General features: G+C 43.7%; 3 protein-coding genes across 3 annotated transcripts; 1 reads left to right on the forward strand and 2 right to left on the reverse strand.

Moving 5' to 3' along the window:
- Positions 1-9,988: 9,988 nt before the first annotated feature.
- LOC138487378 (E3 SUMO-protein ligase KIAA1586-like) lies at positions 9,989-12,346 on the reverse strand. Its single transcript, XM_069613952.1, has one exon. It carries the CDS (start codon positions 12,344-12,346, stop codon positions 9,989-9,991), a length of 2,358 nt encoding a protein of 785 aa, XP_069470053.1.
- A 15,534-nt stretch (positions 12,347-27,880) lies between these two features.
- LOC138489705 (gamma-crystallin-1-like) lies at positions 27,881-45,249 on the reverse strand. The gene is made up of 3 exons (XM_069617350.1): positions 45,241-45,249; positions 42,013-42,255; positions 27,881-28,153 (listed from the first exon to the last, which is right to left on the reverse strand). Exons 1-3 carry the CDS (start codon positions 45,247-45,249, stop codon positions 27,881-27,883), a joined length of 525 nt encoding a protein of 174 aa, XP_069473451.1.
- A 2,887-nt stretch (positions 45,250-48,136) lies between these two features.
- On the forward strand, positions 48,137-55,438 carry LOC138489706 (gamma-crystallin-1-like). The gene is made up of 3 exons (XM_069617351.1): positions 48,137-48,145; positions 49,851-50,093; positions 55,166-55,438. The coding sequence occupies exons 1-3, from the start codon at positions 48,137-48,139 to the stop codon at positions 55,436-55,438; spliced, it is 525 nt and encodes a 174-aa protein (XP_069473452.1).
- Positions 55,439-72,089: the final 16,651 nt, after the last annotated feature.

A 72,089-nucleotide genomic window follows, 5' to 3' on the forward strand; every position in this document is an offset into this window, starting at 1 on the left:
AGGCCTGCGCTACCTATCCAGTGAAGAAACTGGCTACAGCACCCTGCCCCGAGGCAGATGGAGAGCTCGGCATTCACTTACCTAAGGTGAGAGCGTTAACCTTTGGGGGTCTACAGGAGAGGAGAAGAGGAAAGAGATAGGGACACCCCAATAACCCCAGTTCATTAACCCCATATTTTCTATCTGCAGACATCTTACTCTACACGTCAGGCATACAGTGCACAGAGGTCCAGCCCAAAGAGCCAACCGGGTGCTACACATCACCTTTGAAGATACGGTAGTCGCCCAGTCAAGACCGGCGCCTCTGCGAGAATCAGGTGAGCGTTACAGACTGCTGCTGTTGCTGCTGTCCATGTGCCCTGTCTGATGCCTGCACATCCTCCATCTGCTGGTCTCCAGTTGTTGGGGTGTCCACCCCTGCTGGACCGCCGACTCCCGACTGTGGCAGGGATGGGATCTCCACCAAGCTGGCTGTGTTGGTCAGGCCAGGTCCACAGGGGGCCCTGGTGGAATCTGGCCGGAAGACGGCAGGGAGAACGACTGGCGCATAGTCTCCACAGAGGAGGAGAGGTCCGCCAGAGTGCGCGACACATGTAGGAACCCACCGACCAAGGCCCCTCCCAACAGTGCCATGTTGCGACGCTGCTCTTCGTGATGGCGTGCGTGCTCCGCCCAGGAAGAACGCACGTCATCACGAATGTCACACGTGCACAACGCGACACCAACCAGGACGGAGCCCATACGGTCGTGGGACCCCTCGTCCGTAGGTAGGGGAGAGGCAGATGACGTGGCATTCCCCCCTACCTGCGGACGGGCCTGGAACGGGGCATCCCTGCTGATGGATGGTGATGCAGTCACAGGGTCAAGAACAGCGACAGGCCCCTCTACAGTGACCTGTGCTGCCTCCTGACCCTGGCCCTGGACGGCACCACTTGCACCATTGGTACTACCCCCACCAGGCCTCATGTGCGGCTCAGTAGCGGGCTCCTCCTCCTCTGTGGAGACCACCAACCTGGATGTCTCCACACTGTCTTCTGCCATTGCAAGCCACTGTGGGGGCTTTCCCGGAACTTCCACTACAGCGGTAGTGGCAGACGCGGCACCAGCCCCCTCGCTCCCAGATAATGGCAATTCCTGGGAGGGTGGCTGGGCCTTGCGTCGCCGCCCGGTGGAGGCATCCCTGCCGCTTGCCTCCACAGCGCCGTCTCCACCCTCTTCTTCACTTGACGCTGCATAGAGGGAGACATAGAACACAAGCCTCAGGGTACAGTACAATATTCCCCTAGACAGGAAGCAATAACACATGAGTGGCACTGTCAAATGTCACTTCCATCCTGTCCCTCCACAACACATGGGTGAATGCACGCAACACACATGCAGAAACAGTCCCGGCGCCTGCAATCAACATCAGCATCCATGTAAAAGGGCCTCTGTTAAACAAAATGTTGCCTTCAAACTCACATGCATCATGGCTCACACTGCACACACATCACCGGAGGGTCATGCATCATGGCTTGTACACCACAGACACAGTGGATAAACACAGTGGATACAACGGTGACGGCACCGCATGAGTGAATCTACACATGATCACGGGCATGTGTCATGCATCCATGGCGTTTCAAAGTCACACACACACTTCTCAGACACACACACATGTGCACCATACATGTACATGACAGCAGCACCCATCCCTCACACCCCCTTCATGTCCAAGAACAGAGACTGGCATGCTTTCATGTGTGCATCCCGCATACAGCTCCCCATGTTGCATTGGAACACATGCACCATCCATGTGGTTCACACATTACTGGTCTCACATGCATGACCATGATGTTCCTGCACACACACATCCATACATGGCCTATTTCACACATACAGGCAAGTATCAGTCTACCAGCAAACTGCAACATGCCCTGTCTCACAAAGCAATGCTTGGCCACTTACCGCTCAACTCCAGACGGGTCTGCCTCTGAAGGATCTGGGCGTGGAACGCTGGGGCTATGTGATCCAGGACCCTCATCTTGATGTTGCTCATGCTGCCCCAGCCCCCCTCCGCAAGGCGCTGGGCCTTGTAGAGGGTCCTGGACCTCAAGTCCTCCCAGCGCTTCTTGACATGCTTGATGTCGCGGGTTGCCACCCCCTCTGCGTTGATGGCAACCACTGCGTCCTTGCAGATCCTTGACCGTCCTTCCTTGTTGGCGAGTGATGTTCCGAAGAGGGCATCATAATGCCCCATGACATGCTCCACCAGGACACCAACTCCCTTCTCACTGAATCTGGTGGCCCTCTGCCTCTCTGACTGGGGGTGGCCAGTGGTCTCAGATGGTGTTTGCCCCGACATGGCGACCCCCGAGGCAGGCGTGGGTGGGCAACTGGGTCCTGGGGCTGGGCTGTGGAGCGATGGTATCCCAGTCGGGAGTCTTCTGTTCCAGCAGGGGTGGACAGAGCAACTGGACCCCTGCAGATGGCTGACGTGCAGGCACCAAATAGCAGGGCATGTGGGCAGCAGGCAGCAGCAGATGGCTGGTGGGAGTGTGCTTGGGCCCTTGGGGGCAGGAAAATGGCCTTTTGGGCAGGAGCGTGGTCTTCCGTGTGTTTTCGCGTGGCCAGCTTGATACGGAGTGATCTGGCACGTGAAAAAATTGGACGTCAGCGTGTAATTCGAGGAAAGGCCCTTAGTGTGTAAGCGCGTCAGTGACGTTACGTGTGCAGGCGTTGCCCACAACACGGATGCATAGTGAATCAGCACGTGAGAAAACTGCACGTCAAAGTGCTATTGGAGGAAAGGGCCTTAGCGCTTACGCGCGTAAGTGACATTTCACGTGTGGGCTGGCTTAAAAGGTATGAGTATCATGCTATTTCCTTGTATGTGCTTTTTGTGGAGAGCGAGCGGGTGTATCTTGTACTTCTTGTCGGTTCACCCGTGATTACTTCACAACGTTTCCAGTCCGTACTCCCTGTTTCCTCAGACTGCGTTCTTTTCTTCTTTTGGCGGGGGTGTTGCCAACGCGCACACGTGTGTCTTTTTCACGTTCTTTTTCAAGGCAGACGGTGAGTCGCGCACGTATTTTCCAACTGTGGTTGCCCCCGTGTGTCACGTACCCCTTCAGAGGTCATTGTAGGCTGCGTGTAAACACGTGTACGCTTATTTTTGTGTTTCTGGGTGCCACAGCGTAGTGCGGGTTTATTATTTCACGCACGTGGTCTACCAGGGGTTGCGTGCAGGAGTGCTTTTGTTTTTGGGGTGCCTGTGCATTGTGTGACCCGTCATCTTCCCCCAGGGGTCACATACAGCCTTGCTAGAGCACTAGGGTACAAATTCCATCTAGTACCCTACCCCTTTCACCCCAATTACCCAGGACAATTGTTTACTGCAACTCCCATACGCACAACAACATCAGTGCCATGGTTGGGAGGCGACCAAGCAGTAAGGGAGGCAAAGGTGGCTGACCTCCAAAAGGTGGGCGTGGTGGGCGTGGTAGGGGACATGGCCAGGATTTGCAGGGTGCCCCTAGAGCCCCGTGTGTGGAGGACCAATCAGGGACACCCATGCCCCCCCCCCCAATGGTTGTGGGAAACGTAGTTGACACCATCCCAGCTCAGCCCTTGTTGGACTGCCCATTTTGGCACCTGAACCAGCACAGGATGACTCCCAGGCTGACTTCCAGGTCAGCAAGTCTAAGCCACGTGTGGCGGTGAAAGTTGCTGTCACCAGGCCACGTGGATCTGGGGCAGCAATGTCATCTGCTGCCCCAAGTAGCCAGGGTGGGGAGGCTGCAGGGGCAGCTGCAGCTTAATCCACCCCAGCTCCGAGTCTCCCAGCTGGGACAGTGTCAGTCCAGGTCCATCAAACCGACATTGGCCCTGCCAACATCACCCTGCAGCCAATTCCTGCACCAAGATCTATGGTCATTGTGACTTTACAGGCTTCTGTTACCCAGTCCACCTGCGCTTCAGCCCCTACTGACCAGAATGGCGTAAGCCACTCAGGATCCGCACCACCTTCCAAGAAGAAGAAGGGTGCTCTGGCACTACAGGCTGAGACCCCAGACACGGATACATAGTCCGGCACGTCAAGGAAGCCTAGCTTTAAGGACGCCGATCTTGATGCACTTGTGGCCTATGTGTCGGCAGATAGCCGCAAAATGGTGGTGACTGCAGGGTGCAAGAACACACCTAGTCAACGTAGGGCACACTGGCAGACCATCGCGGACCACATTAGTGCCCTTGGATTTGTGAGGCGCACCGCTGATTGCTACAAGCGGTGGAATGACCTGAAACGCAGAGCAAAGAACAAGCTGGCTTCAAATCATGCCTCTACTCTGGTGACTGGCGGTGGGTCTCCACCAGAGGACAACCAACTCACTCAACATGAGTCTGTTGCTGGAACCTTCGTCACAGAGGAACAGATCCAAGGCGTGGGAGACCTACCAGATTACAAAGCATTGTCCGGTGATTGCCCATGCATGTGTGTGTAATCCATGTGTATGTTGCATGGGTGACGTGTTCAGATTGAGTACCAAGTGAGGGTGTGTAGTCCTGAGTGGTATGGGTCACCCATGTGCTTCCTCCAAAACATTCATCGGCCTTGGATTTGGGTATGACAGTATCCCTTCTGACCACAGTAGCCAATTAGCGCAACATTACTGCAGTGGCCCTTGAACTGTCATCTTGCAACAACATTGTTCTGAATTTTTCAGTGTTCATTCAGCCTGATTGTTTCAATTCTCCCATTTTTGCAACACATTTTTCAGCCCTAATGCCACATATGTGACGTGCTTCTGTCATTGATTACACCCCACATTGGGCCAATGTATTACCTTGTTATGGGAATGATTAGACCATTCAGGCTGATTGAGTAAGGGCCTGCTCACAACATTTTTTGGGGCCTGTTTGAATGTGGAACATGATAGTTTTTTCGTGTCATGTTGAAGTGACCAACCATTGATGTATCCATCTGCATGCCATCACTGTATTATTGTACACTGGATGTGTTGCAGTGTGTGGCACATGCATATTTTGTCACACTATTTTGCATTTTTCATCTCATCATGTCCATCTCACATGGATGGGTGACAGTAATCATTCACTGACATATAGCTGTACTTGTCAAATGTACCATGGTTATGCTACATGCCATCTATGTGCTGGCATGTGTCATGTATGTGTATTGGACATGCCACTCACAGGCTAATGTGTGATGCCAGTGCTACCCAGCATGCAGCAAATGTGTTGCTTTTCCATCTTGGTGTCCTCAGTGTCTGCTTTTTGCCTCCCCTTCCAACTCATTGACAGTGCTTGCATGCCAGGGTTATAGTCATGTGGGACATGTGTAATTCATGTACTGGATCTCTGGCTTGTCAGGCTTATGTGTGTGCTAAGGTGCTCATGCCTGTTTCCATTTGTTGTCTTTCATGTTTTTGCAGGTGATAACGCACTTGATGCTGTTGAGGTGGAGGAGATGGTGCAGACCCAGGAGGAATCTCAGGCACGACCAGGCACCAGTGGGGGACGTGGTGTGGTGGTGGGTGAAAACCCAATCTTACTGCAGACCATACTGTCCAGGGGTGTCTCTGGTTGCACTTCCCCAGACCTCTAAGATTCAGGTGCTGAATCAGATGATGAGACTTATGTGCTGTGCAGGTTAGTCTTTCTGGCAGGGATTCTGTTCTGTCCAACCCACCTGCACTAGGGGTAGAACCCTCTATGGGGATGTCAGTGTTAGTAAGTCCGCTTTTGGCGGTTACGGATGCAGGGTCAGACTCCACAACATCTGATTCTGTTCCTGGGCCAACAGATCAGAGGGGGAATGCAGTCCTGCAGCCTCAGGCAGTGCCAGCACAGCAAGGTGCAGATCACCTTGCCCCAAACAGGTGTGGTGCCCGCCGACGCGGTGGCCGTACGCCACCAGGCAATACTGTATGGGAAAACTCCATGTACAGTATAGCAGCACAACAGGGAGCATCGGTTGAAATGATGGCTCAGGCAATGGAGAGGGTGGCCACTTCCATTCTCCCCCCTGAAAGGCAGATGGAGCAACAACAGCAGGCAACAGACTCCATTTGCCAATCACACAGGGAAGACATGTTGGCGTCCAACAGGGACCGACGGGCGGCACTGGACACTCTGCCTGAAGCCATATCTCAAGAGTCCCAGGGCCACAGAGAAGCCCTGAGGTTAGAACTCCATTTCCTCAGGGAGAGTCTGATTGAAATTGAGGCTGAACTTGAGGACCACGTAGGATTTTAGCGCACATCCCAGGATTTACACGTGCATGGACTTCCATGAATCGATGTGCGCGGCTTTCGCACACTTGCACTGCGATTTTCGCACTTGCGCTGCGATTCACACGCTTTCGCACGCTTGCGCAGAGATTTTCGGCGCACATTAATTCCATGAATCGGCCTGTTTATGTTTTGTGTGTAGTAGTACAATTATGCAGTAAGTGACGCATTGTTAGGTACATATGTTTCACAGTACACAAAACTATGAAATGAAATCATTCATCATTTTATTATCCAACATGCACCTTTTCATGGACCTTAGTTCAGAGAAACACCTTTTTTTTGGTTTTTATAGCATTTTGTGTTTTCTTCTCCTCACATTCTTACAGTAAACACTTCAACGCATCCTGTAGATGGGCAAACAAAACAGCATCACCAATGGGCGACAACAAAATGCCATTTGCATGGAAAAACTCTGCATTTCGACAACTAATGATGTCATTGTTACAAAAGAATATTCCATGAGCGGACAAAAAATCGCACATTCTTCTGTTGATGAGACACCTTCCAACCTCTGGCTGAGAACAACACTCATTAGCATTGTCCCATACACTTCTTGGTGGTATGACTGAGAAAAGCACCTGGGCAGTGGGAAAAAGCCTCTTCACTGCATTCAGCAACCTCTTCAGTTGATGGAACAAACGTGAACAAGCCACGTAACACAAATGGAAGTTGCCATAGTGCATGATGACAACATGAACTGTAGCAAAACTGGCCACTTGTCTGCAAAGTTGAAGCATAGTGCCGAAATTGCGGACATGGACAGCGCACCACAATTCGTCCACTCCTTTCAAACCAAAATCGCCATCAAAGTGTGCTTCCTGGACATGCTTGGGTAGATCTATCACAAAAGGATCACCCAAAATCATACACAATCCGTCTCTCCATGTCTGCCCGCCTCACTACGAAGAGTAATGAAAAGCAGTATTACCGCCCTTTCCTGTAAACCACACCCTCACTACCTGATTGGCTAATCCCCACAGTCCCATTTCCATTGGTCAGCATAGTTACACGCGTACAATGTGGCATGTGCGCTTCCCCAAGTACCGCGAGGGCCGCACCCCATTGAAGCAGGAGCAGCCATTCTTCCCTTTCCACTATTTTTTGTCCAACACTACCTCATTGGGTACTGTTAAATAGTCACATACGCATGCACCAATCACATCCAAGACATCAGCATTTAACACTGTCAGTTGTGTACAACACTTCATATATACCATTACACATTCAGACTGCAAGTGTTGTGTGATTCGAAAGCATGCCCAGTAGAAAGTTCAATAAAACTATGCAAGATGTCTGCATCCACAATCAGTGAATAAATATCCAGAGATTGGATCAGTAGGATGGAATGACACTCATTAGTACAAATTCATATTTTATTAAATAAATTTATCATATGAAATAACAATTTCTCAATAAAAAACATTTCATATCCACATTCATAGCCATATACAAATCTCATTCATACATTTACACAGAACACAACCAGTGGTCGAAGTGGAAGAAAAATAGTAGTGGAGCTATGGATTTTGTAGAAAAATTGGTGTTGTTTCCAGCGACGGCTGGTGGATTTTATAAATGGGCGGGACTGGGAATAAAAATTTACCATAAATACGTGGTAGCAACCAAGCGTAGCAAGTGAGCCTTAAATAAATGAGAAGGGTTCCGAGGGTTTTGCCCATGAGAATTATTTTTAAATAATGGGTTAAACAGTGCTTTTTTTGCAGCACATTTTCAGAGAAAATTGGGTAAAAAAATAGAAAGTTTACAAACAGATTTCTAGGGTAAGTCGTGAAAAATCAATTTGATGCAGATTCACCAACAGTGCCCAGGAGCATTTTCGAACACATTTTCATGATGCCTTTTCCCACTACAATGTAATTTTCTGCCATTGTAAAAAAAGTAATTTAATGCTGACTGCACCCATACATGTCCATGAAGGTTAAACCAATATATGCTAGTATTTACACATAAGAATGTACTAGTGTTTGCTTTGACCATATTAACAGTAAAGATACTATAGTGAAACATGTCCATACTGGCAATTGAAACAGGTCCTGACTGGCTGCACCGTGTTGGCTGGCGAGGCCACATAGAAAACACTCATCATGTTGGCTTTGCCCTTAACGTCAGTTTAAGATGGCATGCCACAGTAATAAAACATGTCCGTGCTGGAAGAACAAATTACAAATGCCCACACCACCCATATTATGGATACACTTCATGATGGCTTTGACCTCTCAACACAGATCAAAATGCCATGCCATAGTAAGAAAACCTTTCCAGGTTGGCCACGTAAGAACACTTATATTGGCTTTGCGCTTAACCCCAGTATAAAATGCAATTTATAATAAGAAATAATGTTTTAATTTGATGCATAAATGCTACTGCAATGTAAGAATGTTCATTTTATTTGCTTTCCCCGCTATGCCACCTGATAAAACATTTCAGTGCACCAACACTCCCTTAAGCCCCAACCTTCTATGCAAACACATATTCATCCACATTCACACCAGCAGGCATGCACCCATACAGGTTCTCTCAATCATTCACACACGCACAGAATATTCACACTACATTTGTATTCACATGCGCACCTATACCCACCAGTCAAACTGTACTCTTATATACCCACTAATACAGACACCTCTTGCCAAAAGACATGCACTCACATCTGACAACCACAGATGAATACACAAATGCTTTTTTTACCCATTACTTGTTTTCCTGCAGATCCGAACTCAACGAAGCTCTTCAATCCAGGCCTCCGGCTCCAGGATTCCACATATAGGAACCAGAAAGCAGGGTGAGCTTCCTGGGTCCTGACATATGTGATAGAATCACAGTACCTACATCTCATAGCCACATAGACTGAAATGCGCTGTGAGGCGCAGGAGCACCCTCACAGCATATTTGAACCTGCAGGTTGCCAGCCTGCATCCCGAATGGGCCATACAAGACTGGGGAATCAAAATACCCTGGCCTTGCTTTGCTTATTGGGCATGCGTGCTGGGGCACTGCAGATTAAAGGGAAACCAGTCTTCCTCATTACATTTTGGTGGATTGCCTATAATGTGTGGCATCTGGCAGGTTCACACCCTAACTCCCTTTTCAGACGGCCTGCTCCTGTTTTTGTGCAGGAGGCTTGTTGGGGGCATGGCTAAATCATTCAGATCTATCTTTCTGGCAATATTTCACTTAGCTAGAACTACTATCAGGGATGCATAGGTATCCATTCAAAGAAAAGGAAAAGATTGTACTATAAATCCATTTAGGGCTTGATTTTGGATGATAAGAACTGCACGGCTGGCTCTAGAAAAAGCATGTAGGTTCGGCTTCATTGATTGGTGCTGCTCAGAGTATTACAGGCGAGTACTGCCTTGTCAACCTAAAGCTGTAGCAGCTGAACAATACATATGAACTTGGCTCATTCAACAACATGCTAACTTAATAGTTGAATTACATTTTATTTTACACTTCAAGCAGAGGCAGCTGTTAATTAAGCTTATAGGCAGTAGTACTGACATAAATATATACAGAAAAACTATCAAAATAAATATTGTAATTTACATTTAAATATGTATTTAAACATTGGTACAGAGTGCAATGATATTGTGTTGTATTCCATGTACGCTGATGCTAAGGGACCTTTATTCAGAATTGTTTTGTTGCAAAGGGAACTTGTGCTCAGAAAGTAAAAATTATTCACTGGCCAGAACGTTCCAGATTTGCTTATAAGCTGATTCATTAACAACTTGTCTGCGAGCCATACAGTTTGTGGCATCAGCGCTTCTCCTGCCTTTTTGCAACCATTTCCTTACGTAGCAGTGTGGGATAAACTCTGTCACAGGAGGCCCAACAATTTTTAAGAACATTACAGAGGACAATCTAGTAACTGACATCCTATTGCGCAATGGGGTAAGCACATCATTCATCACGCTAAAGCCACGCTCACAATCAGCAGTGGATGTGGAAAATGTTTCCACAATTCTTGCTAAAGGTTTCAACTGTATAGGTATCATGCAATCTTTATTTTGTTTGTAATCCCTGAAAGCGTTTATGTACTGTCGGGCATCAAAAACATGTAACTTATCACAAAATGCCTGCAAATCAGCATCACCATACTGAATATCCACAGGAACGGGCCAATAATGTGGATTCAGAAGCTTCATTGCATCTATCAGCTGTTTGTACTCAATTTCTCCCTCTCTGTTGGAGGTATTCTTTGAAAGATTTGATGCTGTTGCTGTTGTCATTCTTTGGCAAATATTATTTGTCAAACTCCTAAAGAACTGAGCTCTTGATATGCTAATACAACCTTTGGTGTTACTGTGCTGCAGTTGTATCCCATTAAATTTCATTTGTTCGACAGCAGTAGCTGTAGCTGTAGCATAAGGCCCAGGTGACAATGCCATTGATTCAAAGACATAAATATGCGTTTGGATTATTCTGTCTGCCTCATATAATGTCATGTCACGACGCTGCAGTTGTCTGGATAAGTCACCCAGTTCTGTCAGGGCATCGAACATTATCCCCAGGTTCTCCACAAATACTGTAGATGTTAACATTCTGTTTAAGCCACAGTATTTGTTACGCTCAATTTCACTCCTCGCTGTGTCACAAGAAGATTCACCAAAATGCTTATTTAGAGCTTTATAATTATTCCACACAGCCTTTACTGACCTTTCGCTGGAGGCCACCCAACGTATATCTAAAATCTTTCCTATTTTGAGAAGCCTCACTTCTACCTGTGCTGCACATTCCCCTAGCTCGCGCTGATTTTTTGGGGAGGCATGGTAAGTTGCATACAGCTTGTCAAAAAAAATCTTAAGTTGATTAATCCCTGTGACTTCTTTTGAAACATCGCCAACCGCAAGCTCTAATTTGTGGTTAGCACAGTGCCAAATAGTCAACTGTGGATACTTAATCTTAAGTAGTGTTCCTACACCAGACTTCCTTCCTATCATGTTAGAAGCCCCATCAGTGACTAGCTGAATCAAATGCATTCTTAGATAGTCATCTGTAAGGCCATAACTCTGCAAGCATGCCAATAACTTATCAAAAATTATTTCTGCTGAAGTACCAGGCAGTTCAACAAGGTCCAAGAAAAAGGTCAAAGGTGGATCCTCCTTCTCAATGCATGCTCGTATACAAATAATTAAAGTTGTTAGTTTACTGAAGGTGGTGGATTCGTCTATTAATACAGATATTTTTGATTCATTTTGCAAGATATGGTGAACCAGTTTTGCCCTCATCGTGGTTGCTATGTGCTCAATAATGTCAGCACAGCTGTGGTCAGAATGCAACACTCTTCCCAAATCAACACCATTCATTCTTTGAACATCTACATCCAATGGTAGATCAGTAAAAGGACGTTCATGTTTACCTATTTTGTAGGCACTTCTAAATACACGGCATGTGTCTTCATATAATTTAACATGCATTCTGGAATTTAACTGAGTAATGGATTCACAAGTCCTTACATCTAAAATGGCCACTGCTTTCAAATGGCAAGCGCTGCTCTTATGGAGATACATTTTTTTACGCAGGGCGCTGTGTTGTTTCTCTTTAGTGGGACCATACGAGCTGACTGAAGAATTCACCCATTCCAGAGAGAAATGCACACCTTGACTTGTTTCTGTTCCAAGATTTTTAACTTCCCTACAGATTTTACATCCAAGCTTCCCTTTGGAAGAAGTAAGCCAAGGGTATTCTTTGCATTTATTTTCATACTGTTCCCATGACCAGCAATCAGGATGCTCACTTCTTTCCTCCTCCTCCCTCACATTTTCCTCTTCACCAAGGACCAGGTCCATTACACTGTCTCTCTCATCGGAAGCTTCTATCATCACTGGCATAACCTCTTCAGGGGGTACTTTTCTTTTTTTCTCAGGTACCTTAAGCATTTCATCTGTTCTACTTGCAGGCACTGGACTAAAGTTGCTTTCCCCGCCTAGATTTTCTGCCACTGCTGGGTCTTCTACTCTGACATCTGAGCTCTTTTGAGCTGTTTCCATAGATGTAGCTGGAGCATTTTTCTTCTTTAGCCACTTTAGCATCCTATGTAAATAGTTTTGTAAAGAAAGATACTTTTATAAATGCTCGTTATAAGCTAGTAGCTAGACATACACGTCACTTGCTATTATTAATTAAAGCCAATTCTCTAAATTCAAACAGTCTTTCTTACTCGCCCAGAGTGAATATTCACTCGCCCATTGCGAACAGTGTCTCCATGTTTTGTGGCCTATTACATCAATGTGTTTTTCCGATAAATGAATCATTCAGTTGTGTGCAATGCATTAATCTTGCATGGCAGGATAGAGATTGAAGTTGCATTTCACAATGTTTTTATTGTCTCTTTAATCAATCCACTTTATGCTTGTGTTAGGGGTTTCCCCTACCTCGGATACACCTGTACAATATAGGTCTGAGTCGAACTATTCAGGAAAGAGATAGCCCTACCTCATGGGGATATATATCAGATTTAGATATTGAAAACCCTATTCTTTGGTAAGGGTGAGAAATGCAGACCAATTTGCATGGCAAAGAGATTTATGCTTAAATCTGATTCCCCAGATTTATTTCTCTCTTTACCTTAGCAGTGATTTGAGTAGACTGGTTACAAGAGTGGGAGACTTCAAAGACTCTGGCTAAGATTGGGGATGGCTGCAGCCATCTATGGCCCTGCTAATGAAAAAGTCCTGCCTTTCTGTAGCTCTGTGTCAAATTTTGCCTCATTAAGTGGCCATATGTGTTCTCTTTTGGAAAAAATGGAGTGTAGAATCTCAGCCCACAGGCCACAACCCACAAAATCATGGCAGGTTAAGGGGTACACATGATCTGAGAGGCAAGTGGATACACCACCACAACAGCTACACCATGGATAATCTGCAGCTGCTTTCTACACATTCAGGAGCCACGTGGGACGGACTAGTAGCTATGTAAACAGACTGAATGGTGTCTTCCTTCAAGTGCTTTATCACTAATAACATATGGAAGATATACAACCATGTTCTCTTACCTTGAGCAGTCTGGAAACAACACTTCCTAAATGCCTCTGGGTTGGCTGGGCAGGATTTCAGTCACCTGGTTGTTCTCTTGTGGACAGATGAATCCCTAGGGAATGAAGAACAGGCATTCACATGTTAGAGAATGTTTGCAAAGCTTGAATCAGGTAGTCTACTAAGAGAAGGATGCGTCCAGGAAAGAGTGAAGCTTGAGGTTGAAGGATGTGGAATACTGATAAGGGCATACTCATTCTAAGAGGCTAGGAAGTCGAGTATTTAAGAAACCAGGGCACTACGAGGAGCATGCACACATGAGTGGGATCCCATGTATGGTATTCCTCATGTGCTTGGTACTCAGACCATTTCCTAGACATTACTTTACACAGATAATCTTTATCATTTGCTGGTCTTATCATGAACATCCCTTGCTTAAAAATGTGTTAAGAGCTAGGTGGGGTATGGGATACAGGGGTGAATATTTCAAGTTCCAAACTACTAGCCAGCCATAAAAAAATCACTTACCACCTCAATTGCACATATACAGCACACCATTTTCCAAATGTATCTATATAATAACACTTCTGTATATCCAGTGGGAAGAAAAAACACAGCGAGCACTGCAAAGTACACATTTCAAGCCCCAGAATGAAAATAGAGAAATGTATATATTGCAGTGTTACAAAACTGATGACTGGCAACACTGGGACTGTTGCTGGAGGGGCCCACTTGACATGAAAAGTTTGAAATGCCCTGACACTGTCCCTGTCACAGCTCAATGCATTTTATTTAGGAACTCCACTGTGCTTCCAGAAATATTTCCCTACATCGAACTTTGTTTTTCTGCTTTTGTGGGGTTGGGTAGGAAGCTGATGAAATACCCATACATCACTGCTTCCAAAGCTCATCAACTTGAAAATAAATACGTTTTAGGTAACAAAAAGAATACTGCTTTTGTATTCTGTTCAAACCTAGGATGTTTCCAGATCCTGTAGTAATGGATGACATTAATATTACTGCATTCAATAGTATTCATTTGTGTTAACTTTAGAAGGATAAAAGTCTGTGCTGGTCCTATTGGGAGGCTATCCTTTGATTACATAACATTCTTTGCAGTCGCCACATAACCCTCCTTTGACCTATTTATTAAGATTGCTTGCATCCCCCATCCATTACATTCTCTCCCAAAGAGTCAACCCCAGAAACTCTCCCTTCTCCCTGCAATCCTCTCTGGAGCAATGCAAAGCATGTAGTGTGTTACAAAAAAAAACTAATAAATAAATTAAATAAGCATCAGCTGAAATCCCATATCTACATTTTACACGTAAATTACTTTCAACTGTGCACGTCCCCAATAAAGTAACAAGAAGTTTGAGATAAATGAGGGTGCCCAATAGCTTCCAGTTGGGGGTATCTCTTACGTAATGGGCTGCCCTGCCGCAATGGGGACCATGCAGTGTATTCCGCATGCACGTTGATCAGACTCACATCAGCACATCACAACATGCATCCATTTTCAATTATGTGTTCTTTCATTATTTAGGCAAGTACTTCGTTTTGCAGGCTGCTGTCCTTTTAGAACAGGTTGTCTGAGAATGCTATAGGGGTGCACCTAGTCTAAAATTATAGGGCGGGGCGAACCCTTCAAATATTGGAAGAGGCGCTAAATTACTTGTGTAGGGGCATCTAACTTCATTACCAGTAATGAGACTATTCTAGTGCAGCTTCAATGTAACAAACAGTTAGCTCTCTCCTTTATGTCTGAAAACACCCACTTCTTGCAGATCCTGAAGATCCTAGAAAGTGTGAGAATGTCAGATGGTGGTGTGCAATGAAAGACTCAATATCATAGCATAGCAGGACATAGAGTGTGGGGCAGTACTCTGGACGAACCAAGCAACTTCAGTGGCTGGGAGCAACAGAGGAGAAAATGTAATGTTGGTTCAACCACAGTTAGTGCGCTATACTAGAATCTCTGGTGTGCTGATTCGCTGTTGAGACTATGTCTACCTGTCAAATCAAGCCCTATTCTAAGGTTTTAAATGTAATCACTTATACACACTCACATTTTTGCAGTTGAAGCCAGGGTGAGATTACATTATATGCTCAGGATCACACACTTAAGCTAAACAGTGAACAGGGATTTTAACCCACTGTGCAATTTGGGCACAGCCATCTTCTTCCATGTTTTAATCGGAACAAATATTTAAGTTTTGGGTCTCAATCAAGACCTATTATAATAATGTCCTATAGAGTTTACTTGCAAAATACACAAATTGCATAGTAAAGCATCATGACAACATGTACATTCGTATAGCAGCATGTTGGGCCAAAATAATATCAGTGTACCTTTTATTTTCCACATCCTAAATGGAAAATAATAAGATGCAAGAGGCAAAATATCTTTATTTTCAGCGATTTAAGACACACTCACAATAAAATAAGTTGTGTCATGAACTCACTTAGGTTTGGAGATTCGTCACAAACCTCCAGCGTGACGTGTTGTTATGTATGGTTTTAAGAATATTCAACTAAGGACATCAAAGCAAACTTTAGTTTTTAGCATCAAACTATTAGACATTATGGGTGGCCTGGCTGGCCCCTGACCTCCTGCCGGCACCCTGCCAGGATGAGACTGAACATCCCAGGAAACTGCGTTGGTGCTCTGACTTGGGGGGCCTTGGATCAGTGTCCTCGGGGGCAACACGAGCGAACTATCTCAGCAACCCCCCCCCCTAAAATTAATTCTCATTCTACCACCTGCATGGGACCGGATTAAGGTAAGAATCACTTTCCATTTACAGAGGACTTTGAACATGTTTAATAAACATTTACTTAGAGCTGTACTGCATTTCCCATTATATTGTAAAAAAGGTAGTGCGGGTTTGCTTGTGTTACCCAGTGCAATGCAGTTTAATTATTCGCCTGTGTGTTCTATTTTTGAAGCATTTTTATAATGCCATGGTTCCTGGATAGCTTCTAGGCGCCTGGCTATGCTCGCATAGGTAAGAAAAGCAATGGATGCCCTCAGTCTGCGAATGCTCTGGGTTTTTGTGGTCTCCAGCCTTACCCTTCCACTCTCAAATTGTATTCATTTTCCCCCACGGTCGGACTGGACCATAAAATTGTCTTGGGCACTAATGAAAAAGTGGCCCAAAGTTGCAAATGGCAATTCATTCTTTTGACACTGTTTACCCAAGGGGGAGGTATTTTTATAAAACGGGACAAAAATTGTGCATTTTAATGAATATTTATTCAGCAACACTGGTCAAAACTACTATCCGCATAGTTAAGTAACTCATAAAATTGGCCCATATTGGCCCAAAAAGTGTCTCACTCCTGCAGAAGTGGAAACACGCAGCTTCTGGGCGCTATCCTCTGAACTCATACTACTGCAGTGCAGTGCAGTACAATATGCTTGGGTCGGGAGAGAGGGACAACACTGAACCGTCCTTCTCTCGCGACCCAGCACCTGGCCCTGTGTGACCTCACGCCCGCACCAAAACCAAATAAAAAATGCTCAGGTGACCATGCTCTTGTGAGCTTCATTAGTGCGGCACCGACAGCTAGAGCGGAAGTGAAACTTCATTAACAGCCGTGTTTCTAACTGTGAGACAGTTTGCGCTGAATGTGATCGCGTCTAGGGATTCCTAAAGGGCAGTCCGTGGGCACCGAGGTTTATTGGGAAGGCATCTGCTGTAGCGCTTCACAGCACAGGGTGGGCGGAACCAGGACAGAGGCGCTGTATCTTCTGGTGACGTTGGTCCTATCCATGCCTTGATTGTGTTGGAGGTCACACCTATACTCGCATGACACGTTATTGGCGGGAATAACACCATTCAATTACAATAAGTGAAAGAGAAATTAATGCTACAGGACACTCTAGGGATCATTATGAGTTTGGTGGTCACATTGGTGGTGCTAATACCACAAAGCTGAAATACCATTACCACCTGTGGTAACAGTGGTGCCTCTGTTTTATTATGAGATTACCGTTATTCTCCATTCCGTACTCCTAAAGGACATTAAGGGGAATAGAGATATTACCAGTGGTAGTAAACTCACCATCATCCTGTGTCTGTAGGTGATACTATCATGTACATGCATGCGTTTTTCCTCATAATCAGGTGTACTTAAAAATCAGATGAAGGTGCCCGCCGCACCACCTTTATTTTCAGTTACCGCCGAGCTCGCAATGCATGAATGTGTGCCCCATGTGTGTCGATGAGAGCTAAGACTCTAATTGCAAAGGTCGAATGAGGTCATGCGAAAGTGGAAGTTCATGATTGAAACTACTAGGGGAGGACAAAGAGACCCCATGCAAGCTACCCACTCGCAGACTATACCTACACTAAGGAGAGACAGCCTCACACCAAGGCAAGCACACCACACTCCACACTTACACTCATGCCCACACACCAGTTAGGGCCCAATATACTGTAACCTCTTAAGCACATGAACTAATCCTTCCCAATGAGACAATCCGAACCAACCACAAAAACAAGGTTTCCAGAATATGGTTACAACCATCTGACCCAGCCACATTCCCTCCTGGTACACCTTTCAATATCCCAGTGGCCTCCATCCCTGTGAACCCAAATCCCTCTGAGCAACACCCCTCTCCTGCCCACCAACCATCTGACCCAGCCACATTCCCTCCTGGTACACCTTTCAATATCCCAGTGGCCTCCATCCCAGTGCACAACACCCCTCTCCTGCCCACCAACCATCTGACCCTGCCACATTCCCTCCTGCTATACCTTTCAATATGGTCAGGTGAGAGGGACGGCACTGAACCGTCCCTCTCTCCCGACCCACTAGTCATCTGGCCTGGCTGGCCCCCGACCTCCCGCCCACACCATGCACATGCACTGCACTACTGCAGTGCAGTGCAGTACAATATGCTCGGGACGGGAGAGAGGGACAGCATTGAACCGTCCTTCTCTCCCGACCCAGCACTTGGCCTGGCCCTGTTCTAACACAGATTCATCTAACGGGGAACCAATGAGCGGTTCTCCAGTGGCATTCTTTAGACTTCTCTGTCTCGGGAGGATAGTCTCAGGGGCAACGTGCTCGCCGTGGAAGCAAGACGTCATGGAGCACCACAGGTTTGATCCCCGGGTTCACGTTTAGAAACCTCTGGGTATTAAGCGCGTTATAAATAACCTATCATATCAAATTAGCCTTACCTTTTTTATTTTTCCTCAGTTTAATTAGATTACTATACATGAACGCATAATTAGATTTAGGCTTACAAGGTGCGGCATTTGTTCGGTTTTTTTTGGTCTCAGCATTTTCTTTATGGTGTACCATTTTCAATCCAGATGTGCTGGTGCTGCGTTCACATCCTACTTTCCGCCCAATGTTCATACTTTTGTGTATTAGCAGTGCCTGTATATCAATTTTTTATTCTAACCGTGCACATTTTGCCAAGAGATCTGTCAGCAGGTTCTCAAAGGCATTCAACATCATACTAGATGTCATAGTGCTATCGCCAATACTTTCATTCTTACATATACTCGGGTCAGGCAAAGCCTTTGACAGTGGAAGCGCATTAGGTGCAGAATTGTGCATGCCTGCACCCCATGACAGACCACCAGAAATAAACCCATCTTTCAAGCCACTGAGAACGCTAGGAGCGTTCATTGACCCTTGTGGGAACATCACATCCACTGCTAATGGGGACTTTTTTTATATCAACTAGAGGAGTGGAGGACTCACAAAAGGATTGGGACATGTTCTGCCCAGGAAACTGTACTCCATCGTCCTCCAACTCACATATGGGAAGATCTAATTTTAAGTTTACACACTGACTATTTATAATAGTCCTATGTACTTGGGATATAGCGCTTAGGCTATTCCCTTCCAACTTACATGGTGGATACACTGTGATCACCTCAGTTATGCAATTACTATTGCTGGATCTCTCATAAATAACGGAAGGTGCAAGGCCAGTAGACCCCACAGAAACAACTGACCTCGTAATTCAAGGAAGTGTTAGTTATCAGGGCATTTGTTACCTTTTGACTACACAACATTTGGTGCCCCTCGCCACAAATGACATCATCTAACAATTTTGAACTTACACAACCAAGATCAGAAGTGAGTTTGCCTTGATTTCCACATATTATACTGCACTGCACTGCAGTAGTGCAGTGCAGTCAGGGCTCAAGTCGAGGGTACACGCGGGGGGACGGAGTCCACCCACTTTTTTCAGTGGGTGGACTCAGTCCCCCCAGTTAAAATGAGAAACATTGAATGTGCTCTTTTAGTTTATGAATTAAAGCCAACCTCACGGATCGAGCCACAGTCGTCAGGTTTGCAGGCCTGACACTTGCCCACTGCACTATATAACCTGATGAAAAATAACAAACAACTAAAGGTGAAAATGCCCATTTTCGGTACTGCAATTTTCAGGGAAAACATTTGTTTTGGTTCTCGGAGTTTAAAACATGCACACCTTTTAATGTTTTTAAAAACACTATTCGAAGAAAATATCCTCTCTTGGTTTTGTGTGGGTGTTGATTTCATGAAGGGCAAATGCCATTTGTCTTGTGCAATTTGGGTGGTGGTTATGCAAAGGCAGTTTAATGAAATGTGCATATTTCACCTTGATATGCTCATTTCTGGCAACGTCACATCCCATTGCGTTTCTTGATGAGTCCCCCCACTTATATTTTTAGGACTTGACCCCTGACTGCAGTGCATGTGCATGGTGCGGGCGGGAGGTCGGGGGCCAGCCAGGCAGATGACTAGTGGGTCGGGAGAGACGGTTCAGTGCCGTCCCTCTCTCCCGACCTGAGCATTTTTTTTTTTGTTTTGGTGCGGGCTGCACCAAAACAAAATAAAAAATGCTCAGGTCGGAAGAGAGGGACGGCACTGAACCGTCCCTCCGAGTCCCGACCCACTAGTCATCTGTCTAGCTGGCCCCCGACCTCCCGCGACCCGCCCGCACCATGCACATGCACTGCACTGCAGTGCAGTGCATGCAGTAATATGCTCGGGTCGGGAGAGAGGGACAGCACTGAACCGTCCTTATCTCCCGACCCAGCACCTGGCCTGGCCCTGCTGTGACCTCCCGCCCACACCGAAATAAAATATGCTCAGGTCGGAGAGAGGGGCGGTTGGCACAGAACCAACCGTCCCTCTCTCCCGACCCACTATACACTCGCCTCCATCTGCCCCCCCCTTTACCTACCTGGCAGCGCAGTCTGCAGGAGGTAATGAAATTCTAGGCCTGCTGCCTGGCGAAGTCCACCTCCGACAGAGGCTGCTGGTCACTGGCCCACGCCTGCGCATAGTGAGGGGCACGTGCAGAAATGAAAGGCACTGCATCTCAATGCGCAGGCGTGGGCCAAGGCTCTGCCATCAGCCTACTGTTTGCAGCCTGCATCAGACAGTGCAGTGCTGCCACCGTTCCTATACTTTTACTTTAAAAAGGAACGCTCCGGAGCGGTTTCTTTTTAAAATAAAAGTATAGGAATGGTAATGAAGAAAAAAAAAAAGTAGAGGAGCACCGCTCCCATCCGCTCCCGCTCACTTCGATCACTGAACACAACAGCCCATGATATTTCACTTATCATTGGGTTTTAAGAACACAGCTTCATTTATATTGAACAATAGACCCAGTCCCTAACATTAGTCCGTATTAAGCCGGAGGAGTTGGAGTGGCACTAACGCAGTTCCGCTCTGTGACAAGCATAAGAACTTTGTGAATGAGACATCAAGTGTGCGATTTATATGCTGCGTCTTGTAGTGGTGAGACTACGACGAACGGTTTCGAGCTACACCATGAACACATGTTCAGTACTTGCACTGATTCCAGTGGAGGATTAATATCCCACATCCCGTTCACTTCTCCTCGAATTGGAACTTGGGGATTGGTCACGGGCCCCTACTTATTAAGAACTGGGCGAAGAACTCTTGCTTTGCCTTACGTCCTGAGGAAGGTCTCCGACCGAAACACATGTCGACGTTTTCTGTGTGACAAATACCTGACCCAAAAATCTGGTGCTATATACACCATGACACCTAATGTTAGGGACTGGGTCTATTGTTCAATATAAATGAAGCTGTGTTCTTAAAACCCAATGATAAGTGAAATATCATGGGCTGTTGTGTTCTGTGTAAATGTATGAATGAGATTTGTATGTGGCTATGAATGTGGATATGAAATGTTTTTTATGAATTTTTTATTGAGAAATTGTTATTTCATAGGATACATTTATTTAATAAAATATGAATTTGTACTAATGAGTGTCATTCCATCCTACTGATCCAATCTCTGGATATTTATTCACTATACCTGAAGGATCAGGGTTTGAAGTGCAGGTCTACCCCTTTATTTTTCTCCTGCATCCACAATCATCCACATTGGCACCCATCACCACAAACTAAAGGTATGATTAGTTTTCCTGCAATATGTTTACAACTCTGTTACAAGTGCCTATCTGCCCGATATCTGCCGCTGAACGTCCCTTACATACTTAAAATACATACTGTTTTTCTCCCATCACCTACCATCAAGTCGCAGGCACTTCAATGGTATTTGCTTTCAATGTTTTCATTTACCCATATCAGCCATTGCAATAGCCAAACAGGAACTCGATTCTCTCCTTCCGACAATGCGACGATTTTCTTTCCGCACTAACCCATCTCCTACATAAATCGTACAAATATCGCACAAAAGCAGCACTGAATGTATCTCATCCAACCTAAACCAAGTTCTCAGAAGCTCACTGTCCCTACAGCTGTGTTTCTCTGTAGGCTGGACTATTGCAACAGCCTCTTTCTAAATCTGCCTGCTTCTACTCTCCGCCCTCTGCAACTCATCCAGAACAGTACTGCAAGACTTGTCCTTGGCCTCAACATCAGGGATCGTATCTCTCCGGGATTGAAATCTCTGCACTGGCTCCCAGTGGCTGCAAGGATTAAGTTCCAAACCCTCTGCATTATCCACAAGGCCTTCTGGGCCCTGGGGACTCAATACCTTCAACTCTCACGTCCTAAATATCTCCCTATTCGAGTTCTTCGCTCATCCGCCTCCAACTCCCTCAGGGCAAGTCCATTCTCCAAGCAACAAGTTGGTGGTAGATCTCTTTCCTCGGCTGGGGCCTCCCTCTGGAACATCCTCCCGGCCTCCCTGAAACTTGCAGAAAACCATCTCTGGTTATGGAAGCACCTCAAAAACTTTCTCTTTGCTTCTGCTTTTTGGCCTCCTCTCCCCTGCTGACTCCCTGGCAGAAACTGATTCTGCACTGGTTACATGGACACCCTCTGATCTCTGACCCATGGCCCCTCCCCCACCAGTCGTACCCCTGCACTGCCTTTCTGGCAACCCCTGCACTTCGGGACTGTTTTCTATATCCCTAACAGTCCCAAAACCAACTGATTTCTGCACTTATCTTTGCACTTGCCACCAGCGGGCCATATTTTTACTTATTGTTATTTATTCTTTTTCCCACATACTGCTCTTTTCCCTCCCCCTACCCAAGCACTTATGAGAACTGAATGACACCTGCCCTACTAGGATCGCTGTCTCTGTCTCCCCTCTGTTCTCCCTACCTTGCCTCATCACGCCTTGAAACACTTGTATACAGGAGCGTTATAAATGCCATATCATACCACATCATATCATATCGTTCACTTCACAGAATTATTTTGCGCAGTAACCCATTTCCTACAAAATTCACAAATATATTGCACACAAGCAGCACTGAATGTATTTTAGCAACTTAAAACAAGTACATACAGTGCATGCATCCAAACAGCATTCCTGCCCCTTACTTTGCACACTTCCACCATAGCCTTCTGCATTTCTCTTTACAAATAGACCATCTGACAGAGCTGTTGTGTACATACCACAACCAGAAACTTTATTGAACAATGCCTTAGCCTCCACAGTCCCATGCCTGCCATCCTGAAAAGGCCCGGATGTGGCACGTGTAATCCTCAAACTACTGCAGAATCCACAGTTATCCTGCTAGGAACGAGGAGGGGGGGGGGGGAGTACAAAGTTGAAACAGGGTAGGGGATTGGGTCTTCAGTGGTGTCTGTGAAAAGACATTTTTTCGTGTTTTTTTTCTTAAGTGCTTGCAAACAACCCTTTTTGTTTTATTTCTTTATATGAGTTTGAGTGCTTCTCCTCCTTACATTTGTACCGAATTCTGGTCAACGATTCTTGCACAGTGTAAAAGGAAATAGCATTGCCAATGGCGGTCAAAGAAATGCAATTTCCATGGAAACAGTGCATATTTTGCGACTTCATGATCTTATAGTGGGTGGATATCCCATCAGTGCACATAAATTCACACAGGCTTCTGTTTTTAAGACACCTTCCGAACTCTGGCTGGGGACAAATTACACCGGCATTGTCCAATACTCCTCTTGGTGGTATGCATGAGAAAACGACCTTGGCAGTGGGAAAAATCAGCATCACTGCATTCATCAACTTCTTCAGGTGACGGAGCAAACATCCACACAACATGTAACCCAAAAGTACACTTCCATAATGCACCATGACAATATTAGCAGTAGCCACAGACGCCACATATCTGCAAAGGTGAACCATCCAGCTGAAACTGCACTCATAGAGACTGCCCCACAAAGCCTCCACTCCTTCCAACCCAAAATTAGCAGCAACGCCCCTTTGCACGGCATACCTGTGCAGATCTTGCACAAAGGTATAACCCACAATCAGCACTGTGCATCTGTCCATCTCTACCAACCTCACTACACAGAGTATTGTAAAATAAATAGTACCACCCCTTCCTGTGAACCACCCCCTTGACACCTGATTGGATAATCTCACAGTTCCATTTCCATGCCCACCATGCTCTTAATGGCAGGATGTGGCACGTGCGCTTTCCCAGCTACAGCGAGGCCCGAGTCCCAGTAAAGCAGGGACAGTCCTTCTTCTCATTCCACTGTTCTTTTTCCAGCACTCCGTCATTGGGTACTGTGAAATATTCACAAATGTATCCACAAATTACCTCCAAGACCTCTGCATCTAACACTATCATTTCGGTACAGCACTCCATATTCATTTCTGTGCAGCACTCCATATTTACTGTTAAACGCTCCAAGTGCACGTCGCGGGTGCTCCCAAAGCACATCCAGTAGAAAGTTCTGCAAACGAATCCACGATTTCAGCTTCCAAAATCATCCAGAGCGGCACCCATCATGACTTTGGCCACGCACACAAGAGTCTAGGCCTTGCCCACACCCAGCACAACATAATGGAGCCATACATGCGAACATGTGGTCAGATACCACAATCCACAAACGTTACATAGGCAGCGCCACTTCTACCCAACCCAGCACCATAACACACTGATGCATGCAAACATGTAACAGTTAGCAGAATCCACAAACATACCACTGCCTCCGGCACCCCTACCCACTTCCATTCACAAAGTATTGTGTAACTGCCAACCAAACCACAAAATCTTCACAACATTGGACCTACTACCAGCAATCTGCACAAAGCAGATTACCCAACCAAATAGAAGATCCAGTTCAACCCTACCCTCTTCTATACTGACAGTATTCCAACACTGCACCCAGTGGGCACACTGCAGGACTTGCCAGCGCACCATCTCCAGCCATACACCGAAAAATGTAGAATGTTCTAACAATCACCACACCCATGGAACCAACAATATACGCATGTCAGCTCACTTCTGGTGCTCTATCAAGTCCATAATGTGCTCCACAACCATTATTTTAAGGTCACCACCCTCTGAGAGATGCGTTGCTGCGGTGGGTGTGGTCAAGGCCTTTGACCATGCACCCAATAGTCGAGGCCTTGGCCAGACCCACCACAACATAATGCAGCCATGCATGCGAACATGTGACCAAGTACCACAATCCACAAACATACCACAGCCTGTGGCAGCCCCACCCACATTCATTCACATACTATGGTGTTACTGCCAACCGAACCACAAAATCTTCACAACAGTGGCCCTGCTCCCAGCCCTCTATTCAGTACACAAAACCAACACTTCATAGTGCAGTACACTAGTCAGCACTCCGCGCAATTGACACTACACAAGCCTATAAAATATGCAGTTTAAACTTATACACTTCTATGCACACACTACTTGAACATTGCACCCAGTTGACACAATGCAGGAGTGTATACTTCATCAGCTCCAGCCATAGAATAAACACTGTAGGATGTGCTAACAATCACCACACCCATGGAACCATCAATGTATGCAAAGCTGACAAACCACACACACAAGGCAACAATGTCAAACCAACTTGCAACCAGTTCACATAGCTGTCGGTGCGAGGCCTCAAACCATGCATGGAAGGGGCTACGGGCTTACCACACGCAACAGAACATTGTACACACTATGTTAAAATGTTCCTGTCATGTGCAATGCACTAACCTTCTGCAATTCACCTGCCACCAGTCACCACAGAAAGCGGTCGCCGGTGGAGGTACCCGTGAATTGGCGCAGTACGCACGGATACTGCAGGCACACCAGCATCTTCTTCCATCTAATAATGAGATATATCCGATGTACCACTTCTCACTCCCCCACCCTTTCCATCCATTCACCCACCACCACCACATGGTGTAACAAAGGTTTGCCAGGCCCTTTCCGCGCTGCACTGTCCACAGAGAACATGGCAGCGTAACCCAAAGTTTTGAAGCACAGCACGCTTCCCTTCAGCCAACCACCGGGCGCGTCCAATGTTCGCTGACAGTCCAGCACACTCCAAGCCAATGAGACTTTTGACTGCAGAGGGAACAGGGAAATGTGTCCGTGCAGCCAGATATCACTATTTTTTCAGATGTGCATTTCAGTTCTTTGCAACAAAAGTACTGGTCGGATATCCACCAACCATACAAAAGCACGCTTTTGGAACCAAGCCCACGCTCCTGCCGCAAATTTGGTTAAAATCCGTCCAGCCGTCTATAACTCTGCCCCCCCTTGCAGAAACCTCCCCAAACTTGCCAAATTCAGAGTGCCCCATATACTTTTTACGCAAAGTTTGGTGAGGATTCGTCTAGGGGGAGCAAAGTTATAAGCCGCCCAAAAAGAGGTCTTCCTATGGGTTTAGCAACTTAACCATAACTACATGGCCTCAAATGCGGGCTGTGTAATATATATATATATATATATATATATATGTATATATATGTATATATATATGTATATATATTCAGCGAACATGCTTTGTTAAAGTGACATTATGGTTAAGTTGCACTAATAAAGACATGCGAAATTTTCAGTGAAAAAACTTTGTTAAAGGGACGTTATGGTTACAAGTAAAACCGAAAAACCCCAGAAATTTGCCAGTTATGGTAAGCTAAGCAACCATAACTCGCGCCACCACCATGCACTGCTAAAACTAACACCCAGGACATAAGAGATGACATCATAATCGAGAGGGCGGTATACAAGTGTTCTCTAACTTATTGAACATTTTAGTTAATCAACCTGAGAACTGTGTAACTCCTTTAATGGGGGTGGGTTGCTATTATTTGTGATCATTATTTGTGTTTAGAGTAAAGTGCATGTTTTTATAGAAGTTTCATTTGACATGCCTTTTATTTTGTTGGTACTGTTGTTTATCTGGGAGCTTCTGCTGATGACTCACACCCAGAAGGCAATCAAACACTCGCTTTTATCCATTTTATATTTATAACTGAAACACTGCAGAGCCGAGTTGTGATACAAGTTTGGGCTGAGCGCACAGAAGCCCTTACTCTCCGCATATACCTATGCAGGCTAGAGCAGGATGTCCCCACCGCTGTTCTTGAGACATTTACTTTCATTTTAGGCTTAGCATGTCCAGTTCGACTTTCACTAAAAGGGGAGACAGCCTTACCAGCTACCTTTCTTACACTCTAGTTTGATGGCTAAGCAAGATCTGATTTTCTATTAAACTTATGTCAAAAGGAACCCAGATAAAAACTATAAACAGACAGTGAGTCTCTTTATGACTACTGTGGTTTGGGCAAAAACGTTGATAATGATGTGTTAACTCCGGTACAACTGCATTGCCCCCACATCAGTGTACTTGTGTACAGCAACTTTGGTAGTATGATGGAGGATTCTCCATCAGCAAAATGCTGGCGGTCAATCCCTCAACTTATGCCCAAAAAATAAAAATCTGCAGAATGTGAGTGGAGTCATATGCATTGAATTGTTACTCATATGTCTGCCAAACAAAACAATACATATATATTTCCATTTAATTATTCCATGCACAGAATTTAGAAAAAAAATGTGGTCACCTTTAGAAAATTCACTCCTGGGAAGTGTGGAAAAATAAACTCTGGTGCAATCAACCTTAGTGTGTGGATACATAAAATGGCAAGAGACAAGTTGGTAGCACAATTATGTACAGACACGTGTAAGATGTATGTAGTTACTGTATTTCCCTAAACGGCCTGAGTCGGCAAAGGACGGGTGCTCTTCTGCCCCTCTGATTTTATCTGTACATCGCATGGAAATGAAGGATAATCATTGTCTGACAGAGTACAGAAAACTATTAAATCAAACAAGATGTTTTATTTAGGTGTTATTGACAATTATACAATGATTAAAAGAAAAAAGTGTCATTTTTTCAGAAAAATCCTAATCGTCTGAAGGAGCCAATCCTGGGGCTCATGGCTCCCCTGTCGCTGTATCTCCTGTACTCGCCGGGCCTCAGGTAGTACTGGCGGCCTTTGTAGTTGGGCTCCTCATAGAAGATCCAGTGCCCGTCCTGAACATTGCAGGAGTGGATGTCATTGAAGTGGAACCTGTCGTAAACGTTGGGACAGTCATCAGTGAAGTCCATCATCTGGCCCCCAAAGTCACTTCTCTCGTACAGCCGGATCCTGAACGAGCCACGGTACTGGTAGAATAAAAATACAAATCTGTTAATAATCTGTTATTTATCAAGATCTTTCTTCAACCCGCTCTAGATAGAACATGTTATGTACAATTTTTATTACCCAACCAAAATTGGTACTTATTCGATAATTTCAAAAGGATGAGAGAATGAGACAGCCTTGTTAAATTACATTTCAGAAGGATGAGAGACTGGGTCAGACTTGACTAACTTCCATTTCAGAAGGATGAGAGACTGAGTCAGCCTTGCCTAAATTCCATTTCAGAAGGATGAGAGACTGAGTCAGCCTTGCCGATATTCATACATGCGACATGGAGATCCCACATAGATCTCAGGAAAGCTCTTATCCTACTGAGGTAGCTTACCAGCTGTAAGGAACTGTGATTTTGTGTGAATGTGCATATTCATTCACTGGATTGTGTATACTCCTTAATAAATTGGAGATCATGACCTTCCAAACACTGGAACAGTGCAGGAAATGTCACATTTTAAATTACTAGAATGTTAATTTCAAATATGTGAATGCAGCTGACAATTCTTCTTTTACTGTGGTAATTGCAAACTACAAGGGCACATTAATTTCATATAGTTTCAATGTATGTGCTTTTTCTGTACTAACTTTACTGCAATATTCAGTGGCACATGCACAGCCTACAGATACCACAATGTAATTGAGAATACTGCGAGGAATATGTACTTTTTAATTGGTGGACTAGCCCAGCCCTAGTTAAGAGCGAGTCAATAGGGGATTCTGTCATTAGGATGCACAGTCATAAATGGTTCTGAACCAGCCCATATCAACAAAACCATGATCAGTTCTGTAAGGATATTTGGCGTGTTACAGTACAGAGTACAGCACTACTGCACAGGTAGCAAACAGCACAGAGTACAGCACTACTACACAGGTAGCAAACAGCACAGAGTACAGTACTACTGCACAGGTAGAAATGTTTTTCGCAGCACCACCACAAGGGTGCGGTGCATTGCTATATGTGTTACCAGATTAACAAGGAAAGACAGGCTATTCAGTCAAAAACGATTTTAACATATAAGATGCAAATCTATTTTTACAGTTAAAAGCACACGTGCTCATTTAAAAATGCACACTATTTTTCACCTGAAATGCCTATGGTGCGAGAGACACATTTGAAAATTAACAGCTAACCTATTAACCATTAACCTGACTAATAAAACCTTATTTAACATAACCCACTAATAAAATGTGTTCTCCACTGCAGAATTAGGCATACTCTGAAAGCCATTTAAATGTGTGTGCAGATTTTTTTTTCTTCTCTTCTCTGCCTGCTTCTCCGTGTTTTTGTGCACAGTAACTGCAGGAAGAAGGAAGTCAGATTTGCAACAATTGCAAATGTATAAACAAAGCTATTGTTGAGAGTAGGAGGATGAGAGATGATGGATTTCATTGGGACACGTCATACAGAGGGCTGAGATGAAAGTTTTAGTGGGCAGTATCGGGGAAAAAGACAGGCAGACATTTTTCTGCACTACTGGGGAGAAGACCTGGCTGTGGGACTCCTGACTGAATGCAGATTCCTGCGTCCTGCTACAGTCAAGATTTGGCAGAGCTGGGAGGAAGACCTTTTCCTGGTTGGAGGCATTCCTATCTGCAAAAGCTGAGAATTCCAGGCAATGACCCCGGTTTGAAAAGGAAAGGCGATCCTTTTACTGGGGTTAATCTTCAAGGGAACCACATTCCGAAGGAGAACAGCTGAAGAAAACTTTGAACAGATAAGGTAATTACATAAGCGTGGGAGCCGTGTGTGCACGAAAATATGCAGTCAGTGTAGGAAAGGGGATTCCTGTGCGTGTCTTAATCAAATACCAATGTTGCAATTTGAGTTCTGTTCTCCGCCACGCTCTTTGCAGTGTGTCATAGACAATGCTTTTACTGTACCATTTTATTTATTTCTGTAAAGAATGAGATCGTGTTTAAATGCAACTTTTATAATACAGAAAAATATTTGAAAACAGACGGGTGGTGTATTTACTATTTACCATTACAATGCCGATGATGTGGGGAGATTTTTAAACAGTGCAATGGTCATTTTAAGACAGATGTGTGCATGTCAGAATCAGTATGAATAATTGTGAGTGACTGTAGCATAGCTCGTTGGAGGTACATGAGCCAACGGGAAGAGAGACTCTCTGAACATAGCTCCCTACCGTATATAAGGTAGTGAAAATTACCACAAGACTACCATATATAGCTCTCTGTCGTAAATAAGTCAGTGAGTTCGCCCATGGTGGCACACCAACACTATCACTGAAAAATGTGGTATTCCTAAAATGTAGGTCTGAGGTCTCTCTAGTGATCACACGAAAAATCTAAGCAAAGATAAGGGATTCTGGACATTGGGGCCACAAATAAAACAAGGGAATTATGCTCACCAAAATACCACCAACCGCGCCTACCAACCACGTATACCAAATATGCAGGTCTGGGTGCTGAAATAATGCATGTCCATTGTATTATTGTTGCACATGGCCAAATCTGAATACAAAGAGTGATTATTGCTAAGTTATTTTTCGGCGGTAATAAAATACCGTCAGGCCCCAAATCTCCATAAAATACCCTACATATTTATGGTGCGTTGCAGGCCGGGAAAGTGATCCTAGAGTACCTACTGGGCGTGGCAAGCGTGTCCCACACTGCCATTTGCACATTAGAGGGAACCCATTTTATAATAGCAGTGTGCCACTAAAAACGAATTTCAGAATGTCACAAAGGGAAACCACATTCTCAGATCTAGTGCAATATTTAGAGGCAAAGTTATTTGCACATGGGAATTGGTCTTCGAATAGCACGTTAGAATGGAGTAACCGCATTCAGGGTGAGGTGCAGAAAGAAAAACTAGACAATATTTTTGCAGAAGGCAGCATAATTCAGGTCTGCCTTACAAGATTATTGAATGCAGCCGATAAAAGTGCAGAGAAAGACTGTTTAATACGGCTATGCGGCAAAATATGGTTTATTTTAAACAAGTCCCTGTGAATGCAAGAGAATGATACTCAGCTAATTAACAGGTTAAAGACTGAATTAGAGGGGGCAAGTAAAAATCAGGAAATGTTGAGAGCAGAATTGGATGTATGCCAAAAAGACATGCAATTAAAATGCAGAGACTTTGATACTCAGTTATCCAAAAGCAAGAAACAATTTGAAGATAGTGAGCAAGAATTGGCACACTTAAAAGCCTTAGTGGATCACATTAGGCAGGATAAAGATGAGGTTGTTTCAGAAATGCAGATTTTACAAAAAGAATATTGCGAAAAAGAAGGTGATCTCCAGAGTGCAGAACAAGAAATGATTAAAATGATTCAAGAAAGAGACAAGAGAAATAAAGAGTTCAATGAATGCCAAATGCAAATGTGCGATATGCAGGAGGTGATTAATAAAATGAATGATGAAAATAATTATTTGCAAAATGAAGCAACCAGACTCCTTAAAAAGTGTAAGGACTTAGAACAGCAAATGTGCATTCCCAGGTCCCAGGAGAGGCGGCAGGGTACCACATTCAATGGAGTGGAGGTGAATTCTAGCTATGCCCAAAGAGCTAGTGCTACAGTGGCTGGGCCGGTGACTGAACTTGGTTGCAGCGCCCTTGGGGGATTTGATACTCCCATTGGGGGCAGCCACCAATCTCATACACCTGAAAACAGGATTGAATCACAAAATAGTGCAATTCCATGCATTGCAACAAGTAGCCCCATAAAAATAATGAAATCCATTAAAGCCCTGATCAAACCATTTAAAAAGGGAGGTGAATGCTGCATTGAGGATCACTTAGAAGCGGTACATGACATTTTTAAAGCACTCCAGATATCTAGGGAACAGTACAGACAATATTTTCATTTAACTTTAGATGCCCCGACGGCCAGCATCATAAGGGGATTAAATGAACAGCAGAATATGACATGGCTGGAGTTTGAAAAAGAAATTAGGCGTCATTTTTCGCCTTTTCAGTCATTGCAGGAGGCAAAGAAAGTCGCGTACACAATTACTGCTGGACCTAATACATCCCCTCGCCAATTTTTACAAGACTTAAAAAGAGCATTCTCTCGCTTTGATGTATCTTTTGACTCAAATTCCAATGAGTTTAAAACCGCATACTTCTATGGGCTACAGAAAGACATCATATCCCAATTGGTCCGTGAATTTGACCGTGACAAGTCCCTTGAATGGATTGTACATCAAAGCACAAAGCTATATGAGGTACTCTATTGTCAGGGTAGAGAAAGTGATAAAATGAAAGATACCAGGCCTAAATCTAAAGAACCCTCAGCCACAGTAATGGAAATCAGGTCAGCCAAAATGTCCCTTGAGTCTGCTCAAAGCCAAGGTAAAAATAATGTGACACCTGAACAAAGGGGTAATCAACAAAGATCGCCATTTCCTGTACCAATGTTCCAAACACATGATCCTAGTAATAGAGAGAGCTACATCAGCCCTAGATATTTAGGGGATAGACCCCGGGTAGGATATCGGCCTGATATGGCAGGTATGAACAATAACCAGAGACAAAATCAAGATCAAAGAAATGATGGTCCCTACCAGTCATTGGGGACACAGAGTAGGTTTGATCCCAACACCATGATATATGGTAATCAGGATAGGCCCCGATATGTGGATCGATTTACTGATAATGGAAATCAACATAGGGGCCAGTACCCACAATCTGAGAGACAGGACATGAGGCAAAATGTGAACTACAGTCCACGCCAGTACAATGATTCCCCACCAGGGGACTATAATCAAAGGATGGGTGAAACCCGCTCCCCTCCACAAATGAATCAAGAGTTCAGAAACCATCCCAACCGGCATCAATCACCTGAGATGTATCAGAATAGATCCAATCAGGGGGAAAACAACCAATATCGACCTAGGCCACAGAAAGAGGATCCTAGAGAGATGGAAAGGTTCCAGTGCCTTGAGGCCCAAGTGAAAATGTTAGCTGAGCAAATAGGAAAGCTCTATACAGCGCAAAAACAACCTTCCAAAGAGGGGGCTGATGGCCATAGCAATGGCCGGGGGGCTTCCGAAAAGTGACTAAGTACTCATGATAATCGCAGTGCCAAAATGACAGATTGCTCTGATATAATTTTGCATAACGACTCTGAGATGCCTAATGGATTAAAAATGAAAGTACCAGTAAATGAAATTGTGATAGAAAGTGCAAATATTTCTAAAAAAGAGGTACGGTTTAACTTAGAGTTAAATAAAACAGTAAAGATTTGCACAAATGAAAAAGAAACATTAGGAAATCCAAAAGAACAAAGGAACAGATTTAAGAAAAATGACTCATGCATGGGGAATACCAGTGAACAGGGGGTAAGTGGGGATGCCATAGCTCCTTCCCTGGGCAAGCAAAACAATGACCAAACACAGACAGAAAAAGGAAATACTCACAAGGAGGGTACAAGTCAATCACCTGAAGAATTCTTTGAGCCACATATTTTTGAAGAGGCTGAAAGGGCTGGTATTACACTAAATGATCACAAATGCACAGAATTAAAAAATGACAAATTGCTGAATGATGTTGTTACACATGTTCAGTTGGAAGGTTGTAATGTGGTCTCTGATGTTACCCAGATGGATGGGCGAACAGTGGCCACACTCCAAAAAACCTCTGAACATGGAGAAATGAATAAAATATCTCGCACAGAAATGGGTAAAAAGGAGGGAAAAATGTCTTTTCATTTACCAATGTGCTTAGCCAAAAGTGAAAAAAGATCTGAGAAAGGTGAGCCCTGAAATCAGTAAGAATTCACATTTCTTATGTGTATTAGAGGAAGTTGAGGACAGATATTATGCACCCATCACTGTAGAAGAAAAATGCCACACCTTCGCTATGATTGACACTGGCGCACAGGCCACAATTATGTCCAAGGAGCTGGTAAAGAGTATCAATGAAGGGAGGCCTCCACAGAGTCAGATCACAGTGAAGGAAAATCAAGGCCCAGTGCATAACTTTAATGGGGAGGAGGTGCCCATCATAGGTGTAACTGAGGTTGACATAAAAATAGGAAAGCACAGAATGAAACAAGAGGTATTGATCACATCTATTTGTGAAATTCCATTTCTGATGGGGACAGATTGCCTGAAAAGATTGTCTCCTCTCATAGATGGGGTGAATGGAGTGCTGTGGTCCTTAACCAAAAAACCATTGAGGCCTAAGAAACTAAAATCACAAAACAGCAATATAAATGAATGTCACACCGTTGCCAAAACAAATGATGCTGTGGAGGTATATCTCCAGAATAGCTGCATACCTAGTGTCACTGTTATATTAATGTGTCAAGACAAAATGCAGAGCGACAATGAAAAACTACCTGTACAAATATACTTGGACCCAAGGAAAGATTGGCAGACTGCCATAGATGAGCACACATTACGTTTCTATTTAAAAGAGAAAACATGCAAACAGAATATTATTCCTAAAACAGATTCAGAAAAACACATTAACACTCTGGCAGAAATACACATGGAAGATGAGCAACCATGGGTTCTTGTTGGTATAAATGATTATCTTAAAACAATAAAAGCCACTTTAGCACTTGAACATGAAAGGAGTTTCATTAATGTGAAATTGTTGCAAAAGATTATGGAGAGGGAAGAAATCCTGAAATTTAGGATTAAAAACCAATATGTTTCTGGGTTGGACAGTCCAGACTTTGAAAACCGAATTGCAGGCAGATGCATGCTTAAAATTAGCATTGGGCAGAAAACAATTTACCATAATGTATGGATAGTGAGTGGAGCACAAAATGAATTTTACATGGGCAATGACATCATGCACAGAATGTGTATGGTGTTAGATTTCCTTAATCAAAAAATATGGTCACGCCTAGGTGGTCCGGCACCTGAATTTGAAGACAAAAGAAGGGCTTATCATTGTGCACAACTGGTTCCTTATGCAGTCGAATTACAAATAAGGAAAGATACTATTATTCCTGCATTTACAAAACAGTTTGCAATAACACTGAAATGCAAAAATGGGCAGCAGATGAAAGGCTCTGATGCATTTGTATGCCTGAATGAATCCATAAAACAGCAAGGCCTGGATTATGAATACATTCCATTGGTAGACATTGGTGAGGGATCTGTAAAAATCATGGTAAATAATAAAGGTTGTCAGGATATTCATTTAGAGGAAAATTCCCCATTAGGAATGGCCATACAAAAATCACATTATACGGCAGATTTAAATAACATGGTGATTGGGAATATTCCTGAAAAATATGTAGATGCCAAGGGCGAGTTGCCAGAACACCTGGACTCTCAGCCCAAAGGAATATTTAAAATTCATTCTGTGTATCCTTATGATTCAAATGAGACAGTGTGCTGCCATCAAGAGGATTGCATAATATTTAATTTAAATGAAAATGAAACAGGAAATCAGCCCATTGAAGTGGAAGCTGATATGCCAAAATATTTAAAAGTGGCAGCTCTACAAAAAGACAGAGCCACACAGTTAGAGGAAAGCGCTGAGATTCCTTTACCAGAAGAGTTTCCAGAATTTTCCAGAATGGTAGAAGAGCAGATCTCCTTAGCGGATGCATGTGACAGCGATAAGGATAGAGACGACTTGAGGGAAATATTTATGGAGTTTAAGGATGTATTTGCAAAAGATGCTTATGATTGTGGTTTAACTGATTTACATGTGGCCACACTACCAGAAGGTTGTAGCAGGAATCCAGTGTTTGTACGCCAGTATAGACTACCACTGGCATGTTTAGAATCATTGGCAGAGATTATTAAAAATTTGGAATCACGGGGAATAATCAGGCCCATTCATAGCACATCCAATACGCCTATTTTAGGTGTGTTAAAGCCAAATGGTCAATGGCGGCTGTGTGCAGACTTAAGAGAGTTAAATAAAAGAGTACCAGTATCTAGATGGCCACTACCATTCATTGATCAGGGCCTAGCTCAGATACATGGTTCAAATGTATTTACCACGTTAGATCTCACATCTGGATATTGGTGTGTGCCATTGGCAGAGGAGATACAACACTTATTTTCCTTTACATTTGACAGGACTCAATATGCCTGGCTTAGAGCTCCGTTCGGGTACATCAATAGTGGGAGTGAATTTGGCATATTTTTGAGAAAGGCCATGCCGGATGCAGCGGAAAGAGGAACACTAATTTATGTGGATGATGTCCTGATAAAAAATGAAAGCCTGAAAAGCCATTTTGATGAAATAAGACATGTACTTGGCCAATTGCAGAAAGCAGGCGCCAAAGTATCTTTGCAAAAAGCACAATGGTGCAAGAAAAAAGTGAACTTTCTAGGGCATGAAGTGACTGAACGTGGGCTAAATCCACAAAGGAAGAAAATAGAGGCCATACAAAGATTAAAAGATCCTAAAGATGTGAAAGGAGTAAAAAGTTTATTAGGGATGACAGGCTATAACAGAAAGTTCATTGAGAATTATGCAGAAATCACTCAACCATTGACTAAACTGCTTAAACTAAATACTCCCTGGAGATGGGAAAGAGAGCAGTCTGATGCAGTGGCTAGATTGAAGGAATGTCTTGTAAAGGCACCATGTTTAGCATACCCCATAAAGGACAGGGATTTCTTTATAGAAATAGGTTTTTCTGAACATTGTATGTCAGCAGTATTATCACAAAAACACGATTTGAATCACAAAACCATTGCATATGCAAGTAAGGCATTTTCCCAAGTTGAAATGAAATTTAATGAATGTGAAAAGGCCCTATTAACCACTGTGTGGGCGCTACAACATTTCCGCCCCATTGTTCAGGGAGAAAAGGTGATTATTGAAACAAATCATCAACCTTTGCAATTTTTAGAGAGTAAAAGAATTAGATCAGGCAATCTAGCGCAATCCAGAATCACTTCATGGACGCTGGCATTACAAGGTTTTCCCGTAGAAGTGAGATATGGACAAAATAAAAAGAGCCCAATTGCTCAAGGGTTAGCTGACTTACATGACTGTGCAGCTGAACAAATACCAAATGAAATGGAAGTGGAAACTAGTTTGCAGGAATTTGAACAATCATCACACAAAGCTTTTGATGAAAAAACATGCAAGGATTTGCCAACTGTATATGTGGATGGTTGTGCTTTTCACATTGAAAATGACAGTAATAAACAGTTAGTGGCAGGAATAGGAAATGTCTGGTTGAAATGTGAAGGCGTCCCCAGTATAGGGATGAGGATTGGGGAAAGGAGCAGTCAGGTGGCGGAATTGGCAGCCATCTATAAAGCAATTGCTACTGCAGTTGATAAAAAGTTCAGTGAAATTGTCCTGGTGACTGATTCTGACTATGCACGGAATAGCTTTGTGGAGTATTTGCCTGGTTGGAAAGCAAGAGGCATGGTTACATACAACAAAAAGCCACTTAAACATGGAAAAATGATACAAGCCATAGACAAATTGGTGTCAGAAAATAATTTAACAATATACTGGAGAAAAATTTGTGGGCATTTAAAAACACTAGGAGAGGATAAGGAGGGAAATGATAAGGCAGACCATCTGGCTAAGATTGGGGCTGTGATGGGAGAATTGCTACATATTGATTATTTAATGGGTGAAATACAAATTGATGCAGTGACACGTTCTAAAGCACCAAAGGAGGTAGATCAACCGGTGGTGCAGTGGAGTCATGACACGCCAGACCAAGATTTGATTGAGGCACAAAAGAATGATCAAATTTTGGGAATCTAATATAATCATTTGATAGATCCTGAACAAAATCCTTTAACAGAAAAAGATTGTATGGGAAAAGAAGAGTTGAGGGTGTTATTAAAGAACAAAACACGAATTAGATTACAGGATGGGCTCATGATTAGAGAGTCCATAACAGGGCAAATACAGTGGGTAGTACCCCTTTCATTCAGAGGACTGATGCTACACCATGCACATGATGCCATAACTGCGGGCCATAGAGGTTCACAAAAAACATTAGAAATATTAAAAGATTATGCTTACTGGCCACATATGTCCCAAGATGTGGAATTATATACTAGAGGATGTCTAGTATGCGCCCAATTTAAACCTGCTTCACCAATGCATAGAGCACCATTGATGAAAAGAGGCCTAACTCTTCCATGGTCAGATTTGCAAATAGACTATGTAGGTCCTTTAAAAAGGTCGAGCAGGGGACACCGTTATATTTTGAGTGTGGTATGTTTGATGTCAAAGTGGATTGAATGCATTCCTGCACCAGATTGTAGTGCGCAAACAGCAGCCACATTGCTGGTGAACCATGTATTCTCAAGGTTTGGGTTGCCACAAAGAATTGAGTCAGACAGAGGAAGTCATTTCACAAGTACTCTAATGAGTAAAGTATGGCAAATACTAGGTGTGAAAAGGAAACTACATATCGCATATCGGGCGGCGTCTTCAGGTACAGTTGAAAGAAGCAATAGGTCTGTTGTGGATATTTTAAAGAAATTTGTGGCAGAAGCAGGTTCCAGCTGGGATTTACGTTTACCATTGGTTTTGATGGCAATCAGATCGACTCCTGCCAAAGCAACAGGTGTTAGCCCTCATGAGGTCTTGACAGGTAGGAAAATGGTGTTACCACAACACCTACTATACAGAACACATGAGCAAACTCTAGTGAGTGCATCCACAGTTCATGAATATATTGATGAACTGAGGAGGCATTTGCAACATGCATTTGCTTTTGTGCAGAGAAATCTGGAAAGAGCTGCTGACAGTGCAAAGTCATATTATGATAAAAAGACATCAGCAAAGGAATACAGTGTAGGGGATCAGGTGTACAAGTTTCATTTTGGAAAAAGTAAACAGAAAAATTCTAAATTTCTAGCAGCCTGGCAGGGGCCATTTCGGATTATAGATAAGGTCTCTCCTGTAGTGTATAAAATTTTGAAAAATGAAGGTGAAACTGCAATAGAGCAGTTTGTCCATGTAAATCAAATCAAACCATGCCATCCCAGACATGACATCAGGCGGCTTGAGCATGTAGAAACAGATAAAATCCCTTGAACACAAAAAGAGAAAATAAATGGGTACAATCAGGAGGCAGTGACAAAGAAGTTAAAAAGTTGATTGTTATGAAGGCACATAAACACTGTAGTATATGTAAAATATAATATAAAATAAATATAAATAAATAAATAAATAAATGCACATATAATGGAAGCTCATGGTTGGTGTGCAGAGAGAAAGTGTGTTAAATATTGAATATCTGCTTGTTTTCTTTTAACTTGTGTTTAATTTCAGAAAAAAAAAAATGAAATATTTTTACCAAGCATGTTTTATTTTTGGCAAAAGGATGAAGTTAGTATTGTGCTATGTACTTAATTTGTTTATTTTCTATTTTGATTTAGAAAATTAACATTATTTGGTCGGAGGTTCTGGGATCAGAGCCCATGGGAGACGATGGAGTCCTGGAGTCCCCTGGATGAAGACCAAAAGATGCCTGCCTCCAGGTGGAGGTGAAGACAAAATAACCGGAATGCCAAAAGAGATGACTACTGTGGATTCAAGATTGCCAAGTTGAAAGAGTACTCGAATGAACCGAATAACATCGCTGGTCGGGACATACCAAAAGAGACAAAACAAAAGTTCCGGCATATGAAGTTCCACGTATTTATTATTTTAATTATTTATTTTAATTTGTTATATTAATTATTTGTTTTAGTTGTTTTATTTCGTTGTTTTTAATTGACTTGGAATATTTAAACTTAAAGTAATGCCACTTCCACTGAGAAGGCAAATGTGGAACATTTTATGAACTGATGGACTCAGATGAAATGTTGATTGCAAATTTTCATTGATGCACATGAATATTCATTTTGTTGGATTGCTATATTGTAAAAAAAAAAGAACAAGTTGTTTTTAGGAATTGGCTTGGATTATAGCCAAGTTCTAAAAACAAAAGGAGGGTATATGTAAGGATATTTGGCGTGTTACAGTACAGAGTACAGCACTACTGCACAGGTAGCAAACAGCACAGAGTACAGCACTACTACACAGGTAGCAGACAGCACAGAGTACAGCACTACTGCACAGGTAGAAATTTTTTTCGCAGCACCACCACAAGGGTGCGGTGCATTGCTATATGTGTTACCAGATTAACAAGGAAAGACAGGCTATTCAGTCAAAAACGATTTTAACATATAAGATGCAAATCTATTTTTACAGTTAAAAGCACACGTGCTCATTTAAAAATGCACACTATTTTTCACCTGAAATGCCTATGGTGCGAGAGACACATTTGAAAATTAACAGCTAACCTATTAACCATTAACCTGACTAATAAAACCTTATTTAACTAACCCACTAATAAAATGTGTTCTCCACTGCAGAATTAGGCATACTCTGAAAGCCATTTAAATGTGTGTGCAGATTTTTTTTTCTTCTCTTCTCTGCCTGCTTCTCCGTGTTTTTGTGCACAGTAACTGCAGGAAGAAGGAAGTCAGATTTGCAACAATTGCAAATGTATAAACGAAGCTATTGTTGAGAGTAGGAGGATGAGAGATGATGGATTTCATTGGGACACGTCATACAGAGGGCTGAGATGAAAGTTTTAGTGGGCAGTATCGGGGAAAAAGACAGGCAGACATTTTTCTGCACTACTGGGGAGAAGACCTGGCTGTGGGACTCCTGACTGAATGCAGATTCCTGCGTCCTGCTACAGTCAAGATTTGGCAGAGCTGGGAGGAAGACCTTTTCCTGGTTGGAGGCATTCCTATCTGCAAAAGCTGAGAATTCCAGGCAATGACCCCGGTTTGAAAAGGAAAGGCGATCCTTTTACTGGGGTTAATCTTCAAGGGAACCACATTCCGAAGGAGAACAGCTGAAGAAAACTTTGAACAGATAAGGTAATTACATAAGCGTGGGAGCCGTGTGTGCACGAAAATATGCAGTCAGTGTAGGAAAGGGGATTCCTGTGCGTGTCTTAATCAAATACCAATGTTGCAATTTGAGTTCTGTTCTCCGCCACGCTCTTTGCAGTGTGTCATAGACAATGCTTTTACTGTACCATTTTATTTATTTCTGTAAAGAATGAGATCGTGTTTAAATGCAACTTTTATAATACAGAAAAATATTTGAAAACAGACGGGTGGTGTATTTACTATTTACCATTACAATGCCGATGATGTGGGGAGATTTTTAAACAGTGCAATGGTCATTTTAAGACAGATGTGTGCATGTCAGAATCAGTATGAATAATTGTGAGTGACTGTAGCATAGCTTGTTGGAGGTACATGAGCCAACGGGAAGAGAGACTCTCTGAACATAGCTCCCTACCGTATATAAGGTAGTGAAAATTACCACAAGACTACCATATATAGCTCTCTGTCGTAAATAAGTCAGTGAGTTCGCCCATGGTGGCACACCAACACTATCACTGAAAAATGTGGTATTCCTAAAATGTAGGTCTGAGGTCTCTCTAGTGATCACACGAAAAATCTAAGCAAAGATAAGGGATTCTGGACATTGGGGCCACAAATAAAACAAGGGAATTATGCTCACCAAAATACCACCAACCGCGCCTACCAACCACGTATACCAAATATGCAGGTCTGGGTGCTGAAATAATGCATGTCCATTGTATTATTGTTGCACATGGCCAAATCTGAATACAAAGAGTGATTATTGCTAAGTTATTTTTCGGCGGTAATAAAATACCTTCAGGCCCCAAATCTCCATAAAATACCCTACAGTTCACTTGAAGTTTACTTTTAGCCCAAAATGTGATGGTCAGTGTGGGAAGAATAAGGCACACAAGAGCAGGTGGAAGAGCCATTCCTTACGAGGAAACACATCAACACCAGCTCCACTGACATCAGAAAGTAGGCTCACTCCTTCTTATGTAGGACAGAAACAGAAACGTACTTCTGGGATCATGCGGCAGGAACGGATGGAGTCGCTGTACCCCATCCACCACTGGTATTCGGGGTACTCCCCCCTCCTCAGGTAGTACTGGTGACCCTGGTAGTTGGGGTGCTCATAGAGCATCCAGTTTCCGCTTTCCACTCTGAGCGAGTTACAGCGGTTGAAGTAGGAGTGCAGGTCCGCGCAGTCAGAGCTGCACTCGTAGCAGCGCCCGCCATAGTTCCTGTCTTCGTAGAAGATGATCTGTGGAGAGAAAGGTTTTGAAGGTCATTTTTTTCAAGTCTGAGCATCATATGGCCGCCTTCTAAAAGGGGCAGTAAATGGGAAGAAGCAGCCTGTCCACTAGCGCATCTGCATGGTCACGCTGTTTCGGTAGAGTGACCAGGCGTCCTGCTTTTTCTGGGACTGTCCAGGTATTGGGCCCTCTGTTCCCGCCCCAAAAGGTTTTTTTTATTTGGAAAAAATGTATCGGTTTTGGGGAAAGGGAGAGTGACACCTTAACCTGGCAACCATTTAAACTAAATAAACATTAAAACCCTGGAATTTTGCCACTTCAGGATGGGCTAGAACCACCAACCTTCCAGATCCCAGCCAAATGCATCCTCTGATATCGCCACAGAGGCTGGCAGATAAATGAGTAAATACTAAAGCATCCTCTGCTTTGCTATTAACAGTCAAAACCGTACCATGTTATTTAGGGGTAGTGCTGGAAATATTGTGGGGGTGGGGCAGAAGGGTGGGGGAAGTGTGGTGAGGTGGGTCAGGTTAAGGGGGTTGGTGTGTGGGGCAGAAAGGGGGGGCAATGAGGTGTGAGTAGGGTAGTCATTCTTTTGTGTTGTTGGCCATCCCGGTTTGTGTCTTGAAAATCTGGCCACCTTACGTTTTGGACAAATTTTGATCCTTGTACAAAGAGGGTGGGGACTGATTAGAGAGTCACAGGATTTGTGCTGTGAAAAGCATGAGCACCGGAGACCTGCCAGGAGTCCAACCTTTCAACGCAGACATACAGATATGCACTGAGTTACAAGTGATCTCTGAAATGCGTGCGTGTGCTGCATGACATCTGAAATGGCATCCACCATAAGAAACATGGCGACTATCACTGCCAATTGTTTTTAACTGGCTGCACCTGCATTTTCCTAGCCCAGCAAGAGTGGTCACATTATGCAGTAATCAAGATGGTCCTCAAGCCAGTCAGCTGCATTCAGTTATCTAAACCCTGTAGACGGGCGTGAGTATTCCCTGCACAGTGCGGAGGACCCGCACATGAACTTCAGTTTGCCAACTCCAGATGGGTTGTTTTTTTACTGAGGGTTCCAAGTGGCACAAATAATGATAGTGAGCTGGGGTTGTCCCTTGCACACTCAAACTTTGCATGTGGGGTAAGGCTAATTTAAGTTCAGAATTGAATATATCTTCTTTAGACAGGGAAAGCAAAATTGCCAAACGATGAGCCATGTAAAGTCGAAGCTATGTTAGGCTGCTCTGGAAGAGCAGCCATGGCAGCAGCAGCCATGGCAGGAGCAGCGGTGGGGAACGCTGTGGGGAAGGTTGCACTGGCGAGCTCTGAGAGCCACAAGCGACACAGAGAATGGAGAATCAAAGAACTTGAGGGGGTGGTAAGAGATGGCACAGGAGAGCGTCATGGTCAAGTCCTAAACAAAATTGGGGGACTCATTAACATACCAATTGAATTTGGTATCACCAGAAATTTGCATATCAAGGTGACCTCTGAAAAATAATGGGGTGCTCCTGAAAAAAGTGAGGGGACTCTGTCCACCCGCTTGTACCCCGGACTTGAGCCATGATGTCACTGTATCAGGATGCAGAGACTTGGGGGGACAGGGGTGAATAATTCATTGGAGCTATGGACTGTAAGTGTGGTGCGGGCTGCAGCGCAGATGGACCTATGCTGGACCTGCTTCGAGAAAGTCCTAGCAGCGGCAAGGACCCAATATAGGTCTAGGACCTACTTTCATGGGCAGACACTCTCAGAGGGCTGGGGCGGGTCAAGGGGGCTACGAGTGATAACAGTGGTGAGGGCTACACTCTTCTTCTCCCCTCTTCTCCTCCACCCTCCCTGCCAAGAATTAGACTGTGCTGGGTGTCCCTGCAGGATCAGGATAGCACATCACTCTGGAGCATGTATTTAAACAGCTAGTGGACTATTGCATGACTATGGGGGTGGAGCCTATGGCTGGGACTGCCCCACACTCTTTACATTTCCCAACCTTCTGGAGGACTCGCCTTTCCATGCCCCAACAACAGCTTTACATCTGAATGGGCCCCTACCACTGTGGTCCCCAGGACAAATGATGGATACCCCCCTCTGCATTTTCCACCTACCTGCTGCTCCCAAATTGCTTGTCTGCATCTTTTACTGAACAATGGTCTTAAATATTATCTACTGTTTCTGAGTGTTCCTTTTGGGTCTATATTTATATTTCACACACCTTCAACAAACTGCCATCCAGCTCCAAAAGGCATCTTAGCAGTCAAAGAAGTGTTCTATAGAAAAACCAATAAAAGTACACTCTGCTCCTGCTTCCCTTCCTTCCACAGGACTGCTACATGAACATGAGCAGAGCGGGTTGGAGAAGTGGGAACCATAAACAATGTGTTTCTTCCACCCACTATCTCCTTAACTGAGGTTCTGCCTTTAGGGAAAGAAAACGTGCCCTCAGAACACAAACAACCTCTCCCACGGGTACCGTTCAAAAATCAGGACACAATGCCACCTTTTCCAAATTCCTAAAATGCCCAGTCCACCCAACACACCAAAGGTCCTACAATGTGCCCTTGATTCCTGTGTGATGGAACTAGGCAGCATGCTTAGCACTGGCCCAAAATGACTGAGCTACTGCCCAGGCTTCTCCTCCCTTTCCACCACCTTCACCTCAGTATGTTCATTATGAGTGGGGTCGTAACCTTAAAAGCATGTCACATTGTCAGTATCTGTGATGAGCTGGGATTGCACTGGTTATTTACTTTTTGGGGTACATATACCTGCATGGACTAAATGTATCCCATGTGGTAGTTTCTACATCCTCCTGTAGTGACCGCTATACAAACGAGCATATACATATAAACACACCTTTATCAGAGCTGCTGTGGTCTCTCTTAATGAAATAGCATGCTTCCCTTTCCCCAGCAGAGAGAAGCAAAAGAACAGCCAGGTGCCTGACACCCCCCACAAATAATCAACGCACCCTGGAAATGTCACCTTACCTTTCCCATGGTGGCTGGTAAGGCAGAGGATGTGATATCGTGTTCCTTTCAGGCCACAACCCTTATATACTCGACCTACACTATGGCAACAATTCAACAAAGGGGGGCCAGCTGCTGTCCAACAGGACCACCGTAGTGTGCTCTTCTTTTGTTTTTGGCGTGGAGAATATTCTTTCCCTCGTCACTGGGAATGGAAAGGCTTTGTCTTTGCTTAGTTGTGTGGGCTAGAACTCACTGCTGCTGCTTGAATGTGCTCTAAAGCACCTTTCTCTTTGCAGTTCTGCCATGTTGGTCATGCTTCCTTCAGAGTCTAACCTGCAGAAGGTGCTGACCGATTGGATATTTTATTCACAGATACAATGATGGATTTCAGATTGCATTTTGGGCAATTGATGGAAATGGTGGCAGTATACAAGGTGTGCCATTCATTCCATTTATGACTCACTTGTGAGCAGAATAGGAGAGGGGATTTCGCATACCGGGGAGTAATCAGTGAGAATGTAAACATTCAAGGAACTAACGAAACCATGTCACATGCATGTACCATTTTATTTTCACAGTGCACCCGCTAAAGAGAACATTGTGCCTCAATGAATCCCTCAGCAGGGTGCATGAGTTGCAGCGAGGAATCTGCAATCTGCTTCCTGCAGTTGTCCATGTTTCTGTCCTGTTTTTCCCTGTCTATTTGTGCGCCCTGATGCCTGCGGGCTATGGCACGGTATAAATAAAATTAAAATAATACAGTGTTGGGAACATGGCATCGTGGAGTCAGCGCACAGCCATTGCCTCTAAACCTCTGCATCGTAGCTTCCAATATGAAAGGGAGCAGCTTTACACCTGCCATTATGCAGGTAGTGTGGCGTCGCTTTTCTATAAGTCTGATTTCTGCTCAGCAGCCAAAAGGTTTGGCAGAGAAAACGATGCTGGCTAAGAGAGAGCATGTGGTCACATTCTCTTGGGTGCTACACCAACATGAGTCTACCTCCCACAGTACCCCAGAAAGATCCTGGTGCCAACTGCCAAAATGCATAAGTGTGACTTTATTTGCGCGATATGCCTGCTGGTAAAAGGACGGCACCAAACGGTATATTGATCCAGGGCGGCATTCTCCCCACGTTCGTTCCATAGCACGATTAAGCTTTAGGCCACTGACAAACGTGACGAAAGGAGCGTTAGACTGTTTCCTTGTTTTTCCAGGTTTCAGAACGTAAATCATTACCATTTTCTTCTAGTGCCCTTTGCTGTCTTTTGTTCCTGCCTTGGGGCCTTGTCTTCTTCATGCAGTACCCCCTCCTTGCCTCATCACATTGCCCTCGCCAATGTGATATCTCATAACATAACATGGAGGAACCTAACACATTGGTACTGTATTTATTTAATACAACAGTCGATTCATGTGATCTGTTGTTATTCTTGAGCTGTTTGGGATTCCTTTCAGAACTGGAATTAAGTCTCTTGACTGTCTCACAAAATAGCACCTTACAATAGAGAAAGGGCCTGATTTACAGAAGGTTTTGCTTGGCCCATAAAGAATTTGTGCAAATGAAAAGGCTCTGTGCGTTTTCACAAAACTACATCCACTGATATACAGATCGGCCTCTGCGCAGGTTCACAGCTCTGGGTGCCATGTCCGCGCTCCCTGTGCGAGGCCTGTGGGAACGTCCAGTGCACAGACCAAGAGAGGGTCAGAATATGCAAACGGACTCATTAAAGTAGAGAAATGAGGGATAACATGGGCATGAGGGGAGGCGCCGTGCAAATGGCCAATTAATTATTTGTCCTGATTGTTGAGTTTGGTATTTAATGGGTTCTTACATCCTTGTAGGCCTTTTTTAGCATCCATATGCTAGTTTAAGCTAGTTATAGAGTGGCTTATTTATATATGAATGATAAGTGGGTGTGGCAATGATGATGATTTTACTGTGCAGAATGCGCTATTTTTGTGTTTTTATAGAAACATTCCCTTTTCATGGAAATATGTATGTGTTCATGATTTTTCTCTCTCTATGAGCTTTTATGGATTGTTTCATCCAAAGAACGTAATATGAGAGATGATGCAATTCTCATTAATTACACAGATCTGATTGTCAAACAAGAAAGCTACCAGTATATATTTTTCAATGTGTATTGTACATTTTGGTGTTCGTCTAATTGGTATTATACTTGGTAATATTCAAAAGTGAATTCAAGACTAAATAATGAGAGCAATAGCTCAGGAAGAGTACATCAGAAACAAACTATCATGCAATAACGTCAGCAATCAGTCTGTGTTCGTAAAGAGGGAAAGTATTGAAAAAACACATTCCTCCCAAGCATACTCATTTTAACATAAGTGTTGTAATACATATGCATTAATTGTACGGAAAATGTTTTTGTATCTATATGAGTCCACTTTTTAAATTTTTCACTTATATTGTGCATTGTATGACTTAAAGATTTTATGTTGAATAAATGTTTTTGACTGACTGACTGTAATACATATCAACCGGCTACACAACTAACATAGTAATAATAAATATAACAACATTTTAGATTTCCCATTCCAGACAGACAAATTAGACAAGAGAGCACATCTTTTTCCTTTATGCTATGTGTCTAAACATTCATGACCTGCCAGAATTTCAACGTGTTAACAATCGGGAAAACAACCCGCCTCCACTCAGCAGCTATGCGCTATAACCCCCTGTAAGTGAAACATAAAGTAAAATCCGACAAAAGGAGGAACGTCCTCAATGTGACTACCAGTTAAAAAAGAAAACAGTGCTATACATTGTCTACGTAGTGCTGCAGCATGCCCCCTTTTGTTGAAGGGCAATGAAAGAGCAACGTGTGTGTATAAAAGGATGGTAGCCTGAGTGCAATCAGACATCACAGGCTCTGTCGGACACCAGCCAACATGGGAAAGGTAAGGTTACATTTGTGGGAGGTCTTTGGCCAGGATTTTGGGAATGAGTCATTACTTCTATCCAGTGGGTGCCATGCTGCTCTCCTGCTGCATTTCTCTTGCAACTCTGACCCATATGGCCTGGTTGCCCTTGTTGGAGGACTGAGAAACTAAAGGGTGAAAGGAGAGGGATGATGGATAGGGATAACATATTCCTCTCCCACTGATGATAGAGAGAAGCGGGGCACTGGAGCAGCATCTCTGCTCTCCCCTGAGAGGATGAACTGAGATGTGAATACATTGTATTTTATACCACTAACCTCTATATGATTGGAGTATTTTCCATCTGTTCAAAATAATGGACATCAGCGGTTAAATTACCATACATTTGCGTAAAATGCAATTTCTACATGAGTAATTGCATAAGCAACAGTGGAAACGCAGAGTGAAGGAATTTTCACCAGCACTGATGTGATGCCGCATACACACATGTCTCTGGGGCAGGGATTGAAATTAAGATTGGATTCACATGAGCTAGAAGCAGATCCCAAGAATCCAGGATAACCAGTGACCAAGAGCTAGCCCTAGTGAACAAGAAGCTCGTAGACAGCGTTCCACAAATCTAACTTCCACATGAGATTCAAACCTATCATGTTGTACTTTGTTTATGATCCCCTGTGCTTTAAATGTCTTAGATGTCCTAATGTGTATTTATTAATTGCCCCAAAAGCACAGAGGTAAAATCACATGGCCTAGGGAGCCACATGTAGCTCCTGGTAACTGTTGGTGTCAAACTAACCTGGCTCGTCAAGGCTACCAGCAGGAACTAAACAGCCCCCAGCTCCCCTGAATGTTGAACCCTGCTTGTGCGTGCATAACGTCCATTTGTGGATGCACCAATATATGGTAATCCATACACATGATGTGAGAACCTGGGCATTTGATGGCAATACCTGACATTGTATCTGCGTGCCTGGGCATAAGCAGGCAAAAGTGGCAACCCTAAAATGGTCAGCTTTGCCAATACTTGTCTCTGTATTTCTTTGGTGGAAGAGCCACGCAGTAGGTAGATAAGGATCACGCACCAACATGAACCATCACTCCTGCACTGTGATTATAGACAGGGAGTGGGAAGGGTGTTATGTGGGCGTGCAAGATAAGCAGCAACCACGTTTTGATATATTCTGCTGCCATATCAATGTGATGTCAACATCGGGGTTCAGGGCCCTCAGAGGGTGCCATGTAGCTATTTTTTAACCGTGACACACTTGGAGTTCAGCGTGGGAAGCATTGCTGTTACAGACAGAAATCCTTCTGCATTTCAATATATATTTTACAAATGCGTCGCTGAAGATCCAATAGAAGACTGATGGGAACAGTTAGAAAGTTGACCTTTGGTTGACAAACGCATGGACGCTTCTAAATAGTAGAATCTCTGAAAGTCCCATCTGATAAGAGAGGATCATGTGACTTCTTCCATTTTGTAAGGATTATAACTAAACGCGTGAGGGATGGACTAATAGTGCACATTTGACCTGCATGAGAGGGCCAGAGCTATTAACATAAAGGAAACATCATGCAGTTATTAGCATGTAATAAAAGCTTTTAGGCAAGAAAGGACTACATATATATATTCCATGTGTATGGGTGGGGACTCCCCGAGCATGCCATGCACACCACTGAGGTGTCAATAATGCACTGACTGTGTAAACGTCCCTCTCCACAGATCATCTTCTACGAGGACAGGAACTTCGGGGGCCGCTCCTATGAGTGCAGCTCTGACTGCGCGGACCTGCACTCCTACTTCAACCGCTGCAACTCACTCAGAGTGGAAAGCGGAAACTGGATGCTCTATGAGCACCCCAACTACAGGGGTCATCAGGACTACCTGAGAAGGGGGGAGTACCCCGATTACCAGCGATGGATGGGCTACAACGACTCCATCCGCTCCTGCCGCATGATCCCAGAGGTAGGTCCTGCATTTTGACATCATTGAGATCGGGGGTTTTCTGCCAAAGTCACTTTAAAAAACATTTTCCATCCATGCATTACTGCGGGTACAGAGCCATTATTCTCAGTGTGACCTCTCTAGATATTTAACATCGTAAAAGTGGTTTTCAAAGACATGTGGGATTTTCTAAAAGAAATATGTGATGGCATCTTGTATAAGAAAAACAAATCAAAAACCATATCACACTGATATGATTTATCAGACATGAGTACACGTGCCCCATAGATTTATGGAGCTAATTTTTAAAGTCCCCATAATTACGCGCACAGGATCTGTTATGTTTACACTTTTGTGTAAGCAGGTCCACGCCATATCATTTCCAAAATTAGCATGTCAGAGTGCAAAAATGTATTGTAAAATAGAGTTGTATTAGCCTTTATGCCGCAACTTTGCACTCCGCTTTGTAAACTAAGTGAACGCTGCCTTACATTTATGCCTGGAAGGCAGCATTTACAATTGATTCCTATGGGATCCGCCTGCTTTTTGCTGGTGTAAAAAGCAAGCAAATTCCATAGGAATCAGCAATATATACTCCAGCATGAAAATGGGATGCTGGCATAAATGCTGGAGTATTTGTATGGCAGAGAGGAAAGGGCAGGGAGAACGGCCTGTGCCACCTCTCAAACTTGTAAATTAATGAAATTGAGGCATAACATAAATTCAGTGCTTAAAAATCGTATGCATGACTTTTATGGATTAAATGCATGTTACTGGCCGTGGAAGTTCACTGCAGTGGTCATTAACCGTTTTGGATTAGTGCAGTTTTGGAAATAACTGATGTACAATGGTTTATTGTCTAATCTCATGGTAATATCCCTTAACATCCCATCCTCAGGGCCTGTGTATGAATAAATGCCATCCCACTTGAAGTGCCATTTTCGTGACTCTATCCCATATAGTGGAGCCAGAAGTCTTGATGTTAGTAAATAACTAATGCCCTCTGCTGTCTCCTTGCTGGTGGCATCATAGGCTGCCTTCTGGAATTGCATTAATTTAACATTGGCTCTGCCAATCCTGCAATCTATTGTATTTAGTAGTGTCGCTTCTAATCAGAACACGTCCATGGATCAAATGACAAGAGAGTACCATTATATCCTACCCAACCACCCACCACTATACTATATATGCTTAGGATGTGGTACATGGTTTCCAAATGTGTGTGGAGAAGTGATGAATCTGTCTGTACCATATTGAACTCTGCCCTTTATGCCTCCATAATCCTCTTGCTGACCTCATATAGACTGAGATAAAGCACTTCTGGCTGACACTGGATATCACAATAATGATAATTCATGTAAACCTTCTTAAAAAAAGCTGCACTTAATTACTTAGGAATTTACTGTTTATTGAAATGGTGAAACTAACTTTGAGAACCTGTCTGCATTCCTTTAGTCAAAAATAGATTACATGTGTTTAGGAAACATTAGACAAGTCTGAAGTGCCTCTTGCACTCAGTAAAATGTGACAATACACATTGTATAGCTATTGTACATTTCTAGAAAACATATGTGATATAACAATTTTGAAAGACAGAGACTGTACTCACGGCGGTCTGGGATGAAATGTTGCAGGCAGGAGATGCCGGGAAACTCTCTATGCTTGTAATGCTCGATCTCTCAGCTGCATTTGATAAGGTGGATCATAGTATTTTGCTAGATCACCTAAAAAACCTAATCAATATGGGTCCCGGGGCACTCCAATGGTTTACATCTTTTCTTACCGACCGCCAGCAAAGTATTCGAGTAGAGGGATTTCTCTCAGAAATACTTTCTCAGTGCTGTGGGGTGCCTCAGGGATCGGCTCTCTCCCCACTTTTGTTTAATATTTACCTCCATGCTTTGATGAACATCTTCGAAAAATATAATCTCAGGTTTCACTCTTATGCCGATGATACTCAGCTGTACATCAGACTTGATGATGTAGAGGATGCTCTTACTGTGGTTACTAGTCGTCTAGACAAGATAAGCACAAAGATGGAGGAAAATTGGCTGCAATTGAACCCAAAAAAAATAGAGGTGATCCTGTTTGGGCCTAAACATCTCCTTGCAGGAGGAAAATGTCCCCCTCCTCAATTTTTGGGGGCTGGCCTAAAATATTCCACCAAGGTCAAGAATTTGGGCTGTATTTGGCAGAGTGACCTGGGATGTAACGCCCAGGTCTCAGCCAAGGTACAGTCCGTATTCTATAACATCCGCCTCCTGCACCAAGCTCTACCCTACGTGCCTAAAGTAGATTGTGCCGTAGTGGTGGGAGCACTGGTTAATTCAAATCTCGATTACTGCAATGGTCTTCTGGCCGGAGCACCAAGTAATCAAATTCATTGTCTCAGAAGGCACAAAATGCTGGAATCAGACTGGTCTTTGGTGTACCTAAAAATACCCATATATCCGGTCTTCATCGATCACTACACTGGTTGACAGTCGAAGATCGTATTAAATTTAAGACCGGTTGTTTGGTTTATCGATGTCTGCACGGCATGGCACCAGCATATCTAACAGACAAATTGAGACGATATCAACCTACTCGCACTCTTAGGTCAGAGGATCACTTCCTTCTTGTAATTCCTAGGATGAAGTATAGATCTAGGGGAGATCAGTGTTTTTCGGTGCCTGGGCCTAGATTGTGGACTAGTCTTCCGCTATCTCTGAGACAAGCCAACTCCCTGATGACCTTTAGAGCAGGTCTAAAAACTCATCTCTTTAAATAAATCTGTGATCCTGATTATTTTTTTTTTTTTGTATCGTGTCATCTACCTAGTTGGTCATTCTGGCCTTCCGAGTGTCATCTCTTCGTTCCATCTGCGCCAGAATACGATTTCGTTTGTTGTGTGCACGTTTATAAATGCTTCAAAATTCAAAAGTGTGTCTGTCTGGTTGTCCTCTATAGAAATGAAGGGGGAACTATCTAAAGGGACACAAAGGGGTTTAACAGGGTAAGCATTTATTGCAGAATCTAATGGGGTGGTTTCCTTTTCCTTTTTGGGGTGGATTAAATCAAGACAAATGCATATGTTGGTCAATTTAAAGTTGCTTATGTGCAGCTGGTGGTGGATGAAATTGGAACTAATGCTTATTTTCCTTAATGAGCAATCATAATAACAAAAGCCATACATTTGCTAAACTAACTATCATTGTTGGAGACTAACCATCTTCTAGGCAAAAGGCAATCTTGATTTCATCCTAAGTATAGTACAGAAACGGCTGTACTCTATTTAAAAATGCAAATAGACACCATCCGTGACTGCAATAAATTAGCCATCCCCTCTTACTTGATCTCTCTACGGCTTTTGACCTTGTTGATCACAATATGCTCTGCCAACACCTTAGCCAGCACTTCCATTTCTCCCTGGAAGCCACCCTGTGGATCAAATCCTTTCTTAGTGATCAGACCACACATGTGTTCGTAGGGGAAATGCAGCTGATGCCATCCCTGCTCTGCGTGGCGTGCCACAAGGATCTTTTCTCTCGCCCTCTCTCTACAACATCTACACACAACCACTTTATGATCTACTTGATGCGAGAGGGATCATTTATACCAACTTCGCTGATGACACACACATTTGTATCCCTTCCATGGGTGATCATTACGCTGATATACTAAAAATTAATGCAGTTTATAGTACAATGCAGAATTGGATGGCTATGCATAACTTGTGTCTTAATGGCTAAAAAAACAAGCTTTGCATCATTGGCTCCGCACATCATTTTAGGCACTTAGATACCACCTTCTCCTCTTTTTGTATTGATGGCACGTCCACTGGTAGTACATTTGGAAGTGGATCTATCCGTGTCTAGACAAATTAATGCCATAGCATCGTCCACTGCCTGCACAGCCAGACTTATCCCCCTGGGTAGACAGCTCCTTTCTCTGAGCAAATGTCTCACACTCGCAAGAGCACTGATCCTCTCAAGACATGATTACTGTAACATGCTACGTATGGGTACATCGACAGCTAAACTTTCCACACTCCAAATGGTTCAAAATAAAGCACTACGGTCTGCCCTTGGTCTCAAACGCTCTGACAACATCTCAGCCACCAGACGCGACTCAAACGGGCTCCCTATCAAAGCATAGGGTTGAATTTAAAACCCTTTCTATGGCCCACCACTACGTATACCATGAGGCCCCCTTATACCTCAACAATTACTTAATCCAAACCGCCCACGTGCATGCACTTAGATCTAGCTCAAGCATCTTGCTGCACACACCTTGGTACAAGTTCAAAAGAGCAGGTGAGTCAGCTTCTGCATCACGACTCCCACACTCTGGTAATCACTGCCCCATATCATCAGAAATTAACAATTGTTCTCCACCTTCAAAAAACTAGTTAAGACTGTGTTGTTTGACAAATATGAGTAACTGCTGCCAGTGGCCTCTGGCCCAGGCAAATACTATGTATGTATTCTGCTATCTGCTGTCTGCGACCAGTGGCCCTGGCTATTACTATGTATACTGCTCTCCTCACCCATGTACTGCACTAACGACATGACACCCTTTAGTCTGGGCATTTAAAAAATGTAAAAAATAAAAAATAAATAAAAGCTCACAATGCACCAAACATTAGTACAAGTAATCCAGGACACCTAATAGAAGGACATCTGGGAAATTAGTTTTAGCAACACTCAAGAAGTACACATCCCCACAGAGGCAGACAGGGCAACAGAGACTGTTGAAAAACACCATCAAAGTATTAAAACAAAAGCAAGCAGACAGGTAGCACTGAGACAGCAAGACACACCAAGCCTGTCATTCAATCATCACGCCACTGAAGACAGAATCTACTTTTAGGAAGTCGTCTGATGCTCAACGTAGAGAGGCAGCCAGGGCAGCAGAGCAGAGACAGTTGAACAACCCCATCAAAGACTTCAAGCACAGGCAGTCAGACAGACAGCAGTGAGGCAGCAAGACACATCAGAACAGAGGCAAGCCAGACAACAAGTTGCATTAATATGTTAATACAGGAATTCTAGAGTTTGAAATCGCACATATGATTTACTCTTCCATATTTCTCTTTCCTTCCATTATTCCAGTATCGCGGCATATTCAGGATCAGGCTGTACGAGAGAAGTGACTTTGGAGGCCAGATGATGGACTTCACAGATGACTGCCCCAATGTTTACGACAGGTTCCACTTCAATGACATCCACTCCTGCAATGTGTTTGATGGCCACTGGATCTTCTATGATGAGCCCAACTACAGAGGACGTCAGTACTACCTGAGACCCGGAGAGTACAAGAGATACAGCGACTGGGGAGCCATGAGCCCCAGGATTGGATCTTTCAGAAGAATGGGATTTTTCTAAAACACTTCACATGCCTATGTTTTGTATGGCATTATAATGTATCTATACAACTTAGATAAAATGTATTGGCTTCCAATTGTCCTTGTCTTCTTTGAGAAAGCTCACAAGTCGGTTGGCAAATCCTATGACAAGCTAGATATTGCTCCATTTCAGCATGGAGCGTTTGAAGAGTTCACAACTTTGGTGGCTTACACTATTTGGAATGTCAATAGATAATATGAGTCAGACATTTTGTTTCTTATACTGGAGCAAATACTGCTGGGTTCACTTGTTAACTTGTTCTCTAGATATCTCTGCTTTTCCTCAGTAGGTCTAAGGATGCCAGTTATCATGATCCTGCCCCTCCCCTAGCACAGATATTCTATCAGAATTCAATTCTCATTTGACTCTTCTAAGCTCCAATCCTGGAATATATGGATGAGCAGTAGATATTTTTTATTGCAACAGACATATTTATATAAACTCCATCAGCATACTATTTTCAGTGAGTTAATGCATTTGAAAGTAAAGATTGGCATCCTTTTGACATGCTCCTATTATATACCCTTTCTGACACATTACAGATGTAGGCTGTTACATTGTTTATTCGCTTTCAACTATTGAAAATAATTTTATCGGAAATGTTTTAAACAAAAAAGAACGCGTCTAGGTAGCTGCTATTGCTGTCATTATCAGAGAGAAATAGGAGACTTCATTTAGTCATTGAAGCATCAAATCTGGCCCCATAATGACCCACTTAAGCCAACAGCTGAGTATACATGGCACGCTTCCTCAATCATGTTAGCTTGATTTTCTTTATTTATTTATTTATTTATTTATCCATCTATTGGGCATTTACATTGCACCTATACACAATGTGTTTCGAGGTGCAACAAGACAAGAGGTTGGGGGAAAAGGGAGGAAACACAAAAAACAATCCTACTAGGCATGTGACAATCGGATTGTGCATGTGCAGTAAAGAGAAGTGTAGGGCGGAGGTGGAAAGTGCCGGTCAGGGTGGAAGGACCTGTGAGAAAAGTGAGTGTCATGGGAGGCTAGATGGATAGATCCCGGGGAAGCAGAGATTGCAGGGGAAGGATGGTCCATGTGCTAAGTGTGAGGTAAGGGGCTGGAAGGGCTACAAGGGTGCAGGCCCAGCCAGGCTAGTTCAGGTGGAGGGGCCTGACCGGCAAGTGCAGGTTGAGGGAGGCAGGGGGCGGGGAGACCAAGTGCTGGGGTAGACTGGACTAGGGGGAGGGGCTGGTGCCCTGTAGGACTCTGAAGGAACCAGGCAACCAGTCGAGAACAGACATTAGCAGGGGAGGTGAGAGCAAAGGAAGAAGAAAAAAGGATGGTCTTTAGAAGCTTCCAGAACTTAAGGAGATTCAGTTTGAGTCTGAGAGGGGCAGGGAGGCCATTCCAGAGGGAGACATCTGTGGAGGAGAGACATCTACCCCCCACTCTCTGCTTGGAAAAGCGTCCGATCTGCCGAGAGTTAGAGCTAGATGACCAAAGGGCACTAGCAGGGAGGTTTTTAGGGAGATAGAGTTGGATGTATCAGGCCCCAGACCCCAGAAAGCCTTGTGGATGATGCAGAGGGTCTTGAATTTGATCCTCGCAGCAACTGGGAGCCAGTGGAGTGATGTTATGGTTGGAGAGATGCAGTGCCTGGGCTTGAGGCCAAGGATAAGTCTTGCATTCCTGTTCTGGATTAGTTGAAGGGGGCAAAGGGATGAGTTAGGCAGATTGAGGAAGAGTCTGTTTCAGTAGTCCAGCTTAGAGAGGAACAGAGCTCTGGAGATATTGAGTTTCTGAGGGAAGGTGAGGAAAGGGAGAATGCCTCTGAGGAGGTGCAGCTCAATGTGGGCCTTCTTGGCAAGGCCTGTGATGTTAGGAGAGGAGAGAGAGGAGTCGAAGATGACACCAAGGTGTTTTGCCTCACAGAAGGATGATGGGTGTGGCTCCATGGAGGGCAGCCAGAGAGTGGGAGGGAAAGAGGGAGCAGGGGTCCCATTGAGAAGGATCTCTGTCTTACTGGCATTAAGGCAGAGATTGTTAGCAGTGAACCATGCCTGTATAGCAGACAGGTAGTTAGGAATGAGAGCGGAAGAGGAATAGGCTAAGGGGGGATGCTTGAAGGGGAGCTGCGTGCCATCTGCATAACACTGGAAGTTAGGAGAGAAGGTGGAGATCAAATGGGCTAGGAGGGGCAGGTAGATGTTAAAAAGCCAATGCCAGAGGATAGAGTCCTGAGGGACACTTCAGGTGGAAAGTGAGATGTTGGAGAGAAAAGGGCCCGGTTGAACCTGGGAAGGTCAATTCGAGAGGAAGGAGGTCAACCAGTCCAGAGCCAGGTCTATGATGCCAAGGATATCACAAAGCCAATTTCTTCAGGGTGGCATGGTTGATCATATCAAAGGCAGAGGAAATGTCAAGAAGGATGAGAACAGAAGGAGAGCTGGAATCGGCACCTCTGAAGACAGACTGGTAGTCGCAGAGATAACCAACAGATACAGTGTGGCGGATAAGCTGTGAGATGGCTAGCTTCTCCAAGAGTTTGCCCAGAAAGGGGGTAATGCAATTGGGCAGTAGTTTGCTGGACATGAAGGACAGGCATAAGGCTTTTTGAGGAGAGGGTATACAAGGGAGTGCTTTAGGAGTGAGAGGAAGGATCCAGTGGCAATGCAGTGATTGCCAAAATCCACCAAGGCTGGAGCAAAGGAGACAATGTTGTACTTTATAGTTCTGGAGGAACAGGGGAGCACATGTATGGATGAGACTTTCATAGAGCAGACGTGTGTAGAAACCTCATCAGGTGGTATGGGAGAAAAAGAGGAGAGTATGAGGAGAGAGTGTGGCCAAATAAGGACTGAGAGTGGGTGAGGGAGAGGGATGTGGATTAGACAAGAGTAAGGACAAGATGTCCTGAGTTTTAGAAATTAGGTTAGAGGCCAGAGAAGTGAAGAGTGCCAGGGAAGGCAGAAGAGAAGTGGAGACTGCAGCAGCGTTAGCGAGTACCTTGCAGATTTTGAAAAGTTCAGCTCTGTTGTTAGTGGCCAGGAGATGCAGGTTTGGATATAGGCCCTATTCTTCAAGCAGATGGAGAGTCTGAAATTCCTTTGGAGCAGGTGGCAGGCCAGTGTGTCAGAGGATGTGCCTGAAGCCTGCCACTTCTGCTCAGCTGCTCTGCACTTGTGTTTCCGACTAGCCAGGTTGGAGTCATACAAGGAGTTGCATTTGGAGGCAGTCTTCATGCAGATCTTCATGAAGGGGGCAAGAATGTAGAGAGTGTTGGAGATGACGGGTTGAAAGTTAGTGAAGGCTGTGTCAGAGTGAGAGCCAGTGGCAGCAGTAGGAGGGAGAGTGAAGGTGGTGGCAAAAGCAGCAACTGACACACGCTTTATAGGTCGAATGCAGAGAAGGAGGGTGGAAGTGTGGGGGGGCCTAGCCAGGGGAACCAGAAGATCCAGGTGAGAGAAGAGGCGAGAATGATCAGACCAGGAGAGAGGAGTAATGAGAGGGTAGGAGATGGATGGGAATGTCTGAAGAGATGAGAGTATCCAAGGTTTGTTCGGCTGAGTGCGTCGGACCAGGGGAAGAATGGAGAGGGTAAGAGTGTCACAGAGGTTGCGGAAGAGCCCAGAGGCTGCATCAGGGGAGTTGAGGTAAAGGTTGATGTCTCCAAGGAGAAGCTTGGAGGAGAAGGCGAGGAGAGAAGAGCTGAAGTCAGCCCATTCTGAGAGAACGTGGGAGACCTAGCCAGGGGGCCTGTCGATGGTGGCCAGACTCAGAGAGAGTCCAGTAGAGACATCAACTGTATTGAAAGCCGCAGGAAAACCCTACGCTCTGGACCAGGGTATTACCATACTAGTATGCACTAAAAAATTGTCCAGAGGACACTATTCCGATATTGTGCGTCAAAAATATTTATTTGACATGATACAAAATTTACAAAAATTAATCAATCATGTATCAATCAACACTCTAAATCGCATTTAAGGTTGTAGGAAGAACAAGATTTAACACATTGCCGGGGACAAAAACTCACTTCTGCATTGAACAATGCAATCATTCTTCAACAATCATTCACATACATACATCTACATACAAAAAACATATACAGAATACATTTTTACTGTAAAAAGACATTCTAATGACCACATGAGGGAGATTTAAAAACAATTTCATAATATTTCAATAAATATAGAACATGTTGTCAGCAGTTGGAGTGGATCTGAATAAAAAATTGTTACAATTCATTTGATCACAACTCCAACTATCTTCTTTTTCCGACCGGTTTCGAAGTGTTGAAATTATTTAGTCCACGTCTTCATCAGGGAAAAATAGTGTGCTAAAACAAAATGTGCACACACTGACTTTACTGCACAGAACCAATGAACAGTGCAATAACAATAAAAAGAAGAACTATTATGTTAAAAACACCTACAACAACCAAATTAAACTAACCTTGTCAATACATGTGATCAAACAATTAATAAAATTCAAATCTCACATGCCCGGGTGCACTCATTAATAGTGCCCCACATTTCTAAGTGCCTGTGGGTGGGTGAGACCAAGAGAAATCTGTGCCCTGTCATGGAGGATAGCTGACACTGTGGAGGCCCATCTGACACTGCACCTCTAATGAAGGGGCAGAACATTGCATAGGCAGTGTGCTGAAAAGAGAAAGGCAAGGGGTTGAAGAGTAACCTCACATGTATGATGACCATTGCCTCCAAGGACACACAGGGCTATGCCTGCAATGGGCTGTCTGTGAAAAGTGACAAAAATGTCTGGGATAGTCAACACAGACACAAATCACTATTATGGGGTGATTAAAGTTGCACTGCTTCATAAATACTAATACTCCAAAAACTGCTCACCTCGCGAGGTGGAAGAAATCATTCTTTCAACTCCCACTCAATGGTGCTGCAACCAGTTATTACATCAGTATGCAGTATAAGGTGACTGTGGTGGTCTACTGTGAGGCTTATAGGCACAGTGCATATTCTGATTTGGCTGCACTTCACCACGGTCTGAGGAGTCAATAAATTACAGAAATGAAGTGAGTGAGAGACCAGCCCACTAAAAGCCATGACCTCTTGCGTAACGTCACCAGGACGCATTACGTTTGCATCTCAATATTGCCTTCGGGACCGTTTGCCATACTTGTACCTTAAATGACACTTAGTTGTTATCAGCCCAATTAGCGATAAAAGCCTACATGGGTAAAGGTGAACGTACAAAATGATTGAAAGTGATCAACATACTTGGCCCATATGATGAACCACTTAAAGTGGGTGTTAAATATCAAAACATGCCGTGCACTCTGATGCGCTAGTATTGAAGAGAGACAAATATTAATCAATTACTGCTACTGCTGTGTGCAAATAAACTGCAGTGCACACTAAAGAAAGCATGTGTGTCGAAACAACGCCACCTATATGCCTACGTGGCAAATTGCGAAAATAAAAATACAAAGATTTTCAAACTAGTCCGCGTTGGTACTTGTCTACCAACAAAGTGAAATGTGATGACTTAAAGCATGTTTATTTATCCCAATCCATATCGGAAGAAGAAAGGCAAACTTATTCTATCCTGAGGTCTGAATGCCTTTGTCGGGGTACAATGTTTGAGCTGCCATCAACTACCTGTCTAGCAATTGGAACAATACCAGCCCACCTGCCCACTTTTATAGTTAAATATAGCGGCTCTGAAGAAGTTTAATATGACACCATGTCACTTGGAATGGTCCCAACACACTACTATACTGGCTAACAATGGTATCCCCTATGTATCTAATGTAATGTACAAAATGAAAATTTGACACCCGGTCACTCGACCTGAAATGGTCCCAACACTGCTCACTTTACTTCACAACTCACTATGCACCACTCACGACTAGTAATAATGCAACCTATCCATTACCATGTACCTCTCCAATATTGGTAGCCTTGAAAAAGACCTGCATGGTCAAAACACGTGTCGGCACCACTTGTTATACTTTTATTTTAAGAATTCAATTGAGTAAAACCAAAAAAAGGAAAAATGATCTTTCTGGACCCTATTTCTCCACTCACCTGAGCAGAAACCAAATGAAGAATCCTTTTTACATAAAGGTTAGCACACGGGCCAAATGAGTAGAAACTAAAACCAGTTCTTCATGATACACACAACAGCACCACGAGCACGGACTAAGTTTCTACCAACGGGCTGCAAGTGCACCTAAAACTTGAGACGAAAGGCACCGCAACCCATGGTTCCAGGTGCTCAAACATCCTTTACCCTTGGATAATAAGCACAGTCTGCAGTGAGTATATATGCGAAAGGAATGGAGAAAATGACAGACCCATCTGCAGCGTCACTTGGGGATATATAAACTAATGGAGAAAAGACAAAGAAGTCCAACACCAAGCCTGCAGACAAGGCATTTGAAAGAGGAGTAGGCCTGTGTGGGTATGATAGTAGCAAGGACCCACTCAGGGAAGATCAGGGCCAATCCGCCCGTGCCGATTAGGCCTGGGTTTAGAGAGGATCTTGTAACCTACAGGTAGCAAAGTGTCAAAACCCATGACAGAGCTGGCAGTGAACCATGTCTCGGTGAGATCGAGGACATCAAGGTCGAGGTCTTCAAGGAGGTGACAGATGTCTGAGGAGTATTTGACGGCAAGCAAGAGTTGAGGGTAGCTAATTCGAGCAGGTTGCCACTTCTGAAGGTCTTCTGATGAGGGGTACAGGAATGTGGTACACCCATCAGAGGCGGCAGAGGGGCCAGAGGGGTGGCAGAAAGTGGAATGGCAGGAGAGGGGAAGAAGTTGATGAGAGATGGAAGACGCCTATCAAGAAGGAGGAGGTTTGGCTCAGAGCCCTGGATCCTGGCATTACCATTTAGGTAGACATGTATGATGACCCTAGAGGACAGGAAGGATGCCAAAAAGTACCTCAGAATGGGTGCCACCATTAATGGGAGAGGAAGAGCAAGGGGAGAGCACAGAGACCATAAGGGGAATCCAAATGTCTGGAGAAGGAACGACAAAGAGGATGTCAGTGAAAGTCTACCAGGAAGAGTCATTGACATAGGTGTCAGCAATGGGCAGGCCTGGATTGGAAACCAGGGGATCCTTCTTGAACGTTTTCCTTCCTGACTTCGACAGAGGGATATCATAGGCCATAGAATATCGATTAGAGAAAATAGGGGAGATGGAGAGCACCATTGAGGAAGAGAAGGAAGGGGGGATAGAGGGGGAGAGAAGCAGGAATGGCAGAGCACAACACCAACTACAACCTCACAGCAATGCAACAATCTGGAGTCAATGTTCCAGGAAAGGAAAGAGGCCTAGGATAAATCATACTGTAGAAAGCATGACACCTAGCCTAGAAGTATGAATTCTGGACAGAAGGAAAACCAAGATAGGGGGATTGAGGGAACACCCCTAATTTCTAAACACTGCAGCAAATGAAAGAACACACAGTTCGACTTTCCAAGAAAAGAGAGAAAAATCCTAACTTTAAAACACAGCAGCAATGCAAGAACACACAGATTCGACCTTCCTAGAAAAGAGGGAAAAGCCACATTTTTAAACACGACAGCAAATGCAAGAACACACAGATTCGAATTTCCAAGAAAAGAGGGAAAAGCCTAACTTTTAAACACAACAGCAAATTCAAGAACACACAGATTCGAATTTCCAAGAAAAGAGGGAAAAGCCTAACTTTTAAACACAGGAGCAGTGCAAGAACACACAGATTCAACTTTCCAAAAAAAGAGGGAAAAGCCTTCTTTTTCAAATACAGCAGCAATACATGCACACACAGATTCAACGTTCCTAGACAAGATTGCCCCATAGCTTGCTTGCTTGATTGAAAAAGATTTCTTCATGACATTGAAAACTAAGATGATATTGAATCTATTTTTGGAATGGAGCTAGTGCAATGATGAATTTACAACCTCCCTTACATCCAGCTGGTCAGAAGGACTCTGGAACCTCTGGGGACCTGCTCAATACAAACAATGACAAATAAAGACAGAGTGTCAGATGCTGTGCTGGCTCCAAAGAGGAGTTTGTATCATGTGCAGAAGTAATGACAATAGCAAGTTTCAAGTCAACAGAAGGCGTAGAGATCTGTAACCCGCGACTCTCCAGATATTATTTGAATATGACTCTTATGATCACTCCCATTGGCTATGCTTGCTGGGTCTGTGGGGAGCTGTGGTCTAAAACATCTGGAGAGCCAAAGAGTGCAGTTCCTTGCAATTGTAAAACATAAACATGTTTGTGAGGTGACACAAGTATGAATCCCAACGTCCTTACAATATCTTTTCTTCAATGGAAAAACATGTTATCATTGAAAATGTGCAATAAGTTCACACAACGGATTTGCACTCACAGTTTAAAACCTGATTCACTAAGCATATGTTTCGTCTAAGCTTTACTCATCCCACAGTAAATGGTTTAAGTGATGGGTGTGGAACTTGCTCTGAATGACCAACAAGTGTAACTCCGATTCACTGAGATGCCTAAGTATATAAATCAAGCTTACACTTAGCGTACACCCTGAGAGTAGATAAAACTACAAGAAGAAAATATATTTCCTCAAATTCACCCCTAAAAATCATCCAAACTCCCAAAAAGAGAGAAATAAAAAGTTAGAGTATCATTGTAGCTCAATAGTTGTGACAGACCACAGAATGCACTAACAAAGTCTGCACTCAGCAGGTTTGCTCAATCGCACATGCACACACGTCCTGTCAACTAGCAAAAGCAGATCTGCGTTTGTTTGCATTCTGCATGCACAGCGAATCAGTGCTACTTTGTTTACCTGCTGATGAATACATTGATCTGTTAGTAGGTCGTACTGCTTAGAGAGTGTACAACAGAAGCAGTACACTGATGCTATAGTCCCTGCCAGATAAATGTGTGAATCATGGGCGTCGGTGGGTCATGTGGAAAACACAGTGAGCCAAAAAACATTGCTCACCTGAGTTCTTCACTTGTCTGCTTGTTGTCCAACAGAGAAAGGCATGCAACATCAACTCCACATTATTCCTGCGGAATTTACGGATGCAAGCATTTCGACTTTCTCCAAGCTTCATACATCACCCTTCAGACTCGACTCATGACTTGGACATATCACACAGCGCTCACAGGAGCATGATGCTTTGTCAAAGCGTTTTATAAGTGGTGCACAAACCACCACAACGGCCCTCTTCTGGCAGTACTTTGACTGCTACTTCTCCTCTTCTCCTGTGCAAAAGGTCAACGATTCATGTTCATTAAACTCATCCTTTCAGGACATGCATCATGACATCCTTCTTACACAATGTAAATGTAGAAAAGATACAATTGCCAAACGTCAATGATTGTCCTATTAATGCGGTGCAATGGGAAATCTCAGAGATTTGCACTACTGGTAAACTGCAAACTCTGGACAAGAAGTATTCCCTGGACATTCGACCATCCAAAATTCCAATGACTGAGCATTCCAAAGTACCAGCGATTGATGAGGGGGGGGATTTCAAAAATGTAATCGTGTTGAGGAGGTGAACACAATGGGAGCCATTCTGTTTTAAAGCATCTTCAGTGCTGCCTGTGAGTTGGTGTGGTAAAGAATGAAACCCTCAAAAGAGACACTCTAGCACTGGTGCGAGAGGATTTAATGCAAAACAGAAAGTTGATGCCTGGAAGGTTTTGAATTAATCAGCTCTGGCATAATTGTATTACTGGTGTTCACATTCTTAAAAGAAGCCAAATGGGCAATATCCCTGTGCCCTGCCCACAGGTCCACATAGACATTGCCACAGGAATGGTGTGCTTAGTGGTCTCTATCATTGCTTTTCTAATTGTTGCGAGACGTGTTCTCTGAAGATCAGGCGCTGCCATTGTGGACAAATATGAGCACTGGACACCTGATATTTTGGACAAACAGCTTTGACAAACTTCCAGAATTATTTGGTGTCTGGAAAGGAATAGGGCAGAGGTGGAATTGCCCACATTTTGGTCAAATTACCATTGTAAAAATGAAACATGGGGTGATTTCTGTGGTTCATTGTAGACTTGGTGAAAGCAGTCTTGATGCTGGATTATTTGCGACTAGGTTGTGAAAGTCTGATCCATACTTGCCAGCACAGGTGCCTGGCTCACTAAATGATGTACACGCATGAAGAGGGGCAATATTTGAGTGCCACCTGGATGAGGGGACAGGGTTTGTGTGACTTGAGGACATGCACAGGTCGTGAGGATGTGTTCCGACAGATCCTTCGCCATCATCATCTTCCTGAAACAGAAGCAACATTGATTCAATGGCCGACACACTTTGATAATTTTTTTGAAGAGCATGCAATTTGACTCAATAATTAGTGCCATAATGTGTGCTTTAGGAATGTGTTTTTTTCCACACTGGCTTTGTCAGTGTTAGAGCTAACTATTTTGGTGGTGGTTGTGGCAAATTCTGTAGTGGACATAGAAATCTGGCCCATTAGGTTTGTTAAGCCACGCTCTGTTACTGCCACTTGATTCCAGTGCTACTTGGACTACTTGTCTTACTGTGACTTGATTTATTTTTCTTGGGCATCAATGACACTGATGGGCACCGAAACAGCACCATTTTTGTCATCACTAGGGTGTGTCAGTGATCTCCCATCTTTGTTTACCAGGGGCAGCAGGGGTCCATAGCAGGTAACTGGAACCACCATCATCACCTGAAACTGGAGATGATTAGGAAAGCCTGTCCTTTTACTCACTTCCACCACCCTTGCTTCTAAAAAAGTTGTCTTTCAAGAAATCACAGCTGTTCATTCTTGTTTTTTCCTAGTGTCTACTCCTCCTGTTACTGTACCTCACAATTGAATATTGTTCTCCAGGACTACATACATATTATTGGTTTCCTTTACATTTCAAATTGGATAAAGTCTGGCGCTCAAAGCCAGAATCGTTTCCATGTTCACTGCTTGGTTTGGGTACTAATGGATGCATGCGGTGCACCAGGCAGTGAATACTGTGATAGACTTCCTCCAAAGAACTGGGTTGGTTTGGTCCCAGATTGGGCAACATTGCTTGTGTTCTTGAAATTGGGCAATTTCTTGCTTGCACCATCTTGCTTTTTGGAGGCATGCTATGGTTTGGCCTTTTAGTAAAAGTAACCTCTTGAGTGATTAGATTGCTCTACCTGCAAGGAAGATAAGAAATATTGGTGTGCATGCACTGTACATGCAATACATTCACTGTTTGTTTTAGCAGTCATCAGGGTTGTTAGGAAACATGCAGCTGTCCAGGAACATATATTATTCATATTGTACATTTGTTTCTAAATGTATTACATAAACCTGTGAATTTGATTGAGCTGCTGGAACTGGATGAATACAAGGTCGTGTAAAAGCTTAAACGGGAACATTATTGATGTGACAATTCAAGCAAAGAGTGCACAACCTTAAATCTGACAGAAATGGGCTGTAGCCAGACATTTTCTTTTTTCTCACTTTAAATGCAGCAATATTAGCAGACACATGTGAAATGTTCAATCAATTTAACTTATTGTGTGATAAAATACTATAAACGGTCATTCAAGATTAAATGATTGTAAGCTATACAAATACAAAACCTTGCAGCAAAATATCCTCTTGGGTTATGGCCCTTAAATGCGTAGCATATCCTGCAGTAGATGGGATGCAGAGTAACCCTTATACCAAATGATCAGACCAACTCAGGAAGTTGGCAGAAAGTCTAATTCAACTGTTTTAATATCAATTGTCTGAAAATGGAATGAGAAATGTAAAGGAAAGTTGTAAAAGTTTGTTGATCGAACTATAAACAACGGTTAAAATAAAAAATAAATTGTAAAAAAAATTGTCTGAAACAGGGAGTTACAACGGACATCAACGGATGTCACACAGTATTCTCTCACTCGAAGCATTTAATAAAAAGTAACATTTATATAGTAAAAATTTGACATACGTTATGTCATACTATGTGGCAAACAAGAAAAGCCTACGGGTGTTGTGGTTAGCTTAAAGGGATAATCTAAGTATACTTTCTATAAGGGATCAGGTTGTGACTGTTCTACAGGCCGGTGGACAATTTATGCCCACCCCTAGTGCAGGTCATCTTCAACAATTATTTGACACACAGTACACCGTTGGCTATCAAACTATAAGGCTCATTGTTATGTGGCCTTCTATAATTGTTTGACACGCTTGTTCCCTTCTGGAACATTCGGCACACTAGCAGCACGTAAACTGGTATCCCATGTGTCAGTGGGTGGACTTGACCGTGTCTCCCCGCCCAATTAGCCCGACATCTCTCATTGTCCATTCCTTCTGCCATGGATATTGCCTTTGATCTTGGCCTTGCAAAGTATCCTTGCTCTTGGGAATATAAGGGAGTGTGAGCATACACTATCTGAAGTCTAGGACTGCATGTCCACCTTCTATTTCTATCCATAGCCCATGTGACAGGAGGCTAGAATTCGGCTCCTTTTCTTAGCATTTAATTGTAATAAATGAATAAACATGGCACTCATAGTGTTATTTGTACCATAACAAAGGATGATTCAACCTCTCAGGGTTTATGTTCTTCATGGATAGATAACCAATTCTTGGCTGTTCCAGCCTTTGACACCAGAGCAGACAGTCCTTCTCGGCCTTTCCTTGATTCCAGCTGCTTTCTTGCTGCGACAAAGCTTTCGATCTCCATCGGTCTGACCTTACTAAATAAGTGACACTGATGTCCAGATTCTATATAATGGCAGCACTGCCTGCAGTCTATTCACTACGTATGGATAACCTCTATGATTACTTAGTCTACTTGCATTGCTGCATATGTACATTTATCAAACAGCTTGCATTTTCTGTTGTGCTTTTCACATGTACACTCTTCACTTTGCATATGAAAGTTTACTTGATTCTTTACTTCATCATCAGATTCCAGAAGATCTATACGTCCTCTTCTTTAGCCACTCTTCTCAGTGTGTCACGCTCATCTCCTGTGATATCACCAGCTACTCTTTCTTTCATCTTCATATTCCTTCAGGGATCTTTTCCAAGAGATTGCCATCTCTACGAGGATACATCAGATAGGGTTTTCTTAGTGGATAACTTTTCTCAAAGGCTCTCAGCGGAATAGGCATACTCACTGGTGTCATGCATGGTGCGATTTCTGGCTTCCAGCATATAGGAAGGATGGGGGCGGGGCTTCCTGTAGTGGCATTCGGCTGCGCATGTACACACCCCCACACCTTCATTAACCTCAACATTTGTATTTCTTCTCTTGAAGAAATTCTTCTTCGGTGTCCAAATCTTTACTACTCCCTTCAGGGATCCTGCTGATTTGACCTGGTCATCTACGCTCCAGGTCCTGAAGCTGCATTGTCCATTCGGATTACAATAGATTCATTGACCCACATACTTCTTGGGATTCCTTGGATTCAGGAACTTTGTTCCCAAAGGTGCTTAGATGCTGGCCTCTATATATTTTCTGATATCTTCACATGTCAACTCCTTGGGTCGAAACCCTGATTCGACATCGATCATGATCTTCATTCCTACTGCCTTCTTTGCTGTCTTCTTGCACTGTGTAATTAGTATCCTGATCACACAGAACCCAAACATTATCATCACTAATACTGCTCCAAGAAAATTGAAGATTTTCGCCATCCATTGTGGAACCCATGAGAAGATAGACGCGAACCAACTGTCATCTACAATGTCTTCTGTCTCATCTTCCATCTGATTGTGCATTTGCGACAGCAACGTTATGGCCACTGTCAAGGTCCCATTCTCGTCATCATGAGAAGGTGTGAACGTGCAACATGATTGCCCGAATTTGGAGCAAACTCCTCCATCCATCGCTGTGATCATATCAAGGACATATCTGTTGTGAAGGGTCATCAGTCTTATGGCCCTGAATTCATCCCTGATAGCATTGAATCCCTTTATGGTATATTGTTGATCGTTTGCAGGAACTCCCAGTGAGTGATTTGCAACCACTTTGCATTGGTCATCGTCTGGATTCCATGCATAAAGATAGTAGTGAAAATTGCAGAAGTCTGGCTAAACAATCTGTGCTCATATGGAATAGCATCACATGCTTCTATCGATTTAGCTGAGAAATAGTTCTCTCTCCTTGTTCGGGTGAGAAATTTGAGTGCTCTTTTCTTTCTCAAATGGGCATCTGCTTTTGGAAATTCACCAATGTTCAGGTCACTCTGTGGAATTACTAATGCTGTAACATGGATAAGCACTAAGGAACGTATCTCTTCCCAGTCCTTGGGCAGCTTCATGTAGGCTCTGGACCCACAATCCCAATATGGATCCATCAGGATGGCTGTCCCCACTCACATTTTAACAACATCAACAATAGTCTTGAGCCTCTTTTATTTTCCACATGATTTTTTCCTTCTCTTCTGAAGCATAACTTTGCATTTGTCAATGGGATCACAAACATTGGACCTGATTCATCCTCAACCCACGTTAGTAGTTTGGCATACTTAGCCGACGACTTCAAACATTCATCGCTAACTTTCTTTACTTCTCGTATATATTAATTCTTCAGTAAGTGAACTGTACAAAACATCAGCCCTTCTTCCCGTCCCTTCCTGGATTTCACTTGTCCATAGATCAACAGCTGAGATTGTTCCCAGCATCCAGGCATCCAATGTATTTCTGTTCTATCAGAACAGTTCAGTCTCTCCATTTCCTTAACGACTACCTCTTCTGGTCCTGTCGCGGGATATGTAAGCATTTAGCTTTTCCATGCAGGTTCTTTTCCATCTGTGTAGTCTTGATATGATCATCCTGAAATGGAAACAACTATTTTGCTCCCCATCGCAGAGTGGCCGAACTTCCTTGAAACTGTCCTGTGGTCGTACATGCTGCAAGATGAACAAGAAATCTGGCACCGTGTTCCAGAATTTCTCTAGAGAGGAAAGTTCATCTGGTATTCTTCAAATAGGGTATGAGAGCGCAGAAGTAGCAACCCTCCTTAGATCTTCTCTCTCTCTCCTACCTTTTTCATGTGCTGATACCACATGTTGTTACCCACGTGTGCTGTATTATCTATATAGGTGTTTATCCCATCAGTATATTTCTCTACGCTCCTCTTTTGTCTCTTTAACAGAATGGTTGCAGGCCATGGAAACAACTCTAAAGCTGCTTTACTACAGGGAGACAACACAAGGGGTTTTGGCCGAATGGAAATGGGCAAATCTACAATAGTTCCTGGAGTGGGGAGGATCAAAGGGACATCTGTCTTAGCTGGACCAAAGAAATAGAGAGTGTGAACCAAGAGAAATAACAAGACACAGAAAGAAACTGTACAAAAAAGAAGGTGGGTGAGGCGCGCACTCCCGGTCCTGGTCAATTGAACCTGTTGCAAAAAATATAATAAGTAGCTGGGTCAAATCCCAAAATGGACAAATATTCACAGGGTTAGATCCCTTCTGCTGCAAATCAGGTACTCAGTAATAACAGGGTTAGATCCCTTGCTGCAAATCAGGTACTCAGTAATAACAGGGTTAAATCCCTCAGCTGCAGTTCTGTGGTCTGTAGTTGTTCTCCTCCTAGCGCTTTCTTATCTCAAATAATCATCAGGGAGGCTGTTGAGCAGGTGTGTCAAATTAGACTCAAAGGATTCTGGTAGCTGTAGTGAAAACGTTTTTTTCTGTTCAGGTGACCAGCAACCGACACCCCTCCAAAGCACAAGTCCTTCCCAAATTTGGGGGAGGGGAGAGAACCATCTTTATGATTCTCCAAAGTGGGGCACAGTCACCCCGTGGCGCTGCCTCTGGAGCCCGGGACTCCCATAGCATTCAGTACAAAAAAGAAGGTGGGTGAGGCGCGCACTCCCGGTCCTGGTCAATTGAACCTGTTGCAAAAAATATAATAAGTAGCTGGGTCAAATCCCAAAATGGACAAATATTCACAGGGTTAGATCCCTTCTGCTGCAAATCAGGTACTCAGTAATAACAGGGTTAGATCCCTTGCTGCAAATCAGGTACTCAGTAATAACAGGGTTAAATCCCTCAGCTGCAGTTCTGTGGTCTGTGGTTGTTCTCCTCCTAGCGCTTTCTTATCTCAAATAATCATCAGGGAGGCTGTTGAGCAGGTGTGTCAAATTAGACTCAAAGGATTCTGGTAGCTGTAGTGAAAACGTTTTTTTCTGTTCAGGTGACCAGCAACCGACACCCCTCCAAAGCACAAGTCCTTCCCAAATTTGGGGGAGGGGAGAGAACCATCTTTATGATTCTCCAAAGTGGGGCACAGTCACCCCGTGGCGCTGCCTCTGGAGCCCGGGACTCCCATAGCATTCAGTACAAAAAAGAAGGTGGGTGAGGCGCGCACTCCCGGTCCTGGTCAATTGAACCTGTTGCAAAAAATATAATAAGTAGCTGGGTCAAATCCCAAAATGGACAAATATTCACAGGGTTAGATCCCTTCTGCTGCAAATCAGGTACTCAGTAATAACAGGGTTAGATCCCTTGCTGCAAATCAGGTACTCAGTAATAACAGGGTTAAATCCCTCAGCTGCAGTTCTGTGGTCTGTAGTTGTTCTCCTCCTAGCGCTTTCTTGTCTCAAATAATCATCAGGGAGGCTGTTGAGCAGGTGTGTCAAATTAGACTCAAAGGATTCTGGTAGCTGTAGTGAAAACGTTTTTTTCTGTTCAGGTGACCAGCAACCGA

Source organism: Ambystoma mexicanum, chromosome 9 (assembly GCF_040938575.1).
Source record: "Ambystoma mexicanum isolate Mex_15411 chromosome 9, UKY_AmexF1_1, whole genome shotgun sequence".
Classification (NCBI taxonomy): Eukaryota; Metazoa; Chordata; class Amphibia; order Caudata; family Ambystomatidae; genus Ambystoma; species Ambystoma mexicanum.

Excerpts from the sequence above, each read along its gene's own strand:
- LOC138487378 (XM_069613952.1), bottom strand. The coding sequence starts at position 12,346 with ATGCTAAAGTGGCTAAAGAAGAAAAATGCTCCAGCTACATCTATGGAA.
- LOC138489705 (XM_069617350.1), bottom strand. Across the intron at positions 28,154-42,012 it reads CCTGCCGCATGATCCCAGAA|TACCGTGGCTCGTTCAGGAT; the intron begins GTACGTTTCTGT and ends TTATTCTACCAG.
- LOC138489706 (XM_069617351.1), top strand. Across the intron at positions 50,094-55,165 it reads CCTGCCGCATGATCCCAGAG|TATCGCGGCATATTCAGGAT; the intron begins GTAGGTCCTGCA and ends CCATTATTCCAG.